At 49.1% G+C, this 70,718-nt stretch overlaps 2 protein-coding genes across 5 annotated transcripts; one reads left to right on the top strand and one right to left on the bottom strand.

The window, feature by feature from the left end:
- Positions 1-9,438: 9,438 nt before the first annotated feature.
- WDR4 (WD repeat domain 4) lies at positions 9,439-27,946 on the bottom strand. Of its 3 annotated transcripts, XM_068977988.1 has the most exons (12): positions 27,842-27,946; positions 26,221-26,286; positions 24,681-24,824; positions 20,848-21,004; positions 20,203-20,315; positions 18,009-18,069; positions 13,420-13,510; positions 13,022-13,026; positions 12,646-12,710; positions 11,687-11,870; positions 10,904-10,973; positions 9,439-10,298 (listed from the first exon to the last, which is right to left on the bottom strand). In XM_068977988.1, exons 1-12 carry the CDS (start codon positions 27,928-27,930, stop codon positions 10,102-10,104), a joined length of 1,242 nt encoding a protein of 413 aa, XP_068834089.1. In that variant the 5' UTR covers positions 27,931-27,946; the 3' UTR covers positions 9,439-10,101. The 3 variants fall into 3 exon arrangements, with proteins under 3 accessions (XP_068834089.1, XP_068834080.1, XP_068834096.1); XM_068977979.1 differs by lacking the exon at positions 13,022-13,026 and having other exon boundaries at positions 13,412-13,510; XM_068977995.1 differs by lacking the exons at positions 13,022-13,026; positions 26,221-26,286; positions 27,842-27,946 and having other exon boundaries at positions 13,412-13,510; positions 24,733-24,811.
- A 16,356-nt stretch (positions 27,947-44,302) lies between these two features.
- NDUFV3 (NADH:ubiquinone oxidoreductase subunit V3) lies at positions 44,303-55,920 on the top strand. 2 transcript variants are annotated; one of them, XM_068974847.1, is made up of 4 exons: positions 44,303-44,415; positions 46,502-46,622; positions 52,056-53,147; positions 55,369-55,920. In XM_068974847.1, the coding sequence occupies exons 1-4, from the start codon at positions 44,368-44,370 to the stop codon at positions 55,527-55,529; spliced, it is 1,422 nt and encodes a 473-aa protein (XP_068830948.1). In that variant the 5' UTR covers positions 44,303-44,367; the 3' UTR covers positions 55,530-55,920. The 2 variants fall into 2 exon arrangements, with proteins under 2 accessions (XP_068830948.1, XP_068830956.1); XM_068974855.1 differs by having other exon boundaries at positions 44,329-44,404.
- The last annotated feature ends 14,798 nt before the right edge of the window (positions 55,921-70,718 follow it).

Consider the following 70,718-nt stretch of genomic DNA (forward strand, 5'->3'; position numbering starts at 1 on the left):
TCCAAAGAAAGTCAATGGCAAAGAATGCTCAAACTACCGCACAATTGCACTCATCTCACATGCTAGTAAAGTAATGCTCAAAATTCTCCAAGCCAGGCTTCAGCAATACGTGAACCGTGAACTCCCTGATGTTCAAGCTGGTTTTAGAAAAGGCAGAGGAACCAGAGATCAAATTGCCAACATCCGCTGGATCATAGAAAAAACAAGAGAGTTCCAGAAAAACATCTATTTCTGCTTTATTGACTATGCCAAAGCCTTTGACTGTGTGGATCACAATCAACTGTGGAAAATTCTGAAAGAGATGAGAATACCAGACCACCTGACCTGCCTCTTGAGAAATCTGTATGCAGGCCAGGAAGCAACAGTTAGAACTGGACATGGAACAACAGACTGGTTCCAAATAGGAAAAGGAGTACGTCAAGGCTGTATATCGTCACCCTGCTTATTTAACTTCTATGCAGAGTACATCATGAGAAACGCTGGACTGGAAGAAACACAAGCTGGAATCAAGATTGCCAGGAGAAATATCAATAACCTCAGATATGCAGATGACACCACCCTTATGGCAGAAAGTGAAGAGGAACTAAAAAGCCTCTTGATGAAAGTGAAAGAGGAGAGTGAAAAACTTGGCTTAAAGCTCAACATTCAGAAAACGGAGATCATGGCATCTGGTCCCATCACTTCATGGGAAATAGATGGGGAAACAGTGGAAACAGTGTCAGACTTTATTTTTTGGGCTCCAAAATCACTGCAGATGGTGATTGCAGCCATGAAATTAAAAGACACTTACTCCTTGGAAGAAAAGTTATGACCAACCTAGATAACATATTCAAAAGCAGAGACATTACTTTGCTGACTAAGGTCCGTCTAGTCAAGGCTATGGTTTTTCCAGTAGTCATGTATGGATGTGAGAGTTGGACTGTGAAGAAGGCTGAGCGCTGAAGAATTGATGCTTTTGAACTGTGGTGTTGGAGAAGACTCTTGAGAGTCCCTTGGACTGCAAGGAGATCCAACCAGTCCATTCTGAAGGAGATCAGCCCTGGAATTTCTTTGGAAGGAATGATGCTAAAGCAGAAACTCTAGTACTTTGGCCACCTCATGCGAAGAGTTGACTCATTGGAAAAGACTCTGATGCTGGGAGGGGTTGGGAGCAGGAGAAGAAGGGGACGACCCAGGATGAGATGGCTGGATGGCATCACTGACTCGATGGACGCGAGTCTGGGTGAACTCCGGGAGTTGGTGATGGACAGGGAGGCCTGGTGTGCTGCGATTCATGGGGTTGCAAAGAGTCGGACACGACTGAGCAACTGAACTGAACTGAACTTGAATCCTTTAGGACTGGCTGGTTTGATCTCCTTGCAGTATGGAAATAATTTTATCTTCTTCCAAATGACAATCCAATTGTCCCAGCAGGATTTCTAAGACTCACCTTTACACCATAATTGGAGTCATTCCCTTGTCACACACACAGCTTCCACAGACTTGGGACTAATTCTGCATTTTCTTCCCTATTCTGCCATGTGCCAGCCCGTTTTTTCTATAGAGGCTTGATGGTGAGCATTAATACTGGATGGGTCAGTCTCCCTCATAGTTTTTCCATGGTTTCCCGGCTATTTTTGTTTTTCCACATCAATTTCAGGATCAACTTGCCTGACTCCATGAAACAGCTAATATTTTTACTGGAATTGCTTTGAATCTGTCAAGTTGTGAAACATCTTTGTAAAGCTGAGTCTTTCCGTCCAAAGAGATGTCTTTACATCTGTTCAAGTCCACTTCTGTGTCTTTCAAGACTGCTTTAAAATGGTCATTGTGGAGGTTTGTACATTGCTGGCTAAATTTATTCCTGAGTAGTTTGCTCCAACTGGAAATGAAATTTTTCTCGACTGTCTCATGTTTATTGTTCATATCTAGGAAGGCTACTGACTCTTTAATGTTAACTTGGGGTAAAGCTACCTCACTGCCTTTTCTTTAAATCATGGATCCCCTAGGATTTTCCAGATACACTATCATGTCATCTGCAAATAGAGATGGCTTTGCTTTTTTACCAACCGTTATACCTCTTGTCTGAGACATGCAGATGGTAGGAGAGGTGGTGGGCATGTGTGCCTTGTTCGTGATCTTGGAGCAAATGCCTCTAGCTGCTCCATAACGTAACCGACCGGCTTCAGGACCGAGGTGCATCATGTCAGATGCCTGTAAACAGCGTGGATGTGCTCACTGCCACTGAACTGTGCACCTAAAAATGGCTAAAATGGCTTACTGCATGTTTACCATTTTTTAAAAAAAGTTTTCTCAATTAATATTCTATCATGATATTGAATTTTATACAAGACCTGCTGCTGCTGCTGCTGCTGCTAAGTCACTTCAGTCGTGTCCAACTCTGTGCGACCCCACAGATGGCAGCCCACCAGGCTCCTCTGCCCCTGGGATTCTCCAGGAAAGAATACTGGAGTGGGTTGCCATTTTCTTCTCTAATGCATGAAAGTGAAAAGTCAAAGTGAAGTTGCTCAGTCGTGCCCGACTCTGTGCGACCCCATGGACTGTGGCCTACCAGGCTCCTCTGTCCATGGGAGTTTCCAGGCAGGAATACTGGAGTGGGGTGCCATTGCCTTCTCCCATACAAGACCTACCCATGGAGAAAACTATGAATTTTTTACTTAGAGTTGTTAATGCAATATATGATAGTAATGGATTCCCTAATAATGAACAAACTTTACATTCTTAAAATAAACCCCAGTTATGATGTATTTTTGTGCTAGATGCCAGCTACTGCTGACACTTAGTACTTCTGCGCTGTCATGAGTGATTCTGGTATGCAACTTTTCCCCTGTATATTGTCTTTACCTGGTTTAAGTCCCTGATAGTATCGTATTGATAGTATCATAAAAGGAATTAGGAAGCTTCCTTTTCTACTCTCTGAACACTTTATGGTGTTCTGGGACTATCTGGTCTTTGAAGCTTGGTACAATTCCCCTGTGAATGTCTGGGCCTAAGAAAGACTTTTCTGGGGTTGTTTGCTAGTAACTTATGAACATTGTTGTTATTCAGTTGCTAAGTAGTGCTCGACTCTGTGACCCCATGGAGTGCAGCACACCAGGCCTCCCTGTCCTTCAATAGCTCCCAGTTTGCTGAAACTCATGTCCATTGAGTAAATGATGCTATCCAACCGTCTCATCCTGTCACCCCCTTCTCCTCCTGCCTTCAACCTTTCCCAGCATCATGGTCTTTTCCAATGAGTCAGCTGTTCGCATCAGGTGGCCAAAGTATTGGAGCTTCAGGTTCAGAATCAGTCCTTCCAATGAATATTTAGGGTTGATCTCCTTTAGACTGACTGGTTTGATCTCCTTGCTGCCCAAGGGATTCTCAAGAGTCTTACGAACATCCTGTTCTCATTTAACCACATATGAAGACCTGTCCAACGAGCACCCACTAAACAAGCCTGCTCCCACCTGTGCCGCTGGCTTCAGGGTCTTTTGAATACTGAACTCTGTTAAGGTTCAGTGCAAGCTTCACACCAAGGCTCAGCTGCAGAGGGGCCCTGACCACACGGCACAGCACAGCCAGACTCGACCTGGCTGGATTCATGGGTGCAGGGCCAGCAAGTGCAGGGCCTGCTAAGTCTGCTCTTGGGGTTAGAGAGAGAAAACTGGAGAGGTGAGGTAAATTGTCACGTAAAACTAGGTCAAGGGGACTGTCTACCGTGTCTGCTGTGCGAACAAGCCACTTGTGGCAAAAAAGCATGAGAAAGCACGTTTGCAGTGGTCCCAGAACCACTTCACTGGAAAACTCACCGTCATTGGAAGATTTTATAACCGAAGCAGACATTGCAAGCCAGAATGCTGTAACATGTCTTGCAGCCTTTTGACTTCTCTGGCTGACGGTCTGAGCTCGTAACCTCAAAGAACACCGACCTGAGAGATGCTGAGTCAGGAACCACAGTTTCCAGGAGCCGCCCCTGCCAACCCTGGCCACTCACAAGCTCTTCTTCCTCCAGACACCTCCCGCCACGTCAGGCCAGCAAAAATCAGAAAACAAAACACCCCGAGGAGCCATGAACACAGCTTTATTATTTCAGTTCTTTCATGTCTTTGGCATGGAATTGGAACCAGCGAAACAGAACATCAAATGTCAAGCTGGTGATTTTCTGGCAAATCCCACTGTGAATCAGCACCACTTTGCTTCTGTTTCACAGGTAAAAAAGCCAGGCTTGAGGGGAAAAAAACTAAAAGGCTTTTCACGGGGAGTCACAGTCTTCCCGCACCTCCCTCCCCACATCAGGTGAACTGGACGTGTCCTTGGTCCCATGCTTCTGCCTCTTCTTTCTAAACCAGCCATGTCAAAGGTACATAGGGTAGAGAAGGGCTTCCCTGGTGACTCAGTGGTAAAGAAGCTGCCCACAACGCAGGAGACACAGGTTCAGTCCCTGGGTCAGAAAGAACCCCAGGAGAAGGAAATGGCAACCCAAATCCAGTATTGCCTGGAGAATCCCATGGAGAGAGGAGCCTGGTGGGCTACAGTCCATGGGGTTGCCAAAGAGTCAGACAGGACTCAGTAACTAAACAACAAACCAAATACAGTATGATACCCAGAAATCTTAAAAAAATTGATAAACCTGACTACCAAAAAGAAAGCATCTAGAAAGCTGGAAGTCAAACTGGAAAACATGCACAATTCACGTAACAGAGAAAAGGCTAGAAAGATGTCTTTCAGGTCATCTCCCTCCCCCAGGAAACACTGCCTCTCAACTGGGCACAGGACCTTCATGGGCAGGTCAGAGATGAGAGGCCTCGCTCATCACAAGATAAATGTGACCCGAATGCAGACCCCGAGGAGCACGAAGGTCCAGATACCCTCCCCCAGGACTGACCGGGAGCCTGGTCCTGGTGGCCTGAGGCCCTGGAGGCCTGGAGACTTTGTGCCCAAAGTAATTCTCCAGCCACAGCAGCAAAGGGAGGGCAGATTCAGGCGGAGGGGAATTCGGAGGCGGGGAAGCTGAGCTGGGGGCAGGGTACTGCAGAAGAGGAGATGCCCAGGAGAGAGAAAAGTTGCCAGGGGCGGGAGGGGTGTCCCTCTGGTGTCTGTGCTCCAACACCAACCTGCTCACACGTGGGTGATGTCCTTGAGGCTCACATAAGCACTTCTGAGGACAGAACAATTCGCAGACCCAGAGTCAGTTGAGGCCCCTCCGGCCAGCCCGGCGTGGAGAAACTTCATGAACACAGCGTTAAACAGGGATGCCCCGGAGGGTAGACCTCAGAAGAGGCGGGACACTCTCCCTCTAAAGGCTGCTCCAGACCCTCCCCAGTGGGCTCAGAAACAGACCCCAAAAGGATCAGCTTCATCCGCAGGCACTTAATTGATGGCCAGGAGAGAAACATCCTTTAAAGGCAGACGATAAAGCTCAGCATCCAACCGTGAAAACACGACAGTATCAGGCGCCCAATGAAAAACTTCCTGCACATGCGCAGTAGCAGGGAAACAGACGCCATGAACCGGAAGTAAGTTAGGAAGACCGGGAATGACAGACAAGATGGAATCAAAAGACAGTCGTTTTAACTATGCACCGTATGTCTGAGGATATTTTTTTAGAGTATGATAAGAGAAATGGAAGATATTTTTTAAAAGCATTCAATCAAGATTACAGAGATGAAGAATACAAAATCTGATACGGAAACCACTCAGCCTCAGGTGGACAGCAGCTTAGACGCCACAGAAGAGATCAGGGAACTGAAGGTGAGAAACAGAAACCATCCACAATGAAGCACACACGGAAAAAGGCGGAAGGGAGATCACACGGCCTCGCTGACCTGGCGCCCACGTCAAAAGGTCTGAAATACCGTTACTGGAGTTGCAGGAGGCAAGGAGAGCAGAGGAAGGGAAAAAAGATATTTGAAGAAACAATACTTGGGAACTTCCTAATTTGATTTTAAAAAATGATAAATCCACAGATCTAAGAAACTCAACAAACACTCAACAGGGTAAACATACACCTCCCCTGCCAAGCACATCATGTTCAAGTTACAGAAAACCAGTGATGAAGAGAACTTCAGAAGCTAGGAAAGGACGGTGCATTGCGTCCAGTGGGGGAAAGAAGGGGTATCAGTCAAGAAATAGAAACCACACAGTAACAGGAGGAAAATCCAATGTAAGGAATCACACACAGTTACAGAAGACTGCCCACTAAGGACTTTAGTACACGTGCTGCCTAAGCAGGCACTGAAGTGTAATGAACTTTAAAAAATGGGGGAACGGGAGGCCTGAGGCAGAGGGTCCAAAAAGGAACAAGCTGGGAGAAGCGTGGCATCATGGTCCTTGGGGGATGGCAACATCCTGCAAGGAGGCAGTGGGGCAGAGGAATTCAGACCTCGTTTGCAGGGGCTCAGCTGTGATGCGCCTGCAGATGGAGCTGCCAAGGTTCTGGAGGCCAGGGCTGGTAAGCAGAGAGCCCCTGCCAGGGTTTCAGCACCTCACTCGGGCAGGGGGAGAAAGACTCCCTGGGAGCTGGGCATGGTACTGGGCACATGCCAGGACACTTCCAGCTTGGGTGCTGTGGACGCTCACTGGCAACCACAATGGGGTGTCACAGCAACCTGTGCTTCTGGCAGGCACATCAGAGCCCAGGAAGGACAGACTCTGGGCTCCAGCAGCCCCATCCTCCTGCAGTGCCCCCACCCCCCAGCACCCTCCAGTGACCACACCTGCTGCCAGGGCATGAAGCCAGGCACAAACTTTGTACATGGACACCGAGGCCACCAGCACAAAGGAAAACAGGTACCACAGAGCTGAGGCAGGGCCATCTCCAAAGAAACAAAAAGGACTAAGATGTCCACCCAGAACTACATCCCATGAGAACACCCTTCCACAGTGAAGGTCCCACAGCAGTTCACCAGAGGAGTTCACGGCTTTTCCAACAAGGGGTGCTGGGGCAGGCGCATGTTCACAGTCAGAGACCATGACCTCACACCTTACAAAGTCACTCACAATGGACCATAGGCTGAAGTGTAAAACATCAAACTATGAAACTTCTATAAACACGATAGGAGAAAATCCTTAGGGGCTGGGGCCAGGGAAAAGGGTTCTGGACACCAAAAGTCCATCAAAGGAAAAACCTGATAAACCGGATCCCATCAATAGGAACTGTGTTTGCTGTGCGACACACCCCATGTTCAAAGGATGAAAAGAGGAATCACACGCTGGGAGAATATGTCTGCAGATCGTATCTACAAGGAACAATAAAGAGCTCTCAAGACTCACTCAAGATGAAACTGTGACAACACCAAATGCTGATGAGGATGCAGAAACCAGGTCAACCGTGCACTCACAGGATGTAAAATGACACAGCCACTCCGGAACGTGGTCTGGAGCTTGCTTACATAATTGCACGCATGCTTCGTATAACCCGAATTACTCAGACCAACTCCCAGACCCCCACCAGGGCCAATGCTGTGGCTGGACCAGCCCTTCTGGTTTCTGCAGTCCCTGGATGCACTTCAGCAAAAGCCATCAGAGAGGGAATTCCCCTGTGGGCCAGTGGTTAGGAGTCCAAGTTTTCACTGCCAAGGGCCCAGGTTCAATACCTGGTCTAGGAACTAAGATCCCACAGGCCACACAGCATGGCCAAAGAAAATAAAAAACAATGGGGAATTCTGAGGAACAAGGTTTATTATTCGCAGTCCTGGAGCACACATGTGGGCCACCAAACGAGGCCAAAAGGAGACCAGCATGCAAACACATAGGCCTGGGATGCTGCCTTTATTGGGGTTGAAGGTGCCTAGGGTTTCGAGGGTTCACTCTTGACTATCTAACCTGAGGCTTAAGAGAGGGAACTGGGGTGTGGGAAGGGCAGAGCAAGTCATTCATGCAGTTATCTGGGCTACCTAAGGCTTTCTGAAACAGAAGCCCTGTGTAATGTACCCATTAGGTTTTTAACAATTAGGATTAAAAGTAGAATGTATAATTGCTCATAAATAGGTTTTTTATAAAGAGTATATGTGGAAACACTATTTCTGCTGAATTTGATTAAATGGACTCTATTCTCAAAATTAATTTTATCTGTGTTTAAACAGATAAACTTCTAAATCACAAATGTGGCTCAGTTGGACTTGCACTGAAATTCAGTATTTGGAGGATAAGAAGACATTGTCTACCAAAAAAAAAAAAAACCACTTTAAATACAAACGTATGTGTGTATGGCTCTGATAAGAACATAAAGTAACTTTACAACAGTCCTGGGAAACTCAAGTTTCCGCAGCCCCTCCCACCCATGCCCTGCTCTCCCAACAGGCTGCTGGCGCACATCTGAGCCTCCCTGCAAGAGACCAGCATCAGACACCTCCAGGGCTGGGGCACTGGGGTTTCAGAGAGGCCCACGCCACCACCTATCGGTCCTCAGGGACCACAAGGAACATGGTGAACTCAACCAGCTCACCGATAACACAGCACAAATTTAACAGGGACCTTAAGGGGACAGACAACCTCTCTGTGAAGGGCCGGAACCTAAGTATTTCAGACTGTGCAGGCAACCTCCCAACTCGGCTGCTGCAGCCCTGGAGCTGGCGCTGAGCACCCCCAATCGAGCAGGCATGGTTGTGGCCCAATAAGATTTTACTGATGGATGCCCACAGATTGAAACATTTTTCTTTTGATTTTTTTCAACCATTTAAAAACCTAACAACTATGCTTACCTCCCAGACCACAGGAAACTGGGCAGCAGGCAGGGTGTGGCCTGCAGGCCAGTCTGCTGGCCCCGTCTTAGCCCAAGACAGCAAGAGAGACTTGCCAGTAGCCCAGCGGTTAGGACCCTGAGCTTCACTGCTGAGGTCTCAGGTTCAATCCCTGGTCAGGGAACGAAGATCCCAAAAGCAGCATGGTCAAAAATAGACACCAACAAGAACAAACAAATTTCTCCTAAAACCAAGAATTCAGAGCATATTAGGAATGAACACTCTGTATCAGGACCACAGCCACGGCACCCCACCACCCCTGCAGGTACACCCTCTCTCCGCCAACCGACTACCCTGCCCAAGTCAGATGGAGGACTGGGGGGTACAGGTTGAGTGAGTGAGTGAGTGAGTGTGTGCACGTGTGCCTGCATGCATTGTGGGGCTGGGCAGGGGGCGGTCCCTGATGTCCCCTGTGGGAAGCAACCCTGAGAGGTTTACAGACAGTATTGTTTCCAGATCAGCATTTAAATTAAAACAAGGCACTAAGGAACAATCTGATGCCTTTCAGGTTTTGATACATGAAACAACCTGTGTCCAACACCCACGAAACACCCCCCCACACCACAAAAACGTCTTTCTTCAAATCAAAAGGTAAATGTTTCAATCACAAAGAGCACACTCATCATACACGGTTCTGCTCAATATATTTTGAAATCAGTTCCAGGTGTTGCTGCTCAATTTTCCAGAAGCTGTAGAAAAACTCATCTTTATTGATCAGGAATTAGCACACAGCTGGCTTTCCTGCTCTGCTGCACGTGCACAAAGTGCAGACAAAATCAAACATACACGTCACCAGTCACCTCCCTGTGGAGTGAGTGAGTGTCCAGCCGGGGCACCCCAGTTCTTACATGTCCGTGAACGGGCCTGTCTCCACCAACGCTAGCGACGAGCTCTCCTCGCTCCATGGAGCCTGAGCACTGGGAGCCAGTATATACTTCTCTTGGGCTAACAGCCTATGGGGCACACGGCCGCCTGCTGGACAGCACGGCAGACCATCCAGAAGGGCAAGCAGAGAACAGCGTGGGTATCCACCGCGCTGCTGCAAAGACGTCAGCCTCCAGGCTCCCGACAGGAAGCCCACTGCACTGCGGGACGAGCAGGAAGGACGAGCGCCAGGCCCGCAGGCGATCACCCTCCAAGGGGAAGGGAGGTGAAGAGGATACTTACTACTCTCGTGCAGCGTCTCCAGCGACGCTGACCTGCGGCACAGCTTTGAGGACAGAAAGTTCTAGAGCCCATGGTCCCGTCCAGCTGCCCGGCACGGCCCCAGGGGTCTGCTGAGCCGGGATGGACCTCGCCACCACCCAGCCCAAGTCAGGGAGCTGCGGGAGTGAGGGGAGAGGGCAGCACCGTGCCTCCCCGAGGGGCACCCCGAGCGCTAGGACGAGCAGCCCTGCACCGACTCCCCTGCCCTCATCTTCTTGGTTGGCCCGTTGGGCCCAGACGGCGGGGCCTGGCGCCGCTTCTTCTCCAGCTGCTGCTGCAGCCGCTCCTCCTTCTTCTTCAGGTAAGTGGACATGTTGTCACAGGTGGCCTTATAGAGGCTGCTGAAGCCACTGTCCACGCCAGCACAGCCTGCGCGGGAGGGATGAAACTGGGTGCCAGGGGCAACGCCAGGCGTGAGTGCAGACGGGGACTCAGGGCTCTGCCTCTAAGGGGGACCTGGTGGACCCTCCTGTAGCAAGGAATGAACTCGGCGACCACCCAGGTCTCGTGGACCTTGGGGCGTCCTCGGGCACTGCCCCCAGAACGCCCACCTCCTGACAGCCACGCCTGGCTGCACCGAGGACTCGCTTCTCACAGGACACGGGGTCCCTGGGAGACCAGGTGCAGGGGCTGTGGCTGCATCTTGTTTGCAGCCGACCCGGGATGTCCTCTCGCCAAAGGAAAAGGGAGACACGCGGCCCCCGTTCAGCAGCCTGCAGGGACCTGAACCCTGCCAACCAAGTGGCCCTGATGTAGGCCCCACTGAGGTTAACCTGAGACCATGGCAGTGCGTCTCTAAGGGGACTGATCAGCCCTGCCTCACAGTGCTCACCTGCCCTGCAAGGGACACACCTCCCACAGGCCCCTCGTCCTCATCCCAAGAAGAGGACCCCTGCTGGGTACTGTGCTCTTGGACCTGCTGTGGTCACAGCAGAACGTGACCCTGGAAAAGCAGACCGAGGATGACTGCTCACCTTCCAACATGGCCCAGTTTACGCGAACGTGAGCACAGACCCTCTTCAACTCGGCACTTTCAGGAACAGACTGAGGAGATGAACAGAAAACTTTTATCAGAGAGAGGACAGAAACCCCCAGGCTGCTGCACAGGCACGGGAAAGCCCTGCACTCCACACCCCCAGGAGGCAGCAAGGCCGTCCACCCAGCTCGTCACACAGAGCCGGGGATGCGCACTGCCGGCTCATCACAGGTGACTCTAAAGGTGCCTGGAACCGGGCAGGCACAGGCCAGGGGTACTAGCTCACCCCTACTGTTCAGATAAAAACACCTAAACGAGCTGCTGGGCGGCCCTGAGCATTCGACAAGGACAGGCAAGTGTGCAGAGAGCTCTGCGAGCGTCCCCTGCCCCTTACCATGGCGCCTGGTGAGCCACAGGCCAGGCGGGAGGTGACACACAGGCCCACCCAGGACACCTGCGAGGACAGGGCCCCTCAGCATCCAGTGGACCCAAGGTGCAAGACTGTGCTAAGGCTGCAAGAGTGAAAGGTACCCACCCAGGACCCCCCAGCTGTGGGCTCTTCTCCTAAAGAGACATGTGACCAGGACAGTCACAGGGAAAGGGTACCAACAGCCCCCAAAACACCAGTGTAGACACGGGACACTGGAGAACCCAGCAGGCACCCCAGCTCCCTGCCCCCACCCTGGGACATGGCCTCTGGAATGGACGTGATCAGGCTGAAAGGGGTTGCAGCCATCTCCCCTCTTCCAGCTTGGGGCATAGCAGGGTCCAGCCCTCTTACCTGCCACTGGCCACCCACGGGCCTATAGAGCACAAGAGGATCCTCCCGGCAGTCTTGCAGGACCCACAGCCCGTTGCCCTCCTCGAAGGCGGCATCCCACACCCGGTGCTGGAAAGTCAGCAGCTGCCTTGGAACCAGCTGTCGCTGGGCAGCATCCAGCTGGAAGATGTAGACCACGGGCAGCCTGTCAGGAGAGAGGGGACGGTGAGGACAGTGCCCGTGGCCCAAGGGGCGTTCGGCCCACCAATGTCTCAGCTGCCACCTCATGACTCCCCAAGCACCCAGCTACTCCTGCGTCCCTGCCCCCAGGAGCTGTGACCTCACCAAGGTTCCCGTCCCTAAGTCCTGGAACAGCTAATTACACAGCCAGGACGAAACCACGCAGAGGAGACAGACGGTCCACCCACTGAGCAATGCATGGACCCTGGACGGTGAGCTCAGTCCCCCACCCCCAGCTCAGGCAGCATTTCACCCTCTAATCCTGCATCTTCCTTTCTAACATGAGCTCAGATGCTGATCCCAGGGTGCTCATCAGGACAGGTGAGAATGTGGGAGGCCCCCCCAACCCCCTTCCCAGCACGTGGACGATGCTCAGGAGGGCACAGCTGGGCGATCGTGCTCCCCACGGCCACCTTGTCTGCACTGCAGCCCCTGGGGTCTCCTGTGCTGAGCTGGGCCTGACTGGGATGGATGCTACCACAGCTGACCATTATCCAGGGTTCCACCTGCACAACAGGCCAGCTGGAGGCCAGGGCTGCCTTCATGTTGGCGGGTATCAGCAGTGAGTGAGATGCTGGCATACAGGAAGGAACCTGCCCCTGCTGCAGCAGCAGGGCTCAGACAGTCGAGGTCACTGCAGGGCGAGGCAGAACCAGAGACCCCTTTCTCGTCCCCCAGCCTCCTCCCACCCTCATGGGCCTGCAGGAACCAGGAGCGACCCCATGTCCACGTGGGCTCACCCGTCACACGAGAGCGCCACACAGTCCTCCTGGCTCCAGTAAGTGATCCTGGACACGGCAAACCTCTGGAAGGAAAAGCAGCAGCCTCAGTGACATCAGCTGGCCAGGACTGGACTCCAGCTGCCCTGCTCTAACTTCGGGCATCACTGCAGGACAGACAGTCCCCGTGTGTGGTCCACCACAGCAAGAGAAGACCCTGCAGGACTCTCCAGACCCCAGGGAGGGCACAATTCACAGGCAACTCTGACACAAGGGCCTCACGGAGCCTGTGCAGCATCTCCAAGGTCAAAGGAATTGGTCAAAAAGGAGGGCAGAGAGCACACAGGGAAGAAAAGAGAGGACTATAACCACGGACAGTATGTATATGAGCATCCACAGGTCCTGGCAGAGGAAGCACCTGGGGTCAGAGCCAGGAGGAGCGGAAGGGACGTGGCGGGGCCACACACAGCTCTCAGAGCAGGGTGGGGGGCGGCCCTGGGCTCATGCAGGTGCAGCCAGGCCCAGCATCAGGAACCGCTCGCTCCAGTCCCCTCTGTGCCCTGCCTCTCCTCACCATCTGGGGGTGTCAGGAGGTTGAGGAGGGCACGGATGTGAAGAGGGCAGCAGAACACACAGGCCTCTGTTTGCCACGGCTCCAATGGGGGCACCGTGGCAGCAGAAACGGGGGAGTCTGCACTGGCAGCAAGAAACTTCTCCAACGTAAAAGGAATTTTTTCCACAGGATCCCAGCAGCTGGAGAGGCCCCAGGACAAACGTGTGGGGTTACCTTGTCACTCCAGGGCTCCGTGGGATCCTGCAGGCTGGTCAGGGGACAACAGTGTAACTCGCGGCCACTTCGGTACTCCCAGAGCCTCAGGGTGCGGTCCTGCAGACACCAGGGACGGTTAGCGCCCCATGGGGCATCCAGGCTTCACCAGGTCGTGGGGACGATAACATGGAGGCAGCGGCCAGCACACCTCTCCCCGTTAAAGGCTTTTTGCTTACTGACAACTGTGCAAAGCATCACACAGACCAGTAAGAACACAGGGGGGCCCCACACAGCTAAATGGGCAAGGACACAAGACACCCTGTCGTGCTGGGGGTCGCAGACGAGGCCTGCTGTGCTCGGGCTGGGACTGCGGTGCACAGGCATGCAAGCACACACGTGAACACACATGGTTCCATCAATGAGCATGCATCCGCACAGGGAGAAACACGTGAGGCTCATGAGCACTGAGAACTGTCCACGTTACTGCTCAGGAATGGGTGCAAAGAGGGCGTCCATTTGTTACCCATGAGACTGTCAACTGGTACAGCCTGATGTGAGCTCCAAAAATAACATAAATGCAAAAAAAAGGTTTACCAGGAACAAGACAAGCATGCCCATTTCTAGTCACCACAGTACTGGAAGCCCTAGCCAGAGCAATCAGACAAGAAAAAAAAAAAGAATCCAACTGGAAAGGAAGAACCCTAAAGACTCCAGCAAAAAACCACCAGAAATAATAAATGAATAAAGTTTCAGGGCACAAAATCAATGCTCAAAACTCTGTTGAGTTTCTATACAGAAACAACAAAGTAAAAGAAAAATTAAGAAAACAACCCCACACACAACTGTATCAAGAATAAAACACCCAGGAACAAATTTAACCAGGGAGGTATAAGGCCTGTACTCATTAAGACATTGCTGAAAGAAACCAAAGACAGGAATAAATGGAAAGATATTTGTGCTCATGGACTGGAAGAGTTAACATTGTTAAAATGTCCATCATTAACTAAAACAACTGAAGATTTAATCCAACCCCTATCAAAATGCCAATGACATTTTCCACAGACATTAAACAACAACAAATCCTAAAATGTGTATGAAAATCACAAAAGACCTGAAGAGCCAAAGTAATCTTGAGGAAGAATAATAAAGAGGAAGGGTGTCACACTCCCTGATTTTGAGCTACACTGTAAAACTACAATGATCAAAACAGTACGGTAACGGCAAAAAGGCAGGCACACGTATCAATGGGACAGAACTGAAAGCCCAGAAACAAACCCAGGCACATATGAACAAAGAAGCGAAGAACAAACAGAGAAAGGACAGTCTCTTCAATAAACAGTGTGGAGAAAACAGGCATGCACAAAAGGATAAAACCACACCACAATCTCACACCGTGCAGAAAAACAAACCTAAGATGGATTAAAGGCGAATGTAAGACCCGCAGCCATAAGAAAACACAGGCAGTATGCTCTCTGACACTGGTCTCAGCAAGATCTTTCCAAATAAAATTCCTCAGGTAAAGGAAATAGAAGTAAAAATCAATGAAACGACGTCAAAAAAAGCTTCTGCACAGCGAAAGAAACGACCAACAGAACCACCACCAAACAAACAGGAGGAGATATTTGCAAATCATTCATCTGGTGAGTGGTTTATGTCCAAAGTCGACCAGGAACTCATACAACTCAACAACAACCTTTCAACCTTTAAAGATGGGAAGAGGACACAAACAGACATTTGTCTAAATAAAGACATACGAACGGCCAACATGCACAGGAAAAGACACCCAACATCCCCAGTCGTAAGGGAAATGCCCATCAAAGCACCCCATGTCTGCCAGAAGGGCTGCCGTTGAAAAGACAACAAATGTCAAATGTTGGTGAAGATGTAGAGAGCAGGGACCCCCGTACACCGACGGCAGGAACGTAAACTGGGGCAGCCACTGTGGAAAACACTACGGAGGCCTCTCGAGAAATTAGAGCTACCAAATGACCCAGCGACTTCACTCCTGAGGAGAAAACAAAAACACTCCACCTTATGTTCACTGCTGCGTTATTCACAACAGCCAAGGCACGGAAGCTCAGAGCCCGTCAACAGACCAAAGTGGCGCGCACACACGCACGCGCACACACGCACACGCACGAACATCACCCAGCCATAGAAAAGGAATGAAATCTTGCCATTTGCAACAAAACCACGGATAGACCTAGAGGGCATCATGTCAAGTAAAATAAGTCTGGTGGAGAAAGACAAATGCCATATGATTTCACTCATTAAGTGGGATATAAAAAATAAACCAAACACACACACACACACACACACACAGATACAACGCACAGAGCAGTGGTGACCAGAGGGGACGGCACGGTGAGTGAAGGGGGTCGACTGGATTGTACTGCGACGCAAGGAAACTAAACTGCCGGTGTGAGCACGCTGTAGAGCGTGCAGAAGTCAAAATACAACGTTGTGCGCGTGAAACTTAGGTGTTATAAACTATTACCTCAATAAAGTGAAAAAGAGAGTAATGTTAAGAATTATCTGCTACAACACTCATCATAAGATGGCAGGACACCAAATCAGACCTCTACGGAGAAGGGCCAGATGGTGAGTGAGATGGAGCCAGGTGCACGGTGGCCTCCAACGAGGCCTGGTGCCCAACTCTGACACCCAGGCACCGGGTATCGAGCAAAAACACACTGGTGGCGGGGTTGGGGGACACACACAGGAAAATCCCTTAAAAACCCCACACGTCACACCACCTCAGGGAGTGCAAAGGTCTGCACGCAGGATGCAAGAATGGGGCTGTGAAGAAAGAATGTTCCAAGGACGAGAGCAGAAACTAACACTCCCACAGGAAGACAGAGTAGAACAGGGAGCAGGAACACGCGGAAAGAAACGCAAAAGGAGAGAGAGGATGAGACGACAGGGCCAGCGCCCGCCTGATACAGGTTCCAGGAAAAGTGGGGTGAGGGCGCCTCCAGAGGCAAGAACCCAAAACCCCCAGGTGTGCAGACCTGAGATTCAGACAGAAAAGGGCCACGGACTGTGCAGCCATTTTCAGGGGCCCCTGTGAGACCCCCTCACCCCACTCCTTCGTTCTTCACACTATGGGGTGAGAAGGACCCCAAACACGTCCAGAGAGAAGGGTGATCAGACCCCACACAGGGGACCCAGACTCAACGGCCTCGGACTTCAGAAAACAAGCAGGTGGGCGAAAACCAAGAAAACTGGACACTGGAGAGAGAAAACCCTGGAGCTCGACCACCTGACCTGCAGGCAAACACTGGGCGGAGATCCATCCACCCGCCTGACCACTGAGAGCGCGCAGAGGGCACCTCCCGCAAGCCAGGCTCCTGGCCTTCCCCACACTTTCAGAAACCTGCCCCACGACGTGCGCTTGTTTCCTGTGCGGCCGGGAAGCACCGGCCCAAAGGGCACAGCTGAGGCCCCCCGGGGCTGGCCTCGGCGGGGGAAGAGGGGGAAAGTGTTGGCTTCCATTCTAAGCCTGAGAGCACTGTCTGGCTTTTCACATAAACAGAGCAACTGCAGTTCACGGCATGCAGGGCACACACCACACACACCACTCCTGGGCCGGGGTGCCCAGTGGGGAGGTGGGGCAGGCCCCCGGGAGGGCCAGTGCCAGAACTCCGTGTTTCTCTGCAAAGCAGTAGAAGCACGATGCTGGACGTGGTAAAGCTGAGCAGCCAGACCAAAGGCGGTCAGTACACTTCTCTGTGCCTGTGAGCACTTTCCCTTATTATAAGAGGCTTACAGCAAAACCCCCAGAAGCTGGCTACCACCTCCAGCACCTTTATTTCCCTCTTTACTCTCACAGGACCACGCATAGCTTTCCAAAACAGGACAAGAGAACAGAAAAGTAAAAACCGAGAGGAACCACGTGTGGAGAAGGAAACAGAAGGTGGTCGCCGCCCAGGCCTGCCCGTCGGGGGTCCACGAGGCCCCCCAGTCCTCCCCAGGCCCCCAAGGTGCAGAAAACGCCAAAGGGGTGGAGAGGCAAAGAGGAAAGGCTGTGGCAGAGCTTCTGAAGAGAAAGGAAGACTCAGACCTGCACCTCAGCCAAGCGCTGCTTAGCGATCCCGAGAGGAGGGTGCCCTCGGTCACCCAACAGTTAAGCCCTCAGGCCCCAGCTCCCGGGACCGGGCAGCCGTCCTCACTGACCACGCTTCCCCCACGGCCAAGCGCACGGCCTTCTCCACGTGCTCACACGCCACAGAAGGGTCAGCGAGAAGGGCCAAGTGCCCTGGCACTGGGAGAGAACCAGGTCCTTCTAGGACTCAGAAAGGGCCGTCTACCAAACCCTTTAACTGGGATCACGGAGCTGTAAGGACCCCTCAGACCCGAATCCACGCACTGCTGTTCCAGCGCAGCGCACACACACGTGCACACGTGCGCACAGCCTGAAGCAGGGAGCGAGCCAGTCAGCTCTACAGGGAGCCACAAGCGCCACCTAGTGGACGGCCACTCAAGAAAAGCACACGCCAACCTCACACCACAGCCAGGAGCCAAAGACAGGCTGCTCACAGCGGGCCCACCCCACCCGGGGCCCCCACGCCCCCACCCAGCCACCGGGGGTACACGGGGGGAGCGGAGCACTTACCCCGGAGGACGACAAGAGCAGCTCGGGGTGGTTGGGCACCACGAAGATGCGGCTCACGAACCTACAGGGGAGAAGCAGAGGGGAAGCTGGGCTGCTGAGGCTCCGTCCAGCCTGTATCCTTGGGCCCGGAGCCCAGGAGAAACCACGAGGAGCAACACAACTGTGTGCGGAGCACGCGTATCACTCCGGTCGCACTCGCGAGGAAGGCCCCGGAGGGCCCGCCCTGCGCGGAAGCTGCCCCAGGGCACACACTTCGCTGGGGTCGGAGACGCCAGGGTGACATGCCAGCAGCGCGGAAGGGGAGAGGCACCGCTGACCACCAGCCAGTCGCACCCACTGTGCCACACGCGAGCAGCCCACTCCCCCCAAGACCAGCCCCCAGCCCGGGAGGGGCCGAGCTGCCTGCTGTGTTCCCATCTCTAACGTGACCGAGCGCTCAGGCGCCCAGGGACCCCCGGACAAGGAGGGACCCCCATGGCTCCCTACATCCACCAGTCCCCCTCCCAGCCACCTGGAGCCTCACCCTGGCCTGGGCCAGTCCTCCTCCCCAGGACCGCCTTCCCCAAAGGCCCTCCAAATGGAACAAAAGTACATGCTGAACTTGGCCTGTGTTTATCGCAACAGCGGGACCATGACATCGGGTATGGGCCGCCTCAACATCTCAACAGGAAACGAGTGGAAACTGCAGTTTCCAGGGCCTTGACCAAGAGCGACAACTGGTCACTTACTCACTGAAACACCCACATACTGCGTGCCAGGCACCGTGCCAAGGGCTGCAGACAGCAAGGCGTGACCTGATGAAGACCCCACCCCCAGGAGGCACGGGGCTGGGTGGGCTGGGGAGAGACAGGCCCAGGCCAGAAGGAGCCCCTGGGGGTCAGCACCGGCTTGGAACGGCCCATCCAGCCCCAATGTGGGCCACCAAGGGCAGCTTACCTTTGCCAGTAACCCCACTTTTAATAAACAGACTCAGGTTAAGATTAATTCTAACACTAGGTTTTTGCCTTAACTCAGCATTCCCAAAGTGTTATCATCTCTACCTACACCAATGTAACAAATTAATGACAAGCTGTTTTTACACTGTTCTTTCATGCTGCCTTTGGAATCCCGTGTTCACACGAATGGCACACCTCACCTCACACTTGGGTGGCTCACGGCTCTGAACGTGACCGCAAAGGCTGAGAAGAAAGAACAGTCGGGGAGAGGGGGAGGGGGGGTGTTCACGTGGGGGTCCTGAGAGAGCAGAGGAATGAAGGAGGGGTCCAGCCACAGGAAGAACATGCCCAGAGGCGAGAAGACCAAGGATAAAGGCCCTGAGGCAGAGTGTACCTGCTGGGGCAGGCGGGGCACAGCAGAGACGGGGGGCAGGGGAGGGGCGTGGGGGTGGCAGGTCGTAGGAGTGACTCCGCCCTGAGGATGGCTACAGGACAGAATACACTCACAAACCCAGCAAGCAGCAACCTTTTTCAAGGCCAACATTTACATTCCATTCAAGACAAAGGAGACAGGAGCAAGCTCAGAACCGAAGCACCCCATCAGTCCCTCCTCCACCTCGTTACAACGCTTGGGCCAACTCTACTGCTGTTCCTGCCCGCAGACTGCCATCAGCCATGTGCCCCAGAAGGTCAACAGTCTGCAGAAATGCCTCCCACAGGTTGACATCAAAGCCCACTCCCTGAACAGGCGCTCGGGGGCCAGAAGACACCTGCCTGGACGAGGGAAATGACTGACGCGTGTTCCTCGATCCCTGACACCCACCCCCACTGACCGCGGGCCACTGCCTGGGGCTGCCAGGCCATCGACCCTGAGGAAGGATGTGCCTTCCAGAAACAAGCCCCAAGCCATGTGGAAACCACGGGTGACCCTAACTGACCAGAGTGGCTATCAGGGGAAGGGCCTCCTGCACGCAGCAAGGTCAGACAGCCTGCAGTGACGGTGAGCTGGGGACCGAGACCTGGTTGCTACCCAGAAAAGCTCCAGCAAACAGGTTCTGAATGGGCAAGGAGGTTCTGAAAGTTCCAAAGGCCCTGGTACCAGGGGGTGAGCTGGACTAGGGTCTCGTCAGGTGGCAGGCCAGGTGCTAAGGCCAGTCGCCTCCTCCCGGGGTGGGTGCCTCCTGCTTCACCACCAGCCTCCCCAGCCGAGAACCAGAGCCTCCCTCTGCGGGGGGCGGGGGCCGGGGTGGGGGACTCACTCGGTGTGCCCCAGGCAGAAGGACTCAATGCTGTGCGGAGCTGCGGCCCAGCTCACCCGGATCTTCTCGTCCCGGTCAGCGGTGAGGACAAAGCGGTCGTCGGGACTCACAGCCTGTGCACGAGGTGAGAAAGGGCAGACCCAGTGGTCAGCATGCCGGCTCCTGCCCTACTTCCCCAGGCCTCAGCTCAGGTGTCCCCCAAGGGCCTCGGCGGTATCTGGATGCCCGGCCTCGCCCACTCCTGCCTTCCCACCCAGTCACTTTTCTCTCCTTCGTGTGTCCCCATGTCTAGCCAGTCACCAGGTCTGCCCTCCGCCCTCCCCCTACAGGGCCCCACGCCAGCCCAGCCGCCACCCCGCTGCAGCCCAGCCCTCACGGGCCTCTCCGTGCCTGGGGGGCGGGGGGCAGCTCCTGGCTGGGGGACTGCAGGACATCTGCTCTCCCCACCCCCCCTGCTCCTCGACTAGACCACCCAGCCGCCCCCCAACTCGACTGCCCTCCTTCACCCCGCTTCACCTTCCGAAACCTCGCCCCCGCAGCCCCTACGCCCAGCTCTGCAGGGCTGCCCCTGCCACGGCAGAGCCCACACCCGCCCGCCCCTCACCCTCATCCCGACTGTAGTCAGTGAGCCCACTGCGCACGCACCACATCCAGCAGCATCGACAGGTGTCCGAGTTCAAGCCTGCCGCCCCCGTGCGGCTCCAGCACCGAGAAGGAGTACACATCGCCAGACTTGTCCGCCACCAGGATCTTCTCCTCAGAGGCCGTGAAGGTCAGGGCCGTGCACCTCCTCACCACGGTCCTACAAGGCCAGAGACGCCCGCGGTCGGCCTACAGGGGCCAGCACAAGGGCCACCGGTGACCTGCAAGCCACCTGACCAGCAGCTCCTGCCACGTGGAAGTTACCAAAAACAGTGCCAAAACCATAAAGCAACTGTGAGGACAGAAAGAGAGCCAGGGCCTCAGACAAATCTACTTTTATGATGCTGTTTCTTCTCAAAATGTACTAATGGTAAGATCTGGGTGGTGAGTATCCAAGTGTCCAACCCTCTCACTTGGCCTCGTGTTTAAAGACTGTCCTGATAGAATGTTCCCTGGCCTCTTTGTACATGTGGGAGGTGACAAGGCCAGTTTCCTAAATGCTAAGCATGCTCTGGGCCGCAATCCAAACCACAGAGGACGCCCCTGCCCTCTGGCTTCCCACCCACCCACTGCTGGCGTTGCCGCCTGGACCAGGATCCTTCAAGTACTGCTTGTGCACAGCACCTGAGGACAGGAGGGTCCAACACCAAGAACTGGAGGGGGAATCGCCACCAGCAACCCTCCACTGGGGGCGCATCACAGATCCAAACCCCCGATCTGCGAAGGATGAGGTGTGTCATGCCCACGAGCTGGTTCAGCAACACTGGAGCAAAGCCAGAGCTGTGCCGACACAGGCCAACCGCCCACTGCTCGTCCTGGGCCGGGGGTCACGGTATTTCTTCCTGCTGTCGTTTTCCATTGTTTCTACTGAGAGGTATCTTACCCTAGACAGGAGCCATGCCACCGCTTCACACCTGCCATCTATCTACACGTGAGGCTTCACCACAGAAGAGCCAGGCCCGGCTCTGTCATCACCAAGGGCTGCCAAGGACCCACTGTCCCCATAAAGAGCTGACATCCGGGCTTCCCTGGTGGTCCACTGGTTAAGAATCTGCCTTGCAACCCAAGGGACATGGGTTCCATCCCCGGTCCAGGAAGATCCCACATGTCTCAGAACAACTGAGCCTGAGCACCACCAACTGGCTGAAGCCCACATGCCTCTGGAGCTCATGCTCTGCAGCAATAAACGCCCCTGCAGTGAGAAGCTCACACACTGAAAGGAGAGTAGCCCCCGCTCACCAAAACTAGAGAAAGCCCGCATGCAGCAATGAAGACCCAGCACAGCCAAGTAAATTTTTCTTTTAATAAAAGAAAAACAGCTGGCATCTATCCTGGCTCACAGCAGCTAGGACACCAAGTGTCAGCTTGAGACAGAAATTGAAGCTTAAAAGAACTACATTCCCCCCACAGGGACCATCAGACCTCTGCCTGCCTCTTGGGAGAAGGAGGAGGGGACTGAGAATTGAGCGGGAGGCCCCACCTGGCCCGGGGTGCTGCCAAGGGCTCGGCAGTCGTTGGACCACCTCCGCTCCTCAGTGCCAGCGCAGCCCCTCGAGGAGGGATAATGGAATCAACTCGGGGAAAACAATGACAGAAAAAAGTAATTAGACTCCAGGCAGGATTAATCAGAATCCTCAAAGCTGATAAGCAGCTTCAAGAAGCCCGGGCACAGCCCCAGCGGGGGTTGGAGGGAGACGCATGACATACCACCCTAGGGGGCACCAGCCTAGGACAGCCTCCAGCAATAACGGGCTTGGATCCCAAGAAGCTCGTCCGCCCAGGGAGGAAGTGACCCCTCCAAAGTGGGTCCACTCCCCACGGCAGCCCCACATCCACACAGCCATGGGACGCCATACCTCCTCCAGGTCCTTCGCCAGCCAGGGGCTTCCAGCTTTTCAGGCTAAACGCATCCTGACACCAATTCCAGGATGCAGCTGAGCTGCACGGAGGGGGTTTGGAAGTTAAGGTTCAAGGGCATCACCTCACAGGTTGGGGACAGGTCATCAGACAGGACTGTGGGCGGGCTGGCCATGCCACCCTGACAGGAGGAATCTTGGGGGCACCATCTTCAGTCTCTGGGGGGACTGCAGTCTCAGCGCTTCTCTTGCCTCCAGAGTCACTGGGTTCACAGCACAGGACCCTCTTCTCAGGCTCCCCCCCGGGCAACCTGGGCCCCTCTTCCTTGCCAGGGCCAGAGAAAAGGCCCACTGGAGCCAGCTCTGAGCTGCAAAGGCCCTGGCTGGTCAAACGTGGATGAACTGGATGTCAGATGTACCAAGGGTGGGTGCTGTTCTGAGGGGCCCATCAGATCCCAAAGGGGCTTGTGCCCCAAAGGTAAAGCACCCCCTCCAGGATGATGTCTGCTGGACATGCAGGGGTGGGGGACTGTCCTCGCCACGGTGTTAAAACTAACCCTGCTCCCCTTCTCCAAAAGCTTCTTCACCAGTAACAAAGGGAAGGCGCTGAGCTCCAGGGAAATGCATGGAAAGAGCTGAAGTTCACCCTGGCCCTGCCCCGACCCCACCTCTTACCCAGCAATCAATAGGACAGAGGCCCTGGAGTTTGTAATCTGGTTCCTTAACATCATAAAGTTACATCACCTGTCTTCTCAACCACCTACTGCAAGCACCTCCTACATAAACTTACTCTGCTGATATCAACTTCAAAGCCAGAAGTAAACAAACAAGAAAAGCACCAGGTACCGACACCACTAAGGCCTACAGCCCATGTTACTCAGGTCTCCCATGGAGAGAACCCGAGACATGGGACCTTCCCCTCAGCCCACACCCTCGGGGAGAGCCCTGGGCGTGCTCACGGGGACCAAGAACCCTCGCCCTGCCCTACGCTCAAGGAGTCTCACCTAAATTCCCTCATTAACAAGCCCAGTGCCACACGCACCTCTCCTCCCTCCCTCCTCAGACTCTTGTAGAACAGCCAGGGCACCCATGAGCCCGGACGCTCACCCTCTCGAGGGGTAGGAGCTCCGGTATCAGGACCCAGGACTGTGGCAGGTTGCGTGGACGTTCCTGGGCCCACATCTAGGGTGAGTCGCTGCCCGCGGACGCACACAGAAGGGAGAGTTCCCTCATGCGTTAGCCTTCTAGCAAGTCCAGAACTGCTGCCTACAGAGCAAGCGCAAGCTCGCCTCCAACTTGCACTCGAGAAGCAGGCCCTGTGCATGGCCCCACACCTCCCCAAGTGGTCAGTGTTCCAACGAGGGACCCAAGGGTCAAGAGCCCAAAGAGTGGGCACAGCCCCTGTGGTGAAGACTCATCCTCGTCCACAGAGAGGCTGGGCCTGTAGCCTCACGGATTCAGAGGAGGTGATATCTAGGGGGACTCCAAGTTCCAGGGGCAGAAACAGATGGTGAGGAAATTGTTGCCAGGGAAAGGCAGGTGACACCCTCTCCCATTAACACTGAGCCCCAGCCTTTCAGAGACTCAAGGAAGTGCACCGTCTTAAAAAACTCACCAGGTTAAAACTGTGGCCCAGGTGCCTTACCTTACACAAAGCACCCAACACGCTCAAGGGCTGGAGAAACAACACCGTTTGGAAGCAGGATGGCCGAGTGTCCAGGAGCACAAACTCTGTAGTTAGACCAGGACAGGGCCCAGCTGAGCTGAGTGACTGCTGGCCAGGGAGGGTGGGTGAGTGCACCGGCCTGCTATGAGACTTAAATCAGCTAATACCAGCGCAGCACTCCAAATAGCGCCGGCCACAGGGCTGGTGCAGCGTGTTAGCTACTGACACTGTGGCTGCTATCACGACTGTTACTGGCATGCAAGTGTAAGTTGTGCGTTCAACATCATTAACAGTTCAACGTTAGCATTTCATACCTGACACTCAGACATTGCCATGGGTTTGTACGGAAAAGAATCAGACGCTTACTGTCATCAGTTAAAACAAAATAGCTGCCAGACTTGGAGAAGGTGGACGCCAGAACGGTGTCACTCCCCTGATCCACGGGCTGTCCGTCCTCCCTGAGAAAGAGACGAGACAGGTCAGGCCTTACCTGAGCAACTGAAGCTCTGCCATTCAGGCTGGTCCCACGTGATTATAAAGTGATCAGATGTAGGAAGTGCAAAGAGGTTCGTGTAGTCTGGATACAAGACACATGGAAGGACATGCAGAAGATCAAGACCACTCTAATTTTAAGGAGCAGAGCTCCAGTGTTCTTGCCTGGAGAATTCCAGGGACGGGGGAGCCTGGGGGGCTACCGTCTATGGGGTCACACAGAGTCGGACACGACTGGAACGACTTAGCAGTAGCAGAGCTAATACACCAAAGTCTCTCAGCATACACACGAGAATCCCAAGGGCTGAGCTGGAAAGACCCTCAGAGATCCTATGGACCATTCCCTCAAGGACATGAATTAATCCACAACTACAGGCAGAGATCAAATCATATTTTTTTAAAAAAGTGGCTCCCAAGTCCAATTTTTCTAAAGAAAACCACCATACAGAATGACCAAACAAACCTATGGTTACCAGAGGGGAAAAGGGGTGAGAAAGAGACATACTGGGAGATTGGGACTGACATATATACACTACTAGAGGAGAGCAGCCCTGGGCGTTCACTGGAAGGACTGATGCTGAAGCTGAAGCTCCAGTACTCTGGCCACCTCATGCGAAGAGCTGACTCACTGGAAAAGACCCTGATGCTAGGAGGGGTTGGGGGCAGGAGGAGAAGAGGATGACAGAGGATGAGATGGCTGGATGGCATCACCGACTCGATGGACATGACTCTGGGTAAACTCCAGGAGTTGGTGATGGACAGGGAGGCCTGGTGTGCTGCAGTCCATGGAGTCGCAAAGAGTTGGACACGACTGAGTGACTGAACTGAACTGATATATAAAACAGATGACTAATAAGGACCTATTATATAGCATAGAGAACGCTACTCAATACTCTGTGATGACCTATATGAGAAAAGAATCTAAAAACGAGTGGAGAATTTATATATATATATATATATATATGCGCATAACTGATTCACTTTGTTGTACACCCGAAACACAATGTTATAAATCAACTGTGCTCCAATTAAAAAAAAATTAAGACTATACTTTTCTTTTTTCAATTAGCTAATTTCATACACCTGCTTTCAATGCATTTGAAACTGCCTATTATTTCAAAGTACCAATACAATAGTTAATTACTGACAAACTAATTTAAAGTATTTTTTAAAGTTCTCATATTCTTAATGCCTAGTTTGAAGGTCAATAGCACATTTCTCTCTGGAGGTGGTCTCTGGTTTATCCACACAGCTGGGTAACAGAAATGAAAAATTCAGCAAATGAAACAACAATTTACTTCTTAGACTAAACAGTCCCATTATTCGAACTATCAGCCCGATGAGGCTTCCCCACCATCTCACCCTTTATGCTCTTGTGACTTCTTTTCTGCAGCACTGCAATCATACATGAAGAGGCTGTCGTCATCACTAAAGAAAAATAACAGCAATATTTTAAATGAAGCACCTTGTTCATTACAATGCTCACTTAAAAAAAAAAAAAAACCTGAATCAAAAAAATATTTGCATCCTCAGTAAGGATTTTCTCCACAAGAACTTGTCTCCATTAGATGTTTCAGGGAACGGCTAAGGAGCTTTAATTTGCTGAATTTATTTGTTATCTACTACACATAACTGTCATGGTCTGTCCATAAAAATCAGTTAAGTGAAATAAATGAGGACAAAAACCCAACAGGAATATACCATTCTTTAACAACTAGGAAATCAGCGCATGATGGCTATGTTACTCAGTTTTCAGTGAGCCTTATGCACCCAAGTTTAAAACTTGGGGTACTTGTTTAGAAAAATGTCTTATCTGCCCCCAGAAAAGCTCCAGTGCCTGCCAAGCGCTTACCAGTATAGAAGCCACCCACTTTCCCTGCCAGGCCCTAAGCCCCCCTGCTCCAATGCCTGGCACAAAGACATCCCAAACAAATTTACAGCCTTTAAAGTGACTGCAGCCAGACTCTTTTCTCATATGGAGCACTGCAGTGTAGGATGAGCAGCAGTCGTCCAAGTCAGAAACTTTGCCAGCCAGCCACTAGTTTCCCTCAAAAGGTGTGAACTGAATCAACCAGATGGAGTCTAATTTTCCCATCTCTCACTGTGTCATGTGCTAGATTTCATAAGGCTCTAAAATAATGTAACCTGAGACAGACAACAGGTTTGTGAATAAATTTGTGAAATCCAGACTTAACATCTTTTTAAATCTCTGAAACCAAACTCTGAACAAAGAACACAGCGCACATTTACATTTAACACACTCTCTGTCTCAAGTTTGGGAGAATCAAAACTACCCTGGGAAAGGAAATACGGGTCCGAAACTGGCCACTGATAATATTCAAGAGGTTCCTCGATCGAGACTAGCCGGCCAACAAACATAAAAATTCCGGGACGATAAGGGGCGTGAAATTAGAGAAAGCAAAAGGACGACCTTATAAAGGGCCACTAGGGAGAAAGCAGCTGTGGTTCTGGGGATACTCTCCAGCAAGGAGATGTCAGGTAAGACCCTCGCCCCGAAAGGCAAGCAAAGCGGGGTCAAGGGATGTGAGCGGGGATGAGGAAGCAGGCAGCGACGCAAAGAGGGAAGCGAGTGCAGGAGCACGATAAACGTGATCCCCGGGAGTAAACTCCTCTCCCCAAGAGAGGCCAAGAGCTGTCTTCCTCCCCCGCCCCAGAGAACTGCGTCCCCCAGACCCCGCAGAGCCCGGAAGTGTCTGGAGCTGAACCGGCAAAGAATGCCGCAGGCCAGCCACTGAGGGCGCGGGGCCGTGGGCAGGTGTTGGGAGAACGGCAGGGAGAGTGGACATTCCGCGGCGCAGGCACGCAGCCGGGCTCAAGTGGCACCGGAGAGCTCACAGGCAGCAGCGGGGCTCCCTAGGGTCACCCCAAGGCAGGTGCAGCCCTGGCGGGTCGGGAGAACAGTAATCTCAAGGCCCTGGCGCACGTCCGCAACCTGGTCTTCTGTTCCAGAACGACCCCTCACCTGCTCGAAGTGGAGGTAGCCAGCAACCGGCTGCCGCCCCGAACCACCAGCGCATGCCCGCACAGAGCCAACCCCGCAGAACTCGCCATGTGCCCGCCCAACGCGCCTCCACCCACGTGCGCCGTCCAGCGCCTCTTCCGGCCGGCGCTAGAGAGTGACGTCAGGCGTAGACGCCGCGAGGTGATGTCGTCCGGAATCGCCCCGCGCGCGAGGCGGCGGTGGGCATGCGCAGAAGGTGTTGTCTCCCTTCATTCGGCAATTCGGCGTTCGCGCCTCGTGGGGTCGGTTGCTGATTAGTTTTGTCCGAAGGGAATCCGCTTGCTTGTTTAGTGTTCGTTTCTTCCTCCAGGCTGCAGAGAGTCAGTTCTGGATCTTTCTCGCGCTGTGGCTAGGCGACCTGGCCGGTCTGGTACCTACTTGGTCCTTCAAGAACTGAGAGGGTCTGAGTTTGCATCTAGGTCCCCAACTTGGTGTCTGAGGAGGGCGCAGAGCTGAAGCCGCCGGATGGGAGCTGAGCCAGACACCCCCGAAGAGCAAAACTGCTGAACTGCTATTTTTCAACACAAGATAGGGATCTTTTCCGATGTTTTTAATGCTCACGGAGTGGCACCACCAGCACCAGTTTGCTGGATGCTTTCTTGGGACTCTCCACCCCCTTCTTCCACATGGGTCATCTGATCGCGGAATCCCCCTGGACGCCCCTCCTCCCCGTGTCCATGGCCTGCGCCGCGACACAGACCAGAGCAACCCCTCTGCTCTCTGTTCTCACGTCCGCGCTTGCCCCCACCCCCATCCCCGCAGATCCACATTGCATACTAAAGCTAGAGAGAGACGTTTCAGAGCACCGTTTCAATCACCTCATCCTCCTGCTTAAAATCAACAAGTGGCTTCTCATTGTTCTCGGTACAGAGAACAAATCCTGATCTTGCACTAGGAGACTGCATGTTGTCTGGCTCCTACCTACCTTGCAGGCTCATTCCCTACCAGGTCGGCTTCATTCTCAGTGCTCTAGACAGGACTGTCGTTCAGGTTCGCTGGCACAGGGATAATAGCAACCACGGGACCTTAGCACACGCTAGTCTTTTCACCTGAAACATTCTCTCCACACCCCATCTCTATGCTCCTAATCAATCCCAGTTTCACTCCAGTGGAAGTGAAGTGAAGTGGCTCAGTTGTGTCCGACTCTTTGCGACCCTGTGAACCGTAGCCTGCAAGGCTCCTCTGTCCATGGGATTCTCCAGGCAAGAATACTGGAGTGGGTTACTATTTCCTTCTCCAGGGGATCTTCCCGACCCAGGGATCAAACCCAGGTCTCCCGCACTGAAGGCAGATGCTTTAACTTCTGAGCCATCAGGGAAACACACTTAATCAAGGAAGCTTTTCATTGTTTATATGCACTACACCTATGATAATCTGCTTAATATCTTGTCTCTAGACTACAAATGCCACGAAGGCAGGGACTGAGGCTGACTCAATTGGCAGGTTGCCAGTGCACCAGCTTGAACCACAAAATCTGGCATGAAGTCAGTGCTTGATCAATATTTGCTAAGTAAATAAATGGAACAACGAATTGTCTTACGTGTGCTAAGTTGCTAAGCTGTGTCTCTTTCTGATGCCGTGGACTGAAGCCAGAGAGGTTCCTCTGTCCATGAGACTTCCCAGGCAAGAATACTGGAGCGGGTTGCCATTTCCTTCTCCAGAGATCTTCCCGACCCAGGGATTGAACCCACATCTCCTTCATTACAGGCAGATTCTTTATCACTGAGCCACCAGGGAAGCCCAGTTGTCTTAAAGGATCAGCTATTTCTGCATTAAGTGAAGGAATTATGATAGGCACAAGGCATAGAAACCTATGACTGATTCAAATTCAAATCTGGATTGATTCAAGTTTGAATTGACACCCAGACTTAAAGGTGACTGTTGTTGACAAAGCAAAACACTTGAGGAAAGCCAGTCTTCCTGAAAGGCAGTAAGGTAAAAGGAGCTTGTACCCTTTTGGACCATGTGTTTCTCTGGTTATATGTACAAGAGTAGGATTGCAGGATGATATGGCAGCTCTGTTTCTAGTTTTTTAAGGAACCTCTGTACTGTTTTCACACCCCAGTGTTCACTGCAGCAATGTTTACAATAGCCAAGACATGGAAGCAGCTTAAATGTCCATCAAGAGAAGAATGGATAGACAAGATGTGGTACATACACACAGTGAAATATTGTTAAGCCATTAAAAAGAACAAAATAATGCCATTTGAAGCAACATGGATGGATCTAGAGATGAGTGAAGTAAGTCAGAGAAAGATAATATCTTATGATATCACTTATATGTGGAATCTTTAAAAAATAATACAAATGAATTTATACAAAACAAAACCAAACTTCTAGACTTAGAGAATGAACTTATGGTTACCAGGCGGGGAGGGTGAGGAGAGGGAAAGTTAGGGAGTTTGGGTTCGATGTGTACACACTGCTACATTTAAAATGGATAACCAGCAAGAATCTATTGTATACCACTGGGAACTCTGCTCAGTATTATATAACAACCTAAATGGGAAAGGAATTTGAAAAAGAATACATACAGGTATATGTATAACAGAATCACTTTGCTGTACACCTGAAAGTAAAACAACATTGTTAAGCAACTGTACTTCAATATAAAATTAAAAGTTTTACAAAATAAAATATTTTATGAAAGGGGAGGGGGCTTTCATGGAGGCAGAAGATGGCAGAGAGTCTGTGTATCACAGAACAGAGAACACAAGGGCTGGAGGCAGGGAAGAGATGGAGAGACAGGAACAAACCAGAGAGCAATAAAGAGACCATTGCAAGGCCGTTTCAGTGAGGAGTTGACACCGGGCAGTAACCACAGGAAGCAAGAGATTTCACAGTGTTTCTGAAAATGAATCTGCTATAAACATCCTTCATATTCAGCTAACCTGGTCTTCACAGTGAAAGTCCATGGCCTGGGGTATTTTTCAGGCATGCAGGTGAATTTACAGTTTCTCTTCTGGGTGGGATAACAATACCAAGACCAGAGACAGCCAGCCAGTCATCACCAGGCTCACAAGCAAATTAAACTTTTCTTACAACCTTGGCTTACATCTTCCTAAATGTTCTATGACACATATTAAATACAATTAAATGTCATTTGCATACTTAACCTGATAGTGAAGCTTCATTATCTTCATGTTATAGGTTACAACCATTAGAAATAATTACAGTTTTATGGAGCTACAGTATAATTGGAGACCAAACTTTAAGAGGAATTTTGCATTATATCAGAAGACTCAGAGAATGTATAAATGAAAACTTAAAGATCTGTGCTTGACCATCAGATGTGAACAAAACTTAATCATTATGATCTTTTTTGAGATGATAAATCACTTGCATCACACTTTGAATTTGAATAGTATCAATACTTGTGCCAATAAGACTTATTTTTCTCATGATTTTCTAAGTCAAATTTCACAAACTATACCCTACTTTTTCATTTTCAGTTCAGTTCAGTTGCTCAGTCATGTACAACACTTTGCGACCCCATGGACTGCAGCATGCCAGGCTTCCCTGTCCATCCACTCCCAGGGCTTGCTTAAACTCATGTCCATTGAGTCAGTGATGCCATCCAACCATCTCATCCTCTGTTGTCCCCTTCTCCTCCTGCCTTCAGTCTTTCCCAGCATCAAGGTCTTTTCTAATGAGTCAGTTATTTGCATCACCTGGCCGAAGGATTGAAGCTTCAGCTTCAGCATCAGTCCTTCCAATGAATATAAAGGACAGATTTCCTTTAGGATTGATTGGTTTGGTCTTCTTGATGTTCAAGGGACAAGCAAGAGTCCTCTTCAACACCACAGTTTAAAAGCATCAGTTCTTCAGTGCTCAGCATTTTTTATGGTCCAGTTCCCACATCCACACATGACTACTGGAAAAACCATAGCTTTGACTATATGGACCTTTGTCAGCAAAGTAATGTCTGCTTTTTAATATGCTGTCTAGGTTTGTCATAGCTTTTCTTCCAAGGAGCAAGTGTCTATTAATTTCATGGCTGCAGTGATTTTGGAGCCCAAGAAAATAAAGTCTCACTGTTTCCCCACCTATTTGCCATGAAGTGATGGGACCAGATGACATGATCTTAGTTTATTGAATGTAGTTTTAAGCCAGTTTTTTCACTCTCCTCTTTCACTTTCATCAAGAGGCTCTTCAGTTCCTCGTTCCTCTTCGCTTTCTGCTATAAGGGTGGTGTCATCTGTGTATCTGAGGTTATTGATATTTCTCCTGGCAATCTTGATTCCAGCTTGTGCTTCATCCACTCTGGCATTTTGCATGATGTCCTCTATATATAAGTTAAATAAGCAAGGTGACAATATACAGCCTTGACGTACTCCTTTCCCAATTTGGAAACAGTCTGTTGTTCCAGTTCTGCTTCTAACTGTTGCTTCTTGACCTACATACAGGTTTCTCAGGAGGCAGCTAAGGTGGTCAGGTATTCCCATCTCTTGAAGCATTTTCCACAGTTTGTTGTGATCCACACAGTCAAAAGCTTTGGCATAGTCAATGAAGCAGAGGTTAGGCTTTTTCGATGATCCAGTGGATGTTGGCAATTTGATCTCTCGTTCCTCTGCCTTTTCTAAATCCAGAACATCTGAAAGTTGAAGCCTCTTGGAGAATTTTGAGCATGACTTTACTAGTGTGTGAGATGAATGCAATTGTGCAGTAGTTTGAATATTCTTCAGCATTGTCTTTCTTTGGGATTGGAATGAAAACTGACCTTCCCCAGTCCTGTGGCCACTGCTGAGTTTTCCAAATTTGCTGGCATATTGAGTGCAGCAGTTTCACATCATCATCTTTTAGGATTTGGAATAGCTCCACTGGAATTCCATCCCCTCCAATAGCTTTGTTCGTAATGATGCTTCCTAAGGCCCACTTGATTTTGCACTCCAGGATGTCTGGCTCTAGGTGATGGATCACATCATCTTGGTTATGTGGGTTATTAAGATCTTTCGTGTATAGTTCTTCTGTGTATTCTTGCCACCTCTTCTTAATATCTTCTGCTTCTGTTAGGTCCATACTTTTAAATTTTAATCAAGTCTAAATTGAAATGTTTTTCAGCTTATTTTTATTTTCACACTCTTTTCTTTTTCGTCTCTTACGGTGCTACTTATATTTATTTTGTTGTATGCTATCTGATGTTAATATGTGTCTATAAGGGTACTGTTTTAAGTGGCTTTTATCATTATTGCTGTTATATATAAATAAACTATAATTTTCAGCATTAATATGGTGCCTGGATATTTTACTATCTAATTTTTCCTAGCATATTACCCAAAACTCACTACTCAAATTTCACTTCTGGATAATTTGGCTTTTTAAAAAAAATGATTTCTTAATGTGGCTAAATTATAACCAAGTTTTACTTCTCTGAAATTTATAAAACAATGAGGGCATGTTAATCATTTACCATATGGATAAAAATGGAGTGCCATTTAGTTTTCTACCATCTCTTGTGGTAATTCTCTCCAAGCAGTTAGCAGTGTTATTAGTAACTGTATTCAAACTGTGATGCTGGAGATGACTCTTGAGTGTCCCTTGCACTCAAGGAGATCCTAAAGGAGATCAGTCCTGAATGTTCACTGGAAGGACTGATGCTGAAGCTGAAGCTCCAATCCTTTGGCCACCTGATGCAAAGAGCTGACTCACTGAAAAAGACCCTGATGCTGAGAAAGATTGAGGGCAGGAGAAGAGGGCAGCAGAGGATGAGATGGTTAGATAGCATCACTGACTCAATAGACAAGAATTTCAGCAAACTCTGGGAGACAGTGAAGGATAGGAGAGCCTGGCGTGCTGTAGTTCACGGGGTTGCAAAGAGTCAGACACAACTTAGCAACTGAACAACCACAACAAATCCATTATCCGTTACTATAATACATAACAAACACAAAATTGGACAGCCTAAAACAATAAGCATTTATTTAGGTCATGCTTCTGTAGGTTCGCCATTTGGGCTGGCCTTTGTTGGGAGAGTCTTCTGGTGTTTGCACCTTGGTTCATGTGTCGTGGCCTGCCTCCTGGTCGGAAGACAGAACTGGGTGGTCTAGGATGACCTGGGTGGCTCATCTCTACTCTTCCTGGCCTCTCATCCACCAGAAGAATGCTGGGGCTTTCTACGTGGCAGGTACAACAGAGAAAAGGCCCACAAAGCCTCATAAGGCCCAGAACTGAAGCTGCCACACTGTTACTTCTGATATTCTGTTGGACAAAGCAAGTCACAAGGGCAGCAAGATCCAAGGGGTGGGAGGGATGAATCCCCCTCCTAATGAGTGGGGCTGCAAAGTCACATCACAAGAGCCTGGATAGAGGGAAGAGTGGTGAACCAAGGCCGGTTTTCAATCAAATCTGCCACAGTCCGCTCTATGGCCTCAATTGTTCACATCCCTACAACTGAAGAAGTCTCATCTCCTCCCAAGATCCCCCAAGGTCTCATCTGGGTCCCAGCACTAGGTTTAAAGTCCAGGGTATCGTGATCTATACTAGGTCGGATGCTGGTCCTTAGGTGTGGCTCCTCTTGGTCCAGAGACCTGCAGACTACAAACAGGAGTGGTCTGTCCCACATGCCCAACATATAGCAGCAAAAGGAGGAAGGCTAACCAGGATAAATGCTTCCATTTGACAAGGGGAGGAATGGGATGCACAGAGCAATTGCTGGTCCACAGCAATTCTGAAATCACCAGGAAAATGACCACAGGGCACACAGAGACAGGAAGTGTTCCTCGAGTCAGCAAGTTCCACTTACTGGGAGGGTTCCCCAAGCTGTAACCCAATAAAACTTTCGTATCTGCCCTCCTGGAAATCCCTCCTTTTCCAGCATCTTTTTGGTCACTTTGGAAAATGTGCCCTTTGAGCAGCTGTCTTAAACTATGCCTGCCCTTAGCAAGTTGGGAGTCCAGAGGCCTTTTCCCCCTTTAAACTGTCTTCTCCCCTTAGGCCAGCAGGTGGTGCTTTGTTCCAGTGAAAGTGAAAGTTGCTCAGTCGTGTTCCACTCTTCGCGATCCCATGAACTGTACAGTCCATGGAATTCTCCAGGCCTGAATACTGGAGTGGGTAGCCTTTCTCTTCTCCAGGGGATCTTCCCGACCCAGGGATCGAACCCAGGTCTCCCACATCACAGGCAGATTCTTTACAGCTGAGCCACAAGGGAAGCCCAAGAATACTGGAGTGGGTAGCCTATCCCTTCTCCAACGGATCTTCCCATCCCAGGAGTTGAACCAGGATCTCCTGCATTGCAGGCAGATTCTTTACCAACTGAGCTATTCCATCTTCTTCAGTTGCTCAATTGTGTCCAACTCTTTGCAACCTCATGGACTGTAACCCACCAAGCTCTGTCCATGGGATTCTCCAGGCAAGAATACTGGAGTGGGTTGCCATTTCCACTCCCTAAAAAGTTTGTGGGGATGTCAGCAATGGGGCTGAATAAAGTATCTTTCACCATGTCCCCCAACTCAACAACAGAAATTTAGTATCCATTCAGAGACAAAAGTGCTGTTGTAAAAACTGGGATCCAGTACTCTATGCCATGGAACCAGGTGAGTCTTGTCCACCCAGGTCTCAGGTAATAGACATTCACACCTCAGTCCCAGCTGTGGGGTCTGCAGTAGCCTGTGGCCTCTTGACCATGGTCTGGGAGCCATGGAAAACACTGTCTTAAACAATCACCCACGAAAAACAGCTTTTGTAGGACTCCAGGTTTCCAGTGGATGAGTTCCGGCACATAATTAGAGTGAATAAATGTATGTTTTGAAGACATAGACAAGGTAACAGAAGCAGTTTGACATGACCTGCATCACTCCTGCCCTAAGGCAGCATAGCTGAGAGAACCTCTCAGCCCACAAGGTAACAAAGGAAAGTTACAAGATACAAAGAAGATCATTACATGATTATAAAGGGGTCAGTTCATCAAGAAGATACAACACAAACACATGTTATAGATATAGGTAGAAATAAAGATATAATTTGGATCCATCCAGTATTGGAGCATCTAAGTATGCCGCTGCTGCTGCTAAGTTGCTTCAGTCGTGTCCGACTCTGTGCGACCCCATAGACGGCAGCCCACCAGGCTCCCCCATCCCTGAGATTCTCCAGGCAAGAACACTGGAGTGGGTTGCCATTTCCTTCTCCAGTGAATGAAAGTGAAAAGTGAAAGTGAAGTCACTTAGTTCTGACTCTTCACAACCCCATAGACTGCAGCCTACCAGGCTCCTCCGTCCATGGGATTTTCCAGGCAAGAGTACTGGAGTGGGGTGCCATTGCCTTCTCCTACATCTAAGTATATTAAGCAAATATTGACAGATCTGAAGGGAGAAGTGGACAGCAATACAATAACAATAGAGAACTTCAATACCAATGGATAGGTGATCCAGACAGAAAATGAATAAATAAACATAGGTCTTGAAATATACTTTAGACCAGATGAACCTAATACATATACACAGAACATTCCATCCAAGGAAGAAGCTCCTTGACATTGGTCTGGGAAGGGATTAATTGGCTCTCACCAAAAGCACAGGCAATTAAAATAAAAAAAAAAAAAGGCAAGTCAAACCACATCAAACTAAAACTCACCTCCACAGCAAAGAAATAATCAATAAAAGGAAAAGGTAACTGACTGAATGGGACAAAATATTTGCAAATCATATATCTGATAAGGGGTTAATATCCAAAATATATAAAGAACTCACACAACTCCATAGCGGGGGAAAAAAATCCAGTTAAAAGATATTCAAAAGACCTGAAAAGACATTTTTCCAAGGAACATATTCAAAAGGCCAACAGGTACACCAAAAGGTGCTCAGCGTCACTAATCACCAGGGAAATGCAAATCAAAACCACAATGAGACAGCACCTCACACCTGTTAAAATGGCTAATATCAAGAAGAAAAGAAAGAACAAATGCTGTTGACGATGTGGGCGAAAGGGAACCCCTGTACCCTGTTGGTGGGAACATAATAAACTGGCACAGTTCCTCAAAGAATAAAAAGTAGAACTGTCACAGGACCCAGCCATCCCACTTCTGCAAATAAACCCAAAGGAAATGAAATCACTGTGTTGAAGAAAAGACTGCATCCTCCTACTCAATGCAGCATTATTTACAATACTCTTCCCTTGTGGCTCAGATGGAAATGAATCTGCCTGCAATGTGGGAGACCTGGATTCGATTCCTGGGTCAGGAAGATCCCCTGGAGGAGGCAATGGCAACCCACTCAAGTATTCTTGCCTGGGAAACCCCATGGACAGAGGAGCCTGGTGGGCTACAGTCCATGGGGTCGCAAAGAGTCGGACACAGCTGAGCGACTAACACACAAAGACTTGGAAATAACGTTAGAGTCCATCAACAGATACATGGCTGAAGATGTGGTCTATGCAATAACAGATGGACCTTGAGGATATTATGCCAAGTGAAAGCTCAGATGAAGACAAAGACTGGACAATTTCATTTATATGTGGAATCTAAAAAACAAACACAAAAGTACCTTTGCTAAAGAGAAATTTTAATTTCAATGTAATTAAACAGCTTAGAATGTCCTGAACCAAGGGACGTATGCATGTCTTCTAATCCCAGACTCAAGAGAGAATAGACCTTAAGACATTTTTCCTCACCTGAGAGAAAGACACATTTCCTGCGGCCTTTCTTTGCTAGAATTTTTTTTGCTAGTGGGTGGCTTTGCCCTGGTTCACCCTGTCACTGAGGGTCAGTTCTGCAAGGGTCCCTCTGATTCTCTCCAGGTCACTCCCAAGTGTTCACAGGGCCAAAGTCTTGTCTCCTCTTCCCCTGATGTCAGTTAAACCAAGGCTTTGACTTGCTGAGATCAGCAAATGCTCCCAGGGTAGTGCTGCCTTCTTGTGGCTTCAGGCTTCTCTGTTTTTGGTTTTTTGTTTTTTGTTTTGGCCCCTGGAGACACATACTTCCTGTAGTTCAGGACACTCCAAGCTATGAAAAAAGTGATCTCACTTGGGAAAGATAAGCAACACTCAGATGAGTTGGGAGGCAAACCTCAAGTCCACTTGGAGAACGCACATTCACCCCAGGACTTGGGGATTCCCTGGGAGAAGAGCCCAGAAACACGAGCTTCCAGTACATCCCTGCAGAGCAAGTATGAAGAGGAAGCCACAGAGGCCACAGGAAACAGAACTGAAATGAGAACAGAGCTGGTTATTTGATAGTATGCTGGTGACATTGTACCCAGCATCGCTACCGGTTCTGTAACCCAGGGTTTTCCATCATGTCTAGTGACCACTTTCTGCCAGAAACAGAAGTCATTACATATGTTTTAAAACGTGGTTTTAGTTACATGCAATATAACTTCAGGAAACGTGGGAGACAGGCGTGTTTGATCCCTGGGTTCAGAAGATCCCCTGGAGGAAGAAATGGCAACCACTCCAGTATTCTTGCCTGGAGAATCCCATGGACAGAGGAGCCGGGCATTGCAAAACCTGGGGTTGCAAAGAGTCGGACTCTGAGCTCGCACGCACTTTAACTTCAACTTTTCTTATTTTATTTTCTCCTTATATAAAAGCTTTTCTATTTACTTTTCCTGTTTGCTGAGCAACCTGCTTTTTAAAAATTCTTTTATTAAAAAGAAGATTATCGGACTTCCCCGGTGGTAACAGTGGATAAGAATATGCCTGCCAGTGCAGACGACACAGGATCGATCCCTGGTACAGGAGGACTCCACATGCTGCAGAGCAGCCAAGCCCATGTGCCCTTACTCCTGAGCCTGCACTCTAGAGCCCACGAGCCACAGCTATGAGCCCGCACGCCACAGCCCCTGAAGCCTGTGTGCCTCGAGCCTGTGTTCTGCAACACGAGAAACCACTGCAGAGAGAAGTCCCCCACACAACTAGAGAGTGACCCCCACTTTCTACAAGAGAAAGCCCACGCGCAGCAACGAAGACCCAACAGAACCAAAAAATAAAAAAAATAAGAAAATGATCTTACTAAGTAAGGCATATTATGTGTGATCATTGTAAACAATAGTTTAAAATGACAGTTATTATAACACACTACTATATATAAAACAGATAAGCAACAAGGACCTACTGTATAACACAGGGAACTATACTCAATATTTTGTATTAACCTATATGGGAAAAGCATCTGCAAAAGAATATACCTATATTATTATAATATACGTACATATAAAGCTGAATCACTTTGCTGCATACCTGAAGCTAACACAACACTGCAATGGCACCCCATTCCAGTACTCTTGCCTGGAAAATCTTATGGACGGAGGAGCCTGGAAGGCTGCAGTCCATGGGGTCGCTGAGGGTCGGAAACGACTGAGCGACTTCACTTTCACTTTTCACTTTGAGGCATTGGAGAAGGAAATGGCAACCCACTCCAGTGTTCTTGCCTGGAGAATCCCAGGGATGGGGTAGCCTGGTGGGCTGCCGTCTATGGGGTTGCACAGAGTCAGACATGACTGAGGTGACTTAGCAGCACACAGCTACTGAAAGCTTTTTCAAAATAATCTCCATCTAAGACACATAATTAAATTGCATTTATTTACATAGGATAGTGCATAATATATTTCCTATTCATGGGGTCGCAAAGAGTCGGACACGACTGAGCAACTGAACTGAACTGAACTGAACTGAATGGAAAAGAATATTTTTAAAAGAATATATATATATCTATATATATATCTGAATCACTTTGCTGTATAATGGGAATTAACACCTTTGTAAATCAACTATACTTCAATTTAAAAAATTACATTTCCTTTGGGGCTTACCAAGCATGTATGTCTAAACTCAGAATGCAGAGTGAGGTCATGCATGTGGAAGGTGTGATAGCTGAGTGTTGTTATTTTCTTCTTTGGCCCAAACACCTTTTTGAGTTCAGGACCCATCACTGGTCCAAGTGATGTTCAAGTTATTTAGTTTATCTTGAAAAGGTTTAAAACAAAACTGCAGTTGATGAGTTGGGGTTATCAGCCAAAGTGGAGGTACACTGAGGGTAACCATGGGAGGAAGTGACCCAGTGATTAGGGGGTGGGGTGGGCATGTTGATGGTTTTTAAGATGGATGGGTGGGATTTCCAGTAGTCTAGAAAGAAATGTATGTGATTAATTAAGGAATATTGACAAACACAATTTTTGAGGTTTTGCCTAAAAATGCTAGGTCACCACTTGCTAGAGTTTCAGGCAGAGGTGACTGGTGCCTGCAGAAAGACTCTGGCCAGAGAATTAACAATTGAGCAACAGTCCCCACTGTCAGCAAAATCTAGTCTACAGTTTTCCAGCTGACCATTAAATAGGATATAATCCCGTCTTCACAAATCCCTGTGAAACCACTGGTCCTTTCTCTGGCTTCCGCTTCATTTTTCTATTTGCCTCTTGCACTCGATCCTGCGGTTTCTGTTTCTTTTGGCCAAATGTGGCAGCCTCCTCACCTGACTGCAGCAGCTTCCAACGAGGCCCTGCTGCCCCCAGGCTTAGGCACTGGTGCCCATTACAAATCGTCACTTGACACCTACCTCTACACGGATGAAGTCATGGGCCACAATACCCCTGAAAGTAGTTCAGGGTGCAGATCAGGAACAAGGCACTCTGTGCTCCCGGAAAAACTGGCAGAACAGGCCTTCGGGTAGGTAGATATTTTCAGGAGAAGAATTTATGAGCCCAATTCTTCCATCTCCTTGTATCTAGAAAAGTGCTAGAATCATTAATGGTGACATCTGCCCCTAGCAGTGAGCCTCTGCTGAAATGTGTGCTTGACCTCTGTTCACTAAAATCATATATAATGCTGACCTCCCCCACCTCTTCGGAGCACTTCCTCAGTTATCTGAGAGGCTGTCTCCCAGGCTACACTCATTTTCCCCAAATAAAGTTTAACTCCCAACTCTCACATTGTACATTTTTATTTTCCAGTCAGCACTGATCTTATACACAGTTGCCATAGTCACCTTCACGCCCATAATCATATCGCTTCTTTGAAAAACCATCAAGATGCATCCCCCAACTCACTGGGTCACTTCCTCCCATGGTTATCCTCAAAGTACCACCTCCTCAACCCACTCTGGCTGATGACCCCCCCTCGTTAACTGCAGGAGGTCTTTTTGCTTTCTTTGTTACTGAGTCTTAGGACTCCAACAAGATGCCTGTTGCTGTCCTGTCCAACTCTTTTGCAACCCCATGGACTGTAGCCAGCCAGGCCCTCTGTCATGGGATTCTCCAGGCAAGAATATTGGACTAGGTTGCCATTTCCTCCTCCAGGGGATCTTCCCAACCCAGGGACTGAACCCAGGTCTTCTGAGTCTCCTGCATTGGCAGGTGGATTCTTTACCACTAAGTCACTTGGAAACCAAGCCAGATGTCTACCCCAATGCTGGTGAGAGAGAACCGAGGTCTCTGGATCCCAAGAATGAAGGTGATGTGGACTTTCCAATTTCAGACCCTGTGGTTTATCACCTTCAATATTCTTTTTCTTTTTTTTTCAATATTCTTAATCACCTACAAAACAGGCAAAATTCACAGACAAGCCTGAACTGTTGCCCCTGGAGGCAACAGTTAATTAGGTTTGAGCAAAGGATGATTCTTCCATCCGCATGTTTTCTTCCTTATCTCTGCAGTGACAAGGACACCTTCCTTATTATTACCCTAAGGCTTGAGTCCTTGTCCTTGCCTCCCAGTGTGGATGGTGGCAGGTCCCACTGCATGCACTTGACTCGAGTCCCCTTTGACAAGGGTCTGAGTGTTATTGAACCAGGGTCATCTGTGATGTGTAGGAGGCCAAACGCTGAGACTATGCGTGCAGTCTCAGCACAAAGAGAATGTTTGCAGCAGAGAAACAGCTCATTCACAAGGCAGCCGAGTAAGGAGATGAGAGAACAAATCTTAAATGCACCTGCCCTATGTTGAGGGGCTTAAGGTATTAATGAGATAAGGAAGCAGGTGATCTCAGGCATGGGGAAAGGAGACTGGAATCAGGGAACGGTTGAGGCTCTGGTGTCTCTGACTTGCATGCTTTTTCATAAGAGGCATGGTCAGAAATGGAAGCCCTTAGCATGATCCGAGGATGGAGTTTCCAGCTTACTGATGTCAAAAGGTCATTCATCAGACACCTGGCACAGACCCAGTTTTAGGGTTGGTGATCCCAACCAGTCTTAGCCGGCTTGAACTGGACAGGTGCTCACCCCAATTTCCTGGAAAACAACTAAAATCTGTTTTACTGTAGTGACCATACATCAGCATTGTTCTCTATAGGCGTGGCTAAAGAGTCAAATGAAATGAAACAAAAAGATGCTTTCTCCTTGGATGGAAAGCTGTAACAAATCTAGACAGCATATTAAAAAGCAAAGATAGCACTTTGCCAACAAAAGTCCATCTAGTCAAAGCTATGGTTTTTCTAGTAGTCAAGTATGGATGTGAGAGTTGGACTATAAAGAAAGCTGAATGCCGAAGAATTGATGCTTTTGAACTGTGGTGCTGGAGAAGACTCTTGAGAGTCCCTTGGACAGCAAGGAGATCAAACCTGTCAATCGTAAAGAAAATCAACGTTGGAAGGACTGATGCTGAAGTTGAAGCGTCAATACTTTGGCCACCTGATGCAAAGAGCAGACTCACTGGAAAAGACCCTAATGCTGGGAAAGTGTTTGTCACTCAGTCATGTCCAATTCTTGGCGATCCCATGGACTGTAGCCCACCAGGTTCCTCTGTCCGTGGAATTTTCCAGGCAAGAATACCTGAGTGGGTTGCCATTCACTTCTCCAGGGGATCTTCTGGACCCAGGAATTGAACCTAGGTCTCCTGAACTGCAGGCAGATTTTTTACCATCTGAGCCACTAGACTGAGGGCAAAAGCAGAAGCGGGTAGCAGAGGATGAGATGGTTAGATAGTATCACTGACAGTGGACATGCATTTGAGCCAACTTCCAGAGATAGTGACGGACAGTGAAGCCTGGAGTGCTGCAGTCCATGGGGTCACAAAGAGTTGAACACAACTTAGTGACCAAAAAACAACAAAAAGGAGTCAAAAGTAATTAAGGTGAGCTTGGTCAATGAAGGCAGGTTAAAAGCAGAACTTTCAGCAAGCTGTTCCTTGAGCTAGCCTTTTTTTGGGGGGGGCGGGGGGGGGCATGCCCACAACATGTGGGATCTAAGTTCTCTGACCAAGGATGGAACCTGCACCCCCTGCACTGGAAGGGCACAGTCCTAACCACTGGACAGCCAAGGAAGTCCCTCCTTTAGCTGCTACTCTGACAAGCTCAAGAATCTTGTTAGTCACCAGTTTCTGTTAATCCTATGCGGTTGCTTTTCTTTTTTTTTAACCAAATGGGGCAGGGTTTCCTGTTAGACCTGTTTTACCCATTTATCTTGCCACCAGAATGAGTCTCCAGCGGAGGGGCCTCTTCTCCTGGTACGGCTGAGATAGGGATCCGCTCCTCTTGAACACGATACCTCCAGTGACCAGGCATGCCGCAGAGACGCGTGAAGGCACGATCGACAGGGTGAGAAGGAGGTCAATGAGTAACTACCCCTACCCGAGTTTACAACGTCCCTGGTGGCTCAGAGGTTAACGTGTCTGCCCGAAATGCGGGAGACCTGGGTTAGATCCCTGGGTCGGGAAGATCCCCTGGAGAAGGAAATGGCAACCCACTCCAGTATTCTTGCCTGGAGAATCCCATGGACGGAGGAGCCTGGTGGGCTACAGTCCACGGGGTCGCAAAGAGTCGGACACGACTGAGCGACTTCACCTTCACTTTTCACCCAAGCTTATGCCTAACAGGGGAGGGTTGGAAGTGGAGAGTCTTTGCCCCGCAGGCTGCTACTGCTAAGTCGCCCCAGTCGTGTCCGACTCTGCACGACCCCACAGACGGCAGCCCACCAGCCTCTGCTGCCCCTGGGATTCTCCAGGCAAGAACACTGGAGTGGGTTGCCATTTCTCTCTCCAATGCATGAAAGTGAAAAGTGAAAGTGAAGTCGCTCAGTCGAGTTCGACTCTTAGCGACCCCATGGACTGCAGCCTACCAGGCTCCTCCGTCCATGGGATTTTCCAGGCAAGAGTACTGGAGTGGGGTGCCATTGCCTTCTCCGCCCCGCAGGCTATGAACAGGTAAACTAATGCTTGCATTTCTCGTCCCCTTGGCTCCGGAACTACGGTGCTCACAGGTCAAACAGCGTATGGTCCAACCTGATGCTGCCCTGCAGGGTGGCCACGCCGGTCTAGGACAGGAAATGACACCCTCAACGACCACTTTAGCGTCCCAGCACCCATCCCGCCGCGCAGTCGCGGTCAGCGGAAACCCTCCGCCAGTGATTGGCGGCTCCTCCCGGGAGCGTGGCCTTGAGCTGCTCCGCCGGGAACCTGGAGGCTGCGGTGATGCGCGCGCAGCAGCCATTGCCCCCTTCCCTGCCTGTGATTGGCGCCTTCATACGAAGGGGCGGGTCTTCAGGGGGCAGTGCTGGTACCGCATCGCGTCAGTCTGGCGCGACCTCTGCCCGCCGGGAGGGTCGTCCTGTCTGCGTCCGAGTCACAGCCATGGCGGCCTCGCTTCTGCTGCGGCAAGGACGACCCGGTACGCTGAAGGTAAAGAGGGGCCAGACTGGCGGCCTGGAGCTCGCAGAGCGCCGGGAGACCGTGAAGGGCGGGGCAAAGTCTGCGGCCCTGACGGTCACCTCCAACCGTCCGGGGATGCCGCTGACTCCGCTTCCGGGGTCGGGGGCTGGGCCTGGGGTGGGGTTTCGGGAACCTGGCCAGGGGGGATCAGGAGCCAGGCCTGAGAGCGACAAGGGTCCCGGCGACCCTGGCCACCGTCCCTCTGGACCCCGAACCCCAGGAGCCGCCGGTATGCGGCGAGGCCACGGACAGGTGTAGGGGCCGCAGGTATCCCGCGCGGAGCCCCGCCAGAACCCTTGAGGACAGTGTCTCTAACTGTTATTTAACCCTAGAGGAAATGAGGGAACTTTCAAGAACCTGGTTGACCTGGTAACTAGGCAGCCACTAAGAAGCCAGCTTCAGTTCAGTTCAGTCGCTCAGTCGTGTCCGACTCTTTGCGACCCCATGGGCTGTAGCCCACCAGGCTCCTCTGTCCATGGGATTTTCCAGGCAGTAGTCCTAGAGTGGATTGCCATTTCCTTCTCCAGGGGATCTTTCCAACCCAGGGATCGAACCCGGGTCTCCCTCATTGTAGACAGACGTTTTACCGTCTGAGCCACCAGGCCAGCTTAGGTTATCTCATTTGTGAAATGAAAAGGAGAAAGAACTTTCTCCATCTGGACAAAGCTAAGTCCACTTCACTGTATTTAAAATTAAAAATGACTCATGACAAAAGCGATAACTATTCTTATCGTCGCAAAATACAGATAATGGAGGGAGCATCTGTTGTGAGAGAGGCCACTATTTTCCTTTTCATATCTTGGCCCAGTTCGTTTTTCAAGCTTTCGTGTATACATATACACAGTGTCAGACTTTATTTTGGGGGACTCCAGAATCACTGCAGATGGTGATTGCAGCCATGAAATTAAAACGCTTACTCCTTGGAAAGAAAGTTATGACCAACCTAGACAGCATATTAAAAAGCAGAGACATTACTTTGTCAACAAAGGTCCATCTAGTCAAGGCTACGGTTTTTCCTGTGGTCATGTATGGATGTGAGAGTTGGACCGTGAAGAAGGCTGAGCGCCGAAGAATTGATGCTTTTGAACTGTGGTGTTGGAGAAGACTCTTGAGAGTCCCTTGGACTGCAAGGAGATCCAACCAGTCCATCCTAAAGGACATCAGTCCATCCTAAAGGACATCAGTCCATCCTAAAGGACATCAGTCCTGGGTGTTCATTGGAAGAACTGATGCTGAAGCTGCAACTCCAGTACTTTGGCCACCTGATGCGAAGAGCTGACTCATTTGAAAAGACCCTGATGCTGGGAAAGATTGAGGGCAGGAGGAGAAGGAGCCGATAGAGGATGAGATGGTTGGGGGGCATCACCAACTCAATGGACATGGGTTTAGGTAGAGTCTGGGAGTTGGTGACGGACAGGGAGGCCTGGCGTGATGTGGTTCATGGGGTCACAAAGAATCAGACCTGACTGAGCGACTGAACTGAGCTGAACTGACGTCATAACCAGAAAAAGCAAAGGCTTCACCTTCATGTGGGCACTCTAGGTGCCTGTGTCCTGTGTCCAGCACATACTAGGCTTAGTGAGTATTTACTGAGGGAATGAACACTCTGTGACGTGTTCACCTTCAATATATGGTAGACAGTTTTGAAGCAACTATTTTTCATCTTCAGTAGCATTTTTAATGGCTAGATTGTGCTTCTGCTTTATATTCTAAGCACAGGAAAACATTTTATGAAAAGAATCAAGTGTTTTGTAGATTGATAGGTAATTGGAGACTACAAAAAAAGCATGCTTAGGAGAAAGTCACTTTGGAAGAAATACTTGAATGTTAGTAGTGACTGTCCTTGAACTCAGGTGTTTCTTGCTCGCAGTTTTTTTTTGTATTTTCCAAACTTTCCATAATATATGTAGATGCTGAAAATTATAATAACTGTTAGAAATATGCCATATGAATTCACAGCATTTATATGTCTTAATAATACATAGTATTCATGCCGTAATAGAGGTTATAAATGGTATTACTCTAAAATTTCTGTTGTTGTGCCATTCTTTTGCAGACTGTGCTTCTGGAAGCAGGCGTGTTTCGAGGACTTGCTCCTGCAGTTTCTCTCTCTGCAGAATCAGGAAAGAATGAAAAGGGATTACCACCGAACCCCAAGAAGCAGAGCCCACCAAAGAGTAAGGTTTTCATGGTCTTCATAAGTGGGAGAGAAGGCAGAGTGAATAAGTCAGCTTCCTAGGCATTAGAAAGAATTTTCTAGCTACATAATTTGATGCTTCATTTTTAAAGAGTGTCCAGATTACAGTCAGACAGAAGATTGGTGACTCGTTTTAGCCCAAACATGGCAGTAACGTCATAGTCTTTGACTCAGTGTGTAGCCCTGAACTGGTTCTCTGTATTTTCTGAACGTCAGACTCCGTGGGTAGCAGTGGGATGCAGAGTATGCAGGCTCTGTGGTATCTGATGGCCATGCTCACGTGCTCCTGTGAGGTGGCTGTGACCTCCACCCTGTTTTTCCTCCCTGACTGACTTTTTTCAGTGTCTCTGGAATTCGTCAGTGGTCTCCCAGGCTTTGCTTGGTCATAGCCAGGGACTGCAGGCGTCTTTTTATGACTATGGAGAGGGAGTTAGGAGTAGGCTCCAATTCCATCAAGACCCCCTTCACGAAGTGTGGTTATCTGCTTCTAGCTCTTCCCAAAGTCATTTTGACTTTACCGCCAGTTTTGACTGTTTCCCCTGAATCCAATGGAGTACATGCTTGTGGGGGAAACAGGAAACGCAGCACTGTTGTCGTTCAGTTACTCAGTCTAGTCCGACTCTGCGACCCAAGGGCCTACAGCACACCAGGCTTCCCTGTCCTGCACTGTCTCCTGGAGTTTGCTCAGACTCACATCTATTGAGTCGGTGATGCCATCCAACCATCTCTTCCTCTGCCACCCCCTTCTCCTTCTGCCCTCAGTCTTTCCTAGCATCAGGGTCTTTTCCAGTGAGTCAGCTCTTCACATCAGGTGGCCAAAGTACTCTAGCTTCAACTTCAGCATCAGTCCTTCCAATGAATAGTCAGGGTTGATTTCCCTCAGGATTGACTGGTTTGATCCTTACTGTCCAAGGGACTATTTAAGAGGCCCATTGCGTTTAGTCTTAATTTATGAAACCTCAGTTAACTCTTTGACTCTATGGGGTTCAGAATGATAGTTTGAGTTTGTCTCTTTTTCATCAAAATATTATTTCCTCAGTTTGAGTGTTTGAAAGTGTGTAATGCTTTTGTCCCCTCTTCATCTGCACACGAAAACACAGGTAGGTTATAAAATATTGGCATGTTGTTGAGAGAGCCTTCCACTGCCTTTCACATGCCATCCATCTTGGCTAAGGACACGTACCCTCCCTGTGTGTCTGTGCGCTCGTCCACTGGAGGCCTGAGTTCAACAGGAAGATTGTTGTTTTCTGTCCTGCACCTGCCACGTTTTTAAAGCCTATGTTCTTTTTCAGTTTTCATCTGCATATTTTAAAATAGCTATCTTAAACATAGGGCTTCCCTGGCAGCTCAGTGGTAAAGAATCTGCCTGCAATGCAGGAGATGCATGTTTGACTGTGGAGTCAATCCCTAGGTCAGGAAGATCCCCTGGAGACAGAAATGGCAGCCCACTCCAGTATTCTTGCCTGGGAGATCCCATGAACAGAGGAGCCTGGCGGGGCACAATCCATGGGGCCACAAAAGAGTTGGACATAACTTAGAGACTAAACAGCAGCAATTTCAACCTGAAGTCTCTTTTTTTCCCCGAAGATCCCCTTTTTTAGAAATGTGCTTCTATATGTGAATAGAAATGGAATGCTTCATCCTGTGATGGTTTTGGGTGCGGTTGTGAGAAAAGCACACCAAGCTGGAGGTTGGCCTTGGGCTCACGTAGCTTCTGCCTCTGGTCATGGCAAGCCCTGCAGGCCTCTGAGTCCCTCCATGCTGAGCAGGGTCAGCGGGCCAGTCTTGCTAGGTCAGTGTGAGACTGATGACCTGTGTGATGTGTGTTTGCGGTCAGGTGGGAAGACAGCTTTTAGAGCTGTGCTGTCTTTAATGCACTTTACACTTGTCTTGCAGAACTTAAAAAGTAACTCCAATCCCTGCATGAAGGAAAAGAAATGCTGCTTCCAAGTCAGCATGTGCAGTCCTCAGTATTTCTTCCAAAGTGTCAGGGATCAGTGAGTTGAGATACAGAAGTGCCTTGGCCCGCCAGTGGCACATGGCCAGGTCAAAGCCTGTACACTGGGGCCAGCTTTGGAAACTCATGTGGGGCTTACTGCAATGCTGACGGGGTCCTGAGCGCTCAGCTTTGGGGTCACGTCTAGTCCAGGGTCTGTGTCCAGGATAAACACACTCTGCCTTCCCCCACCTGGAACCCAGCCCTTCGGAGCACAGGCTTCCTTTCTGGGAGTGCGGCCAGCATCATGGACACACAGGTCAGAACCTGGGGTCTGCCCGTGGATGCTCCCCTGCATAACCACCGGGCTCGCCAGCTTCAGTGTTCCAGTAAATTCCATCTCTAGGCTGAATTTGGCAACAGTAATAGACCATCAACTGAATAACTCCTGTGTCACTTTATAAAGAATCTGTTGAGAAGCCAAAGCTAATTCCCTGCTTCAAGTCCCCATTTCAGTCTGGAAAGGGAGGAATCTGGAAGTAGGGATTTGGTATGCTTAATTCTGACCAGCATTGCTGGCGCTGTTTAAGTGCTCCTTGTGTTCCTTGTGGTCTTCAGCCCTGTGAATAGGTACTACCAACATCCCTGTGTTATAGATGAGAAAGTGGAGCGGGGAGAGACTCCTGAGCCACCGAGGGTCACACCGTATCAGTAGTGGAGCCTGATTTGAGCCCCAGCAGTAAGATCCCCAGTCTATATTTATAAGCAGTGTGTTGTCTTGCCTGTGGAAAAAAAACAATTCTTGTGTATGCATAAAACCAAAAAAAGCCCTTTTCTGTTTTCTTTAATAGTAAAAATCATGTGAAAAGAAGTTTTCATTACTATATAACAAAAAACTGTTTCGCATCCTGTTGAAATGTACCTTTGTTTCTGAAATTAGTTTTGTGACCCACTGACAAGATGTGGAGCTGCTCATCTCATCTGTTTTGAACACCTGAGTCACCTTCGTTTTCAGTTAGGGCGCTACTAAAAAGCTGAAAGTCGAGCCCTCCGCCGTTGTTCAGTGAGAAAAGATATTCAGGAGATTCGAGTGGAGAGGAGACCGAGCCGCGGGAGAGTGCCGTCCCTGTGCTGTGACTCGCTTCTGTAGACCTTCATTTACTGGGGCTGTGACAGTCTCTGAGGATTAGAACCCGTCCCCGAAAGCCCACCTCTCGTGCTGGGAGGGGTGGCTCTGTGACTGGTCTTATTTCAGGTGCTTTGTGGCTCGCGTATTTGTCTTTCAAGGAAAGTCACACTCAAACTAGAATGCTGTCAGAATATGCAGGTGTCCCGTCTCTAGAAACGCAAGAGGTTCATGAAAACCCGCAGGTAAAGTCATGCTTAGGTTCAGAGCGAGCCCACTGTTCTATACACGTGGCTGTGTCTCCAAGTGGCAGGATCCCACACTGCCGAGTGCAGACATGTCCCCGCCGGCACTGGACAGGGGTCACTGGTGGCAGCTGTAGTCATCGCAGCAGGCTTCCCTCCCAGTCACAGAGGATGCTGGGCCTGTGCTGCAGAGGGTCGGATGAAAGGCAACTGTGTTACTGTGGTTTAGGCTATTAGCCTGTCTATGGGGTTCTGCCAGTAACTAAGCCTGAACAGAAGATATTTTAAAGCATTCTTATTTAATATGATAAACCAAAGTTTCCTTTTTCAAACAAACTATTTAATTTGAGATTTTCTTTTTGCTTTAAATAGGTGATAAGTCTAATGTTTTAATAACTTACTTACATTTTAAAAAATCTTCATAACAAATTTTGAAAGAGTGAGGTATTATAATTAGATAGTAGCCTATCTAAAATAAGCTTATTAGAAGTTAATTTTTCGCACTTGGAAAATGCATGCTCAGCATAAAAGCGGATCCGTGATAGAGGTGAGCAGGCGCAGGGTTTGCAGGCCAGTGTTACACATTCCTCTTCAGAGCCTTTGCACGGTTTCAGGTATGGTTTAGAAAGACAGAATGAGAGGGTTCGAGTGCATGTGCGTGCGTGTACCTTGATTTTATGTTTAGTGTGATCCTGGGGCTCTGCTTGTTCTGTTCCTGCAATCAGAATGCAGGTTCTGGGATGGTGCACGGCTGCAGATTTAGACAGGGCATGGAGGGGGTTTAAACTCACCTGCAGCTCTGGCTGTTCGGTCATATCCTCTTACACTGCCCATGGACCTCTCTCTGGCCCATTTCTGATTATTTCTCAGTGTTCTTTGATCATTTTCTGTCATTCTGATGTATATATGTGTATATACGTATGTATGTATATATGTATGTGTATATATGTGTGTCTGTGTGTGTATATATATAGTCTGTGTGTGTGTGTATATATATATATATATATACATATATATATATAGTCCCTGATCTCAAAATTTTTTTGGATACCAGTAAAATGGTAAAGTTAGAAATACATTTTTTCCCACTTTAAAGAAGTGGTATACTTTTTAGTATAAAATAGTCTCCTAGACTTGAAAAATAAATGCATTTAGAGTTTGCTCATCGGCGATATATTTTTTTAAATTTGCTTTAGACTTGAAAAGTAATTTTAATTTACAAAAACTTGTTCTGTATTTTTCTTCTTATCTGTATGGTTAAAAAAGATTTATCACCAGAGACAGCTGAGTGAAATGGAACTAATGAGTGTTCTGTGGGACTTCGTTTTCTTTCCTAGTTGACTCTGCAACATCTGAGACTCACAGTGCCACTTACTGTAACAGTTTAAGACTCACTGTTTCTAGTGACACATGTGATACTAAGTTATTTCAGACCTTTTTGGTCTTGAAACAGTTTTCCTTGGCAGAAGAAACCCCTGAAGGACATGATTTTGCAGGACTCTTGTTCCTCTCAGGGCACCTTCCTTTGACTCCCAGTATCCCCTCCCTCCCATCCCCCACTCTTAAACTCATGCATGTGTTTCCCCAGACCCAAACCAGACTCTCTTCTCTACTTTTGCTTTGTTCTTTCATTTAAAAGGTCAAGTTCATGCAATAAGGGTCATTTTTAAAATATTTGAGAGGCATCAATTTCTTTAGGGATTTGAGAAATCAGGCATTTCTAAAACTTCATCATCTGAAAATATCTTTATAATTTACCTTAAATTGAGATGAAATAGTAGTTTAAAAAATAATTATCATCAGGAAGCTTTCATTGTGAAAAATGGAGATAAGATTGTTATTTCTTCTATTGTTAAAAAAAAAAATGCCATCTTAAAAAATCTTCGGCTATCAAGAAAGACATCTGCGATTTTTTTTTTAAATTGTTCTCCTGTGTGGCTTGGCTTTCCCTTAAAAGTAGGTTTCCATGGAGCAGTTCATAAGATGATGATATTGAAGATACTGTCAGTAACAAGGTGAAATGTAATGAAATGTCTGTGACCTTGATGAATTCACACTGTTTTACTCAATATTAAAAATAATATTCCTCTTTATGCCGTTTCCTAGATGTAGTGGAACCAAAGGAGAGGGGCCAGCAGCTCGCCCCCCCAGCAGCAGATGCAGTGTCCAAAACCTTATCTGCACCCGCTTCCTCCCCATCAGTTGTGAGCCAAAGCAGGACGCTAGTGAGCCCTAACCCTGATGTCAGTGTGCTGCACACAGACCAAGGGCTTCCGAAGCTTTTGTCAAGAAAGACTTTGGTAGAGTTTCCTCAGAAAGTCGTGTCTCCATTCAGAAAACAGGGTTCAGATTCAGAAGCAGCCCAGTGGGGCAGGAGAGGGACGGATGATTCTTCTTCATCTTCATCTTCCAGCTCCTCCGATTCAGAGTCGGACGAGGAGGGCGACCGCTCAGGAGCAGGTCCTCAGGTGAAGAGCAAACGCAGGGGAGGGTCTCCCGTAGCAGAGGCCTCACGTTCCTCTGCAGATAGGGCCCCCAAAACTGAGATATCGGCCAAAGAAAAGACAGTGTCGCAGCAGCCACACCTGGACCTCACCCCTGCAGGAAGGCCCCGCCAGGCAGAGAAAAAAAAGGCCTCCAGTCAGCACCTGGAGGACAGAAAGGGCCCCAAAGCCAAAACCGCAGCGCCCAAGTCACATGCGGCAGAGGAGTCTATGAAGCAAAATGTAAAGGAGAAACAACCGCAGAAGATATCTAGATCAAACAAAATAGACAAAGAAAGCCAAAAGCCACTTGAAGTTAAAAAAGCCTTGTCTGACCGTACAGCGTGGGGGTTGTCCACACATCCTGCTGGCGGCCAGGCGCCCACCCCATCGACAGGAACCAGAGCCGGGGGGCCGCTGCCAGCCCCTCCTCCTGAGGCCAGAGGGAGCCCTGTGGAGAAGCAAGTACCAGAAGCAGATGGGGAGCTGGCTCTTCCCCTGTTCAAAACAGAAAAATTGGAAAAGCAGGCAGCAGAAGGAATCTTGAAGGCTGAGGAAGAGATTTTGGAAGATCAGCTACCCATGGAAAATTTGAAGCCAGCCCCTGTTCAGAATAAAGATGTTCTGGACGAAAAGCCCGCAGTCCTGAAGCTTGAGAAGGGCAGGATCATGGAGGACTCGGCCGCTCAGGTGGAAGGCCAGGACCACACACAGGGTACACCTTGCCTTGGGGTTCAGAGCTCTTTCTGTCCTTTGGGTGGGGAGGTCAGGCTCTGAAGAACGGTGCGATGAAAAGAAGGGTCACACTCGATCAGGTTCCCAGTAGACCTGTGGCCTGTAGCACTGTCTCAGATAAGCTGGGGGGTATATGTTAGTTATGGGTAGAAATTCCTGAAACATTTCAGATTTATTTCACAATGAAAAAGTTTGCCCTTGGTGCTTCTAAGTGTTTCCTAACCAGTAGAACAGGCAGTTGAACATCTTCATTCTGAACTTTGGAGGGTGTTGAACCTGCAGGGCACCTCATTGAGGGAGGGGTGGTGGGAGGGTTCTGTTAAACTCCCCAGGTGAGGAGCGGTGCTTAAGCTTGGAGAAATGGCCTTCAGGTGAGCTGAACAGGCCTTTGTGTTTAGCATCTTTATGCCTAAGGGAAAAGCTCACTTTAGGGATTGAAGCTGGACCTTAAGGCCCTGAACGTGTCCTCTGATCCACCGCAAGAGCACAGCAGGCTGCTTTGTTTTTCTGTACCGAGTTTTTATGAAGGGCTTTTTTGCTCCCCTAAATTTTTAAAGGGAGACTGTTTATTCCTCTTATTTTACCACTTTCCTGTGCATCGAACTTCTTAAAATACAGTGTGCTTTAGGAGGACCACAGCAAAATGGGAAAGCAGGTCTGTAGTTTCAGGATCTGTGGCTCTTGAAACGTACCCGTCACTAACCCCGCTTCTTCCTGTCTGCGCTCCTTTCTGTTTAAAGCCTCTCCTGGGCTCGTGTGCACTACCTGGAATTATTGTCGCTCCCTGTGTTACAGTAGTGTGTGTTTTCTTCCCTCCCCTTTTCTCCCTCTTTCATGAACATACGAAGCTGCAACCAGCTCCTGCCAGCCTCCTTCTGACCCCAAAACTGCTTCCCTGCTGCTGTTGCAGTCACTCTGCTCTAGACTTGCCACACCTTCAGGGTAACACAGAATTGGGAGTTTTCAGATTGCAGATCTTTTTGAAAACAATTTGACTAATTTTTGATGATTGTGTTATATTTTCCAACATTCTCTTTGCCCTTTGGAGGCTGAAGACGCTGCACAGAGTGCAGCTGACTTTCAGGGCAGTGTCTGCAGGGGGTGAGCTGTAGCTCGTCCAACGCAGCCACCACCGAGCTCCTGTCCTGCCGGGGAGGGGCGGGGGTTTGATTCCCTTCTGTCAGCACCCCCCACACACACACGGACTGTGAGGACGCACCTGCCTGAGCAGTCCCCACAAGAAGATACCTTGCTTGTTGAGACAGGAAAGAGATCAGTTCTCTAAATAAGACATCGTTTGTTTTAACACGACCAAGAAAATGAAAAACATTTTGGTATGAAAATGAGAATTTTGGTGTGAATTCAAATAGTGGGAAACTGCAGCTACTCTTTTGCAGCATGAGTAGAAGTGAACGGAGTCTGGACAACAGTAGTTGCAGGCCCGTGAGACCCTGTCCGGCATCAGCCATCACCCATGCCTGCTCCCTCGTGCCATCCTCGTGTCTCAGGGCACATCACAGGGAAGTGGGGTGTCTTTTGCTTCATCCACACACATGGTATTAAGATCACTAATTGTGTAGGTGTGTGGGTTCTAATTCTTCTTTCTTCCACATAGAGAAGACTAAGTATTTTTTAGTCTGAATCTAAAGTTTACCAACTTCTTTTTGGAAAAGTTAAACAACAGAAGTTCCACATCTCATTTCCAGTTCCCCTTAACTGTGTTATCATTAAAAACATTGGACTTTATCTGATTTTCTTGTATTTGGAGACTTAGAAGTCTCACTTATTTGCCACTTAAAAATTTTTCTTCTGTAAATGTTTTATTGCTGTTAGATTTTAATGGATCTGCTTTTTTTTCTGCATCTTTAAATGACCTGCACATCCCTCCATAACTGTTCTTGGCATTTTCAAAATTCTGAGAAGTCCAGTGTCTACACAAAGTAAGAGGTATACAGAAAGTAAGATGTAAAGGCATTATAAAAGCTATTCCACCTCTTACATGATTAGTGTAAATTTTCGTCGAGTTTCTTTCTTTTGCTTTTGAAGATACTGTTGCTTTCTGGGCTTTTCTTTTCTAGGTAGACAATGTATTTATTACATGTGGGGTTTATGAAGAATGCTTGGTGTGTGTGTGTGTGTGAGAGAGAGTGAGCTGACCCATTCAGAAGCTCCTGTTTACACCGTGTTGTGTTTCCCCGCAGAGCCTGCCTCAGCCGCTCCCACTGAGCCATTTGACAACACCACCTACAAGAACCTCCAGCATCATGACTACAGCACATATACCTTCTTAGACCTCAACCTGGACCTCTCCAAGTTCAGGATGCCCCAGCCCTCTTCAGGACGGGAGTCCCCCCGCCACTGAGAGCCCAGTTTAAAGGTTACCCTTTCCGTGTCTGTCTGCATTCTTGCCTGCAGTCGTCTCGGCAGTCATGAGACCCGGCGTGTAGAATCCTAGCGAGCAGTGAACTAGCAGCACTCCTCTGATGGTTCCGTCTCCATGTGTTTAGAGACATCTGGTGCGCGGATTTCTCTCTAACGACAGAGTATGGCTCAGTGGACAGATCCGCACAAGTAGAGAGTCGGAGGTGCCTTCCCTCTGTGTGGTTCCACTGTGCTGAGCCCCGGTCAGCTTGGTGTTCTCTGGTTCACCAATGTGGAGTCTATGAGTGTAGCAGGGCCTTCTGATAAGACCTAGTTCTTGATGAATCAGATATAGGAGTTGTATACATTTTAACTAACCACTGCAGAGAAGTTATAATAAATTATGGCATTTTGTGATCAGGTGGATCTGAATTCTTTTGTTCCGTTGCATTAGGGATGTGACGTAGACTTGGGGAGTTGCAGAGCGGTGGGACAGGTCCAGCAGCTTTGTTCCGGGTGGCCGGCAAAATAAGCTTATCTGTCCACGGAGGGCTTCTGGGACAGCCCAGTGATTTCCCATCCCTCAGGGTAATGTAACCCAGGCCGGGGGGCGTGCAAGTGAGAGCAGGCTCTGTGTGTGCCTTAGTGTCTGTCTGTCCCTCTGTGTGTCCCCGGGCCCCGTGGGGACTGAGAAGTAACAGATCCAGCTGAGATCGCTGCTGAGAGAAGAGGCTGTGTCCGCCTGCTTGGGCCCCGCGTCCCCCTGCAGCAGAGTGCCTGTCCCCGCACCGGGACCTTTCCTGGTTTGCCTGTTCTCATCCTTCCTTGCTTGCTTCTGTGCCCAGGCTTGTGACCTTAGTTCATTTAAGTTCTGGTTCTTGGCCTCTGGTCAGTTTACAACAAACAGTACAGTGCGTTATAACTTCTGACTCACATTTCTGTAATCCTGCTTTTCTTAAAATGAGTCCAAGTAAGGATACCAAGACTGAAAACATGGGGTTGAAAAGCTAGTATTGTGATCATCTGTCTCAGATTTCATTGCCGCCCCGGAGGCTTAGCAACTCAACAAAGTTCTCTAATCACATTTTTCATTATAAGAGTACTGAGACCCATTACCAAAAGAAAGCAAGTGGAACATAGATTACCTGAAATCTCTGCTCACCCGACCACGGTTAACACAACAGGTTTCCCAGTGCTGCGACCATATGATGTACATACAGCTTTCTATCCTGGGTGGTGTGGTTGTTTGTTTGTTTTCATTTAGTAGCTTCTTACACTGTGGCCCATGGAGCCCCTGTGATGTGTGGAGGCGTGTGAAGGGCCGTGGTCTCTGATGCCAGAGTGCATTTCCCTGGGCTGTTAGTACCACAGAGAGTTGTGAAAGGTTGCTGCTGAGCCATGAAAGACCCTGGGATTCTTGGCCTCCAGAGGAGAGAAATTCAATCCGGGACCAGTGACGAGGCTTGACCGCTCAGAGCTTTTGTGTAAGAAAGTTTTATTAAAATATAAAAGAGATGGAGAAAGCTCTGACAGAGACATCAGAAGGGGCAGAAAGAGTGCCCTCCTGCTAGTTTTCAGCAAGAAGCTCTACACACATCAGCAGGCTGCTAATTGGAGAAAGGAAATGACTCAAAACTCAGAGTGGCACCAGGCCCCTCACCCACAACCTGCATTTTGAGATAACACTGGCACAAGGTGAGTCATCCCAGGCCATAAAACAATTGACATGAATCTTGAAGAAAGGCAAATTTCCAAGCAAGTACATAGTCTCATTAATACAGGCTAAGAACATTTCCATGAGTAAAACATACTGGTTTGTTGAGCCATTATCGGTTCTGAGTCTTAGGCAGAACCGACTTGAAGAAAGACAGTCTAAGGTAGATACATAGTTCATTAACATAGCTTAACAAAAACATTTCCATAAGAAAAATGCATTGGTTAGCTCAAGGCTTGAGAAAAGTTCTGGTGGAACCAGTTGTCATCATGACAATAGAGTTTTAAAAGAAACCTTTTAATTTTGTATACAGAAGGAAAAAAGTCTGACACTTGCAGTCTGTTTCCCACGCTTGAGAACCAGTAGCCTTCCTGCCTGTTGCCCTCTCAGTTGTAGTTCTTTTTGCATCAAAACAAGTCTGGATATATTTCAATCTGCATAATGTTTCCCCCTGGCTCTAACCCTCTGGGAAGTCTCAGGAGCCACGATAAATAGCACCACCATTCAGACCCCAGAACCTTCATCTGGGCACTACATCCACAGCTACCCACCGAGCACAGCTCGTTGAGTTTGTGTAATTTCCCATGTTCTTTTTAAAAAAAGAGTGCTACCAGAACGTCTGTGTGCATGAAACTCATTTTGTATTTTCTGTTTCCTGAAGAGGAATTTCCAGAAACAGCTAATGAATCACAAGTGATTCATGAACCTGTGTATTGCTTTCATTTCTGTGAGACTTTTAAGTTGGCTTAATACGTTTGAGTTCAACAAGGTTTCCCTCTTTTTTGTGGTTTTTGTGTCATGTCATCTGAACACTGGCATCTTCCTGGATGCTGGTTCTCTTAAACCTGCTATGACACACACCCCGGGACTGCAGGATGCTGTACAGAGACCTGCTCATTGTGGGTTCTGGCTCTGATGCTCACTGGCAGCTGGTTAATAACAGAAACCCAGCAGATTATTGTGTGGCTTTCCTGATCCTGCTTCCAAGCCCAGCTTTCCGGATCCTGCTTCCAAGCCTGGGCTCTGTGTTTTGATGGTTTCTGTTCTCCTCCTCCAACCCAAGGTTGTTGGGAGTGGCTAGCCCCCAGCGCAGTCTGACCATGGTCCTGTAGCTTGGGTGTAGAATGCAGGCAAAGGCTTGTAAAATGACTGCTAACGCGACAATGCACTACAGCCTGCAGGAAGGCTGTGTGAGGTAGAAACCACGCAAACCAAATCGCTCCTAAACCTTATGGGGAGCGTGGGAAGAGTTTTTCCATAAGTGGGCCAGATAGTAAATATTTTCGACTTTGCCACATACCATCAGTGTGGCTGTCATTTTTCAACTCTTTGAAGATGTTAAAAAACAAACCATTCTTGGTGTGGGCCTTACAAAAAGAGGCAGAGAGCGGGTTTGTCTGAGAGCCACAGTTTTAATACCCCAGTGTTATGGGGCAGCCACAGGCCATTTAATTCAGTGAAGGGTGGGTTAAACTAGTTTGCTTCAGGTGCTTGGCACCCGGTTCTACTGCCTTCTCCCCTTGCCTCCTTCCCTCTGCCCTCCTGTGGGCTTTCTTCTAGAAGGGATCTGAAACAAAGACCAAGAGGTAAAACATTTAACAGCCAAAGTGACGCTCCTTTGGGAGTAACTTCCATGCTGGGAGTCTGACGTCCAAGATCAAGGTGCCAGCTGATCCAGTGTCTGGGGAGAGCCGCCCTCCTGGCTTGCACACCAGCTGCCTTGACCTGTGTCCTCTCGTGGCAGAGAGCTGGAGAGCAAGCTTCCTGGTATCTCTCTATAGAAGGACACTAATCCCCTCTTGGGAGTACCACCCTCATGGCCCCTCTAACCCTAATTCCTTCCCAGAAGGCCCCACCTCCAAATACCTCCACATGGGGTCAGGGCTTCAACTTATGAACTTGAGGGGGATACAGACATCCAGTCCATATAACAGGCTCTGTCCTGCAGGAGAAGAAATGAGATACCTGGTTTTACTCTTTAAAAAAAAAAAAATAGAAAAACTGGTAATGTGTTTGAAATATTCTCACAAAAATTAGGGGAAGAGCTGAGCTGTAGAGATGAGAAACAACAGGAAAATGTTGATGATTGCTGAGGCTGGGTGATGGGCACCAGCAAGTTCACTATTCTGTTTTCCACAATTTGCTAAGTCCCTGGGAGCTTTCACTTTTACAAATCCTACTAGTTACGTGGACAGTAAAATTGAAAACGGTGACCCTTGAGGCAGAGACAGGTCACGGCAGTGCCTCCAGGCAGAGGGGTGGTGTCCTGCTCTCCAGCCCAGCGCCTCTCAGTGGGGTGGCCAGGTGACTCTGGGAGACCTTGATGGCCACAACCAGCTGGCACCCTGAAGGACCCAGTCCAGTGTTTTGTGAACATAGCTATCTGTAGCCTGCAGTGTACACTCATAAATAACCCACTCCCCCAAGTGTGGGTGAGTACATGTTTTCTTCAGGCTTAGAAGCGTTAAGAAGCACGTTACAGACTTCCTTGGTGGTCCAGTGATTAGGACTCTGCTCTCCTAGTGCAGAGGGCATGGGTTCCTTCCGTGCCCAATGACCTGAGATCTCATATGCCACAGGGTGTGGCCAAAAAAAAAAATTAATAAACTTCATGATTTAAAAAGAAGCAAGTTGTTGTGATAGTAATCACATGTCTCTGTTTCTTGTTTTATCTGCATTTTCCATTACTTGACACAATTCTTCACTTTGAGGAAATTTTCCTGCAATATATCTCTAAATGGGGCTTCCCAGGTGGCTCAGTGGTAAAGAACCCGCCTGTCAATACAGAAGACATGGGTTCGATCCCTGGGTCGGGAATATCCCCTGGAGTAGGTCATGGCAACCCACTCCAGTATTCTTGCCTGGAGAATCCCAAGGACAGAGGAGCCCGGCAGGCTACAGTCCATGAGGTCACAAAGAGTTGGACATGACTGAGTGACCACACACATATCTCTAACACGTTTCCCTTCCTATTTCTTTTCCGTGCATTTGGACCTCTAACCTTCAGTGATACCGTGTCATTTCTGCCTGACCCCCACCTGCACCATCTTCTAGCTCCTTTCTGCCGAGCGTGCATCACCATGTTGCTTAGTGGAAGAAGAACGAAGCAGAGGCGGTGAAATCCGGCCACTTGGAGACCCAGTGAGCTCACTATGACCCAGGACTGGGGAGTGTGGTGGGGGCCGGGCTGACCACACAGTCCCTCTGCCCGTAACTAGCACAAACAATGAAACTGTCACCAACCCTGACTAAGGATGAGTCCATCAAGCCCAGGGGAGGCAGCAGGTAGGGGGAGGCAGCCTGGAGGCCGAATGACTCGACTTTCAGAGCAAGTTAGTCCAGGCCTAAAATAGAAACTCCAAGAACAGCCACTAGGCTCGGCGTGGCTCACATGGGCTGTTTCTCGATTTAGTGGGGTTTTTAGGAACCAGTGTCTCTTGAAAAACGTGTGTTTCTGAGGTTTAGCAATTCCTTCTTTTTAACTTCAATTTCTGTCCATCAGTTAACAGTTAATAATCTCACGCTTTTTATTTTTTTAAGTGTCAGGTGAGTTCTTTTACATCTGAAGGATTCTTATATAGAAGAGACGTTTAAAAATTAATATTTAAAAATTTTGCAATTATTTTAAATTTTAAATTTTTTTATTTTTTGAAAAAAATAAAGCTTTTTAGAAACAGTATTCAATCGTAATAAAAACCTAATTTTTCTTAAAGCTTTTTTTTTTACCAATCTTACTAACCTACTTATAAAGTCCAATTTTAATAAACACATCTAAACTTTAAAAGTAAATTTTTACTGGATATGTCTTTCTTAGTGACTTGTATTACAACAATTTTTTTCAGTTAGTTCCTATCTCTGTGAATGACTAGTACTTAAGGCTAGAAGAGATTCAGTGAAAATTAACAGCAAAAAAAAAAAAAGAGAGAAAGAGAGAAAGAGAGAAAGTATAGACCCTACCAAGAATGGTTTCAGGTTTTCCGGGGCCTGACTCTTACAGAATTTAGAGAACTTTCTCTCTCTCTTTTTTCTTTTAATGTTAACTGCAGCAGGTCTTAGTTTCAGCATTCAAACACCAAGGGGAACGTGGGGGTCTAGTATCCTGATCAGGGATTGAACTCAGGCCTCCTACACTGGGAATGTCAAGTCTTAACCACTGGACTACCAGGAAAGTCCCTGGAGAGCTCTTTTAAACAAAGACAATGAAGAATTATGAATTCAAAATCAAGTATGAAAGTGAAAATTATTTAAAATCAGAAAACATAGCTTAAAAATTTTTAAGTTGGTAGATGCCAGAAGCCTCACAAAATCCAGAAAAATAACATGATATTTTGATCAATGGCTTGATATACCCACTTGACTGTGTGAAGCCTTGGCTGGTCCCCCAATCCCCCCAGGAGGGGCGTGGGGGCCACCTCTGGGGCTGGGATCAATGTCCAGCTTGCACATGTGCTGTGATGATGGCCAAGTGCATCTCCACACACAAAAGCCTCAGTACTTCCCGTTAAGCTCATCTAAGCATAACACGTACGTGTGGGCAGGAATGAGTGACAGCAGGCAAGATTGCCCCTCTCCCCTCTTAAAAAAAGAAAAAAAAAAGCATGCATTTATAGTATCCAATTATCTTTTGGCAAAAATCAATGACTGTTTTCCCCACAAGTCTGGAGAACACATGAAATGTTCAGTTTTCTCCAGTATTTGTTTCTCTTACTTGAGGTTGTTGCCTTGATCTGTCAGAGGCAAGTGAGGGCTTCTCAAGTCTCCCTGAAGTCAGGAAAACTGCAGCTGAGCCACGCTCTCACCACGGGCTTCCTCTTGGGAAAATGCAGAAGACGCCCGGGATGGGGAGGCCCACATGCATCCAGCAGGCACCGACTGACTGCCCCAGCTCCGTGATGGGCAGACAGCTGAGTGGGGGTCTCAGACCTGCCAAATTATCTCCTGGATGAAGCCGGGAGCCTTCCCCTCGGCCAGGGGAGGGGGTCTGACTCAGTCTGCTCTGCTGACCGAGGACACCAGTTCTTCTTCCTCACTCAGACGTGGAAGAGTCGAGCTCCCTGTGACCATTGTTCTCACATCCCCTCTCCCAAATGTGCAACATCCCGGCAGCCAAAACTCCTGTGTCTAATGCTACACCGTGTTCCTCACAGAAACACACATACAAGACCAGGGAGATGGGAGTCCCACTGTGGGGTCCTGGGGCCTTGACAGGTGGGGGTGTCCTCTGACACTGTGAGTTGTTTCCTTATGGGAGATTTTTTTTTTTTTACATCCCTGGGATGGTGTATAGGAGGAGGCTTCCAGAAGGGTGAGAAGCCAGGCTTTCTTCTACCAGGGGGCAGGATGCTGGTGAAAGGGGAGTGGACCAGGACAGGGACCCACCTCAGGCCTCTCTAGACATGGGTGCAGCAAGAGCCAGGGGAAGGTGAGGGGTGCCCACTCCCTCCCTCCAAACCACCTGAGCCTCTTGCCAGCACTCCTGCAGCACTGCGCCTATGAAAATACCTCCCCCTTATAGGGATGGGCTTGACACTTACAAATCAAGGATTAACCAAGTAACACTGGTGATGGAACAGTAAACCTGAGTCGCCTCCTCTGCCGGGCAGAGAGTGAAGACAGAAACGGGTGCCCCAGGAAGTGGGCTGCTCGGGATCTGGTTAAGCAAATTCTGCCCACACTCAAGGAGGGGATTCCACAAAGGTGTGGATAGTAGGGCCGCAAGAATGATTAAAAGATGTGTTAGAGTTACGCCATGACAGATGGGGACGTGAGCACAAATTCTCTGTGTGTGTACCTTTATCCATTTGGATCTTTGAAGTATGTGAATTCGTTACTCAAAAATAGAATTTTAAATCTTTGAAAACAATTTTAAAGAAAGAAAAAGCAAATGACTCTCTTTTGCAAATGAGGTTGAAGATGTCTCTTCTGTTGACCCCACCTGCTGAACGTGGGATGTAGCAGGCAGGACAAGTCAGGGCAGACTGTGCCCACGGAGAGCAGTGCCAGTCTCGCATCTAAAACAGGCAACCAGGCAAACACATTAAAGGGCAAACTTGGGAAGGCCAGGAAGAAGCTTCTTTGTGCTTTCTTAGGTGGTGGAGGCCTGACCGACCACTTGCACCCTCTTGGCAAGAGCCGCCTCCAGGCTTCAGGACCACAGAGCGACTTCCTCTGTCCTGAGACACCCAGCCCTGCTCCAGAGCAGGACAAGCCCTCAGGTCTCACCTGCCACCTTGGCTTCCCTAGTCGTTTGTTCTTTCTTTTAAGCACTGGTGTTAAAATCTCACAAAATCCAAACGAATCAGGGCCCAGGTTACAAGTCGATCTTGATGCTTTTAGTTCATCAGAAGCTTTGCCAAGGTTTTTAAAGAGTGAGCCTTAAAATATATCATCCTCTGCTCCAAGCCAGCTGGGAGAAGCCCGAGGAGAACACCGTCTCCCTGGGAGCATATGGCAAGTCGCTGCTGCTGGGATAGGGAGAAATCAGAAAAGAAAGGATGCTCCGGCACCAAATAAAAATGTAGGTTTATGGCACTGAAATAGAGCTTCACGCCACCAAAAGCTATTCTCAGAATTTTGAAAGGACAGAGCTGATGAAAACAAAGGAAAGGGGGAGAGGATTGCTGAAGCCTGACATAGGTGCTGGGGACCCGAGATGCTGACCAGGAAGGGAAGGAGACACTTAGGACGGAGGTGGCGGTGCCTGCAACGCAGCCAGGTTCATGTGCAGGATGAGCTCCAGCCTTGGCCTTGCATTCCTCCAGGCAGCTCTTTTTCTTTATTATTTTTAAAATTGATTTTATTGAAGTATAGTTGATTCAGGCTTCCCAGGTGGCTAGTGGTAAAGAACCCACCTGCCAATGCAGGAGATATAAGGGATGTGGGTTTGACCCCTGGGTCGGGAAGATCCCATGGAGGTGGGCATGGTAACCCACTCCAGTATTCCTACCAGGAGAATGTCATGGACAGAGGAGCCCGGCGGGCTATAGTCCATGGGGTCACAAAGAGTCAGGTATGACTGAAGTGACTTAATACACACACACACACATTTGATTTATGATGTTGTGTTAATTTCTGCTGTAGAGCAGAGTGATTCTGTTATGTTTATACATTCTTTTTCATAACACTTTATCCTGGGATATTGAATATATATATTTGAAATATATATATATCATTTTATTTGTGATATATAGTATGACCTGGTTTATCCATTCTCTATAGAATATGTGTGTGTGTATATATATATATATATATATATATATTTTTTTTTTTTTTTTGCCCACTCAGTGTGTGAGATCTTAGCTCCCGGCCAGGGATGGAACCCACATCCCCTGCAGTGGACACGCAGAGTCCTAACCACTGGACCGCCAGGGAAGTCCCTTTATATAACAGTTAGCAGGTCCTTTTCTTGCTCATGGCCTTCAGTTCCCATCCTTCCCCCTTCTCACTGTGCCACCGTGTCCGTTACAGCATTGTGAGAGCAGCACCAGGTGTCCCGTTGCAAAGCAAGCTCACCAGAACGCAGGGGACAGCTCAGAGAGCTCGTGGGGGTTTGAACCACATTTAGGGCTTCTTTTTCAGCATCTTTTGATGGTCCCTGTATTTTTGCTGAATCTTGGGCTATTCAATCTAAAACACATTTTCTCTTTTCCACACTGTTAGCATTCTGGGGGTTTCCTCTTCTCTTTCCCCCTTTCACGAAATGTTGGATTTGTTTTTAAGGATCTGACAACACAGTGAGAAGGAAATTTTCTGTAGGGTCACTAGATGGTCACCGTTTTGTTTGGGGAGTGGGAGGGTCCTTAGGAAAATATGTGGACAACAAAAGACTGCTGGTGGTGTAATTGCAGGGGTATCAGGTTAATATATAATGCATAAGTCTGTGTAATGGAACGTTTCTATTCATCATAAAATTTTCCAATGACTCGCAGCTGTGTGGCCCTCGCAGCTGTTCCCCCCTTACTAATGGCCTCGGGCTGTGACTCAGAGAGGAATTCCGTGCCAAGGAAGCTGGCAGCGCTGCAGTCCTTGATATATTCCCAGGGAGGGGAATCACTCATTGTCAGCGGGGGTGATGATGGCGAAAGAGTAAAAGGCTGCGTGGGGAGGACTAGCGAGGAAAGAGCCCCGGTCCCAGGCATGTGTGAGAAGGCTGCTTCGACCTCAAAACTCCTACCATTGATTTGCTTCAATCTGTTTCTGTTCATGAAGGCTCTTTTTTTCCCCCTGGGGCAAATCAGAGCAGCCTGTGAACACAAGCCCCAGGAGACCTAACTGCACTGGGAAAGTGGATTCCCCCAGCAGGCCGCCTGCATGCCCCTACCTGCTCGGCGCGGTGTCTGTCTGAGGTCGGAGTGTGCAGCCCTGGAGAAGTCCTGGGCCCCTGCCTCCTGGGCCAAGCTGCTTGAACTTGACCTCATAGGACTCGCCCAAGGGTGGCAGAGAGAACACTGATTTCTGGGCCCAGGATGGAAGCTGTGAGGACAGGACGAACAAGAGAGGAGACTGGTTTATTCAGGCTGCTGCAGTCAAGGGAGGCTGTGATCCAAAAATGTGAAAGTGTTAGTCACTCAGTCAAGTCTGACTCTCTGTGACCCCATGGACTGTAGCTACCAGGCTCCTCTGTCAACGGGATTCTCCAGGCAAGAATAGTGGAGTGGATTGCCATGCCCTCCTCCAGGGGATCTTCCCCACCCAGAGATCAGAGCATCCCAGCAGAGTGGTTCTGGGCTGGATAGGCAGGGTCAGAGAGGGAGGGCTCGGTTCACTGGATGGAAATGTTTGTCTTTGTGTCTATCTGGTTTCACAGGGACGAAACTCTGCTCACTGTGTCCGAGACAAAGAACAGGACACTGGAGGGTCTGTGTGTAAAGAACATCTTCTGTGAGCCCTGTGGGAGGCTTGAGAACTCAAAGACAGCCTGTCTTACCCAAGTTGCGGGGCAGGGGTTTCCTGGGGCTCAGCACCAACAACCTGCACTTTAGACAAATGTTCAGTGACTGAGAGGCAAGTGGGACTGGACCAGACCTGGAGAAACTCCACTCTGGAGCATCAGAGTGATGCTGGAGGGTGCATGTTGCCCTGGCAACACCCCTGGCGTCTCTGGTCCTGAGATGGCCTGAGACGCCGGTCTGCAGGTTGGCTGGTATCTCTGGAGTTTGCTGCTGTTGGCCCTTGAGGTGGGTCTCTCACCGCTGACACTCGGGGGACCCCAGGCCCACAATGGAAAAGGGGCCTCACTGTCTCTGCCGCACGGAGAGTCTAGGCGTGGATGGCCTGGCCTGCCAGTTGAGGACTCGTGCCCTCTGACCTCTGTCCTTAGTGACCTCTGCTAGTCTTCCCCTCTCACCCCATCTTGGTTTGGCAGGAACCACTCAGGCTCCCCCGCAATGAGCCTCAGTGCTGGGCAGGTGGCGGCTGCTCCCAAAGGGCACAGGCTGCTTCCTGCTGCCCCTCGGTCTCCCCAGTGCTGTCCCCAGGCTGACTGGGCCCTGCACACACAGACCCAGTCACCTCAGGACTCTTCTGTCCTGGCTGCCAGCTGTGGTCGAGGGATGTTCCCCACCTGCGGTTATCAAGAGCTGAGAGCCCTCAAGAGAGGGCAAGGAGGGGGCATTCTTGGAGCCCCGAAGCTGGCTGTGGCAGGGGGTGGGGGAGCCGGTGCCCGTGGTGACCCAGGCATGACCCCCTCGCTCTCCAGCTGCTCTCTGACTTTAGATGGTACCTGCATTGATCAGTCCACCTGGGCACCAGAGGAGGAGCTTGGGGGCAGCCGGTGCAGTGGCCCCTTAGGGCGCAGACCAGGAGAGGGTGGGGTGGACTCCTGGCTGGAGTCGGGGGGGGGGGAGTGGGTAGCATCCCCAGCTTCACCATGAGAACCAACCTGGCTTCCTCCTCCCCCTAAGTGTGGGAGCTCCCTGAGAAGAGCACCTCTTCCAGAGGACAGGAAGTGCTCCTGGAGACATGAGAGGTTTTCATTTGTCAGCAACTACGTTTTTATGTTTGCTTCTATATTTGGGCTCCTAATGGCGTGTGCTATTTGATAAAATCTAGTACAGGGGCTTCCCTCGCGGTCCAGTGGTTAAGACTCTGTGCTTCTACTACAGGAAGTTCAGGTTTGACCCCTGGTCAGGAAACTAATATCTCACATGTGACCACAAACAAATAAAAAATAAATCTAATATGGCTGTTCTGTTTCCAAAGATATGAAGCAGTGACTGGAGAGATACTAGGGCAGCTGCCCCGGCCCTCACCTGCCCCTGGCTAGAGGTTGGGCTGGAGGTCATGCCTCCCCTCAGAGGGTAGCCCCCAGGGCCCTGAAGTGCTGTGCGGAGACTTGGGGGTGGTCACAGGTCTGCCCTTGATGGGTCCCTGGGTCCTGGGTGAGTGGGCTGTGGGACTCTGACACCAATCCCGAGGGCAGTGCAGCCACCCCCCAGAAGACCACCGTCACTCTGGACACCAGCTGCACTTCGGGGGTTCCAGGCCTCTCATGCTTCTGATCAACTGGCTACATATTCTGGGGTTCTCACCACCCCCTCCAAAAGTGCTGTCCTGATGACCACAGAGTGAGGTCTGGGAGGGCAAGTGTTGGACCCCCTGAACCCAGCCATGTGAGTCGCCAACTTGGAAGCTCATCTGAGTTTCCAGTGTCTGGAGTTCTTATTAGGGATTTGTTATAAACACTTGATTGAACAACTGGTCACGTGATTGAATCCAATCTCAGCCCCCTTCCCCTCTCTGGAGGTCACGCAGCTCAAAGTCCTCACTCTCTAAACCCATGGGAGGTCTTTCTGGCAAGCTGAGCCTCCAGGACACAGTCACCTCATTAGCATAAACTTGGGTGTGGTCTCAGGGGTGAAGGCCCTCTCCCAGGAAGGAAGATGGCCAAACATCATGTTAGACAACATCTGCGGGGCGGGGCTGGGGGGCACATCAAGGGACAAAAGGAAATTCCCAAGTCAGCCCACAAGCCTCTGGGAGCTGCCAAGGAAGACACAGCCCTTTGTGGGGAGGCCAGCACGGGGCACAGATGTCTGGCAATGTTCCCTTGAGGCCCCAACACCCAAACTCAACAAAAAACCCCAGAAACTCTGGATGTCTTGGCAGAAGGTGGTGTTGGCTGTCACTTTCCTCGCAGGAATGCTGGTGCTGCCAATGAAACAACAAAAACAAGGATTTTCAGGGTTGGACTTGAACAAAAGTTCACATATTTATTCTTTATGACTCCATATGTTTGGATTTTACATAACATTCTTCTGAGTAAGTGTAACTTTGGGCATTTAGCTTCCTACTTATTCTTTAGAGCAGCTTTGATTTTTTTTTTTACTTTCAGGGAGTGAGCTCTTAATTTAAATACTTGCGGGCTGACATAACTCTCTGTGATGAATCTGTTTGAATACCTCCGGCGTTGTGTCGTGGGTGACCTGCTCAGTGCACGACTAAGTCAGCTCGTGTGCAGAAGGTAGCTTCGGTTGGCAGCAGTGCTGTTAGGATGGAGGGAAAGTGGCTTCTGGAACCAATCTTCCCCAAAGTCTTGGTGTTTCATTTTGGGTGAAAGTCTTCACTTGTCAGCACCTCCATTTTCCTATAAAGTGGAATTTTTAACACGTGTATTCTATTGTAGTGAAACAATACGATGTCTGGGATTTGTTATAATTATGTGAGGAGATGGTGTAGAGCCTGCCTGCAATGCCAGAGATCCAGGTCCAATCCCTGGGTTGGGAAGGTCCCCTGGAGGAGGGCATGGCAACACACTCCAGTATTCTTGCCTGGAGAGTCCCATGGACAGAGGAGCCTGGTGGGCTGCAGTCCATGGGGTCACAGAGAGTTGGACATGATTGAGTGCCTAATACACATATTCACACTACTGTATATAAAATAAACAAGGACCTGCTGTATGGCACAGGAAACTGTATTTAGTTTCTGTAATGGAAAAGAATCCAAAAAAAGAATTCAGATAATGTATATTATCATTCTGTTGTATGTCAGAACCTAACACAACATTGTAAAGCAACTATTACTCTAATAATAAAAAGGAAAAGAAGTCATAAAAATTGGCAAAATGTTGATAAGCTTATAGCCAAATGATGGGTCATACAGGTTCATGATACTCTCCCCTCCACTTTTTAAAATTTTTTGTTTATTTATTTATTTTTTCCCCTCTACTTTTTAAAAAATATTTTATTTTTATTTATTTATTTGGCTGCTCCAGGTCTTAGTTGTGGTGTGTGGGATCCAGTCCTCTGACAAGGAATCGAACCCGGGCCCCCTGCACACTGAGAGCTTGGAGTCTTAGCCACTGGACCAAAGAGAAGCCCCTTTCTTCTACTTTTGTGCAAACAAAAATTTCCAAAATAAAAAGGTTGAAAAGATAACAGTAACACCTGTCCCTGTGTACCACATGTGACCTGTCCTTAGAGCACGTTTCGTCCCGTGGAGAAGGATGGCTCGTAAACAACACAAGGCTGAGTGTGACTCCATAGCCCTCAAATGATTGCATCACACCTTGAGGGACTGTCGACAAGGAGACAGACAGTAGACTAGAACCCAGGGGAAGCAGGGCCATGAAGAGGAAGATAAACCGTTCCAAGCATCATAGCTCCACGGGAAGATCTCATCTTCATAGGACAAACTGGAAGGCCATCTGGGCAAACTGCTGATGCAGGAAATATATTTGCAATAGATAAAAAATGGGTTGCCCAGTCACTGGTGACTTATTTCCGGAGTTCCACATGCATAGCATTTCCCATCTTGTCAATGATCAATAATAAATACTTATTTATAAATCACCAGTTTCCAAAGGCAGATGAGCAGAGTGAATAAAAACAAGATGCTGGGAATAAAGACGCATACAAAGAGAGCTGAGGGAGAAGGGCAGGGTGCGGTGAACTGGGAGAGAGCATTGCCATGTACACACCGCTGTGTGTAAAATAGACGCCTGGTGGGAGCTGCTATAGAGCACAGGGGGCTCAGCTTAGGGCTCTGTGATGACCTAGGGGGGTGGGATAGGGGGTGGGAGGAAGGCTCAAGAGGGAGGGGATGTATATATATACATGTATAGCTGATTCACTCCGTTGTACAGCAGAAACTAACTCAACATTGTAAAGCAATTATATCACCTCCCCCCCCCACAAAAAAAAAGGCTTTCCTGGTGGCTCAGAGGTTAAAGCGTCTGCCTCCAATGTGGGAGACCCAGGTTCAATCCCTGGGTTCAATCTTTGGGTCGGGAAGATCCCCTGGAGAAGGAAATGGCAACCCATTCCGGTATTCTTGCCTGGAGAATCCCATGGACGGAGGAGCCTGGTAGGCTACAGTCCACGGGGTCGCAGAGAGTCGGACACGACTGAGCGACTTCACTTTCACTTTCCAAAAAAAAAAAAGGAGGTGCAGAGCTGGTTAATTCCCACCAACCCAACTCATGTTGACACGAGGGGGTGCCCTGAGTGTGGGGAGTTTGTGAGCCGACGGGAGGGGCTG

The sequence above is a fragment of the Capricornis sumatraensis genome, chromosome 1, assembly GCF_032405125.1.
Source record: "Capricornis sumatraensis isolate serow.1 chromosome 1, serow.2, whole genome shotgun sequence".
NCBI classification, from domain to species: Eukaryota; Metazoa; Chordata; class Mammalia; order Artiodactyla; family Bovidae; genus Capricornis; species Capricornis sumatraensis.

Coding starts and splice junctions, on each gene's coding strand:
- NDUFV3 (XM_068974847.1), top strand. CDS start 44,368: ATGGCGGCCTCGCTTCTGCTGCGGCAAGGACGACCCGGTACGCTGAAG. Junction 44,416..46,501: donor GACGACCCGGTACGCTGAAG/GTAAAGAGGGGC, acceptor ATTCTTTTGCAG/ACTGTGCTTCTGGAAGCAGG. Junction 53,148..55,368: donor AGGCCAGGACCACACACAGG/GTACACCTTGCC, acceptor GTTTCCCCGCAG/AGCCTGCCTCAGCCGCTCCC.
- WDR4 (XM_068977979.1), bottom strand. CDS start 27,930: ATGGCGAGTTCTGCGGGGTTGGCTCTGTGCGGGCATGCGCTGGTGGTT. Junction 18,070..20,202: donor TTCTGCCTGGGGCACACCGA/GTGAGTCCCCCA, acceptor TCTCCCCTGTAG/GTTCGTGAGCCGCATCTTCG. Junction 10,974..11,686: donor CCGTGGGTGGCCAGTGGCAG/GTAAGAGGGCTG, acceptor TCATCTCCTCAG/TCTGTTCCTGAAAGTGCCGA.